The 70,970-nt window shown below is 50.4% G+C and overlaps 2 long non-coding RNA genes across 2 annotated transcripts; one reads left to right on the forward strand and one right to left on the reverse strand.

Annotated features, from left to right (window-relative positions):
- Nucleotides 1–27,374: 27,374 nt before the first annotated feature.
- Nucleotides 27,375–45,139, reverse strand: LOC123577216. Its single transcript, XR_006701764.1, has 2 exons — nucleotides 45,038–45,139; nucleotides 27,375–27,809 (listed from the first exon to the last, which is right to left on the reverse strand). It is a non-coding gene; the product is annotated as an uncharacterized LOC123577216 (long non-coding RNA).
- Nucleotides 45,140–62,759: 17,620 nt separating this feature from the next.
- LOC123577547 lies at nucleotides 62,760–65,391 on the forward strand. Its single transcript, XR_006701919.1, has 4 exons — nucleotides 62,760–63,060; nucleotides 63,708–63,869; nucleotides 64,410–64,477; nucleotides 65,298–65,391. It is a non-coding gene; the product is annotated as an uncharacterized LOC123577547 (long non-coding RNA).
- Nucleotides 65,392–70,970: the final 5,579 nt, after the last annotated feature.

The raw sequence follows: 70,970 nt of genomic DNA on the forward strand, positions 1-70,970 counted from the left end.
GCTAATGAGCATGATTGACCAAAGGCAGCTGGTTAAAGCAAGATAGAACTGGCAGTGGTCTTCACGATTAGGGAACAAGTTCCCATGCACCTAGTGGGTGGGGAGAAACACTCAGGGCAAAGAAAGAGGTGTCTGGATACCACGACTACGATTGAAAAAAAAGGACTTTACAGTTGGATCCTTTTTTGGAATCCATCTTATATTATAGAAAGTGAAAAAATATAGGAAGGGCAAATTGGGGACTAGGAAGATTACAGTAATATAGCTTCTCAGCTAATTGATTAGCAATTATGGTTGGTAATATTGTTCATTTTAATTGTGTTTAATCTCTACTTTGGTAATAAAGATTATTGTTTTGGATTATGACTTTATCCTACTATACTAATTACTAACTTGTGAAATTAAAGTGTATATTTTCACATCCTGAAAAAATTCACACCATGCCCTTATATAATAGTTTTATTTTCTGAGCAGGCAAGTTGTTTAGGGTTGTTTCATCCTTAACATCTGAGAAGGACTCAGTTTTGGCACCCAAAATAAATGATATTTGTTCTACTTACTAAGATAGATAGGCTTTAAAAATACGTTTTTAAGGGGAAGAAAGGAACAGAAGATATTGCCAGGAGTAAATCTGGACTATGAGCGAATGCAAGTAGAATTGTGTGAAAAATCGATTTTTAATTTTAAAAGGGATTTCACCCCTTATGATGGTTCCTGCGGATTTCGGCTGGCAGGCATAACATGACCCCACCCTAGAGCTTTTCAACCTCACCTTTCCACTGTTATACCTTCAACCACTGCCTGGGGTCCTGTCTCTTGGGACAAACATCAACATGACACATCTATTCTTTGTGGTTCATTTTTTTTTATTTTCCACAAACTTCCTGTATCTGGTGGCCCATATTCGTGGCTCCCATTTTCTCCCCAGCTTCCCATCCTGACGGTTGTAGATCAACCACATTCATGGAAGTCCCCAATGACCAGCCCCCAACAGAGACCTTGTGCCAGACATCACACTCATCGTGTGGGGTCTCTACATCCTTTTTGCCCCCCTCCGTCTACCTGTCCTTTCCCCAGCCTTCATGAATTCAAAGGTCCTGAGTCCCCTCAGGGTGTACCACCCCACCCCACCCCCAACAATTAAAAAAAAATGTGTGTGTTGGGACACTCAGGTGGCTCCTTGGGACACTCGGGTCAGTTAAGCCTCTGACTCCTGAACTCAGCTCGGGTCTTGATCTTACGGCCGTGAGTTCAAACCCTGCGTTGGGCTCTGTGCTGGGCATGAAAACTGCTTAAAAAATGTGTATGCTGTAAGGATCCTACATACTCAAACCATTGTCAACAATTGGGATTATTTTCCAGGACGTTTTCTTTGTATTTATGTAGATCGGGGGTCTGAAGAAGTTTTTTAGGGTGGGCCACATAGTGTATTCTTCAGTCTTCGCAGGGCTTCGTGATAACTGCTCCCCTGTGTTGTGTCAACAGACACTACCAAGCGAATATGCCTGGCTGGTTCCAGTAAAACTTTGCAAAGACAGACACCCGAATGGATATGGCCCGCAGCCTGTCGTTTGCAGACCTTTGATATAGATGTTTACATATATACGATATTGCGTATCTTCGATTACTCTGACGTGACGTCGGGAAAATTTCCCTTTGTCAATCAAATTTATACTTGGATGTGATGTTAATGGCTGTATCACATCCTGGTCCAAACATTTGTTGCTATCTTATTTTCAGAAAAGTTATGGCAATTTATAATTTCATTAGTAGTTTATGAGAGGTCTACCCAACCACAGGCCTGCGTTGAATCGCGTAAAAAAATAAAGGTTTGGCTAATTAGCTAGGAATAGGAGATCTAGCAGAATTCTAGCAGATGCTTGTGTTAGCCTGGCTCTGTTGCATTCACGGCATTGATTACATCACCTCAGAGTGGATCAATATTCTCCCTCAGAGATATGATCATTCCAAAATGTCCCCAATGCTGGTCTCCTCATATGCCTTGTTACCTCAGATCCCAGCCTCAGCCTCTCATGCCCGCCTCCTCCCTTTCCCTGCGTTTCTTAGAAATGCCCGAGAAACAGGTATCACACAGCCACTGGGACACAGAAGATGTAGGTAGCTAGACTCACCCCCTTTAAAACAGGCTAAGTAGGTTTAAACCACTTTCTTCTTTCTTTTTCTTTTTTTTTTAAACAAAAGCAGTGGAATGTTTGCACAGTTACCTCTACCCTGGAGCATCTTAGATCACTTCCTCTTTGCGACAAAGCACTTGAACGAAAGGCTCGAAAATGGTGCCCAGAGGTTAAGCTGGCACGGATATCAATTGCCAGAGCTACAGGCGAGAAAGCAGCCTGCTTCGCCCCGAGCCTCCGTCTGACCGTGGAATTAAAAATGAATCACATTCCTAATAAATGTAATCCCGCAAATTCTCTGAATGAACAGCGCTGAGAGCACGAGCTGGCACAGACGAGCGCTTCGGAGAGGACTCTGCCCACGGCTTCCGCAGCCAAGCCTCCCCGTCCCCCCCCAGAACAGGCGCGAGTGCTAAGTATTTGTGCAGATGACGCCCTTGGAAAGCCCTGCACCTCCTTTTAGTTGGGGGCCATTTGCACTTTCTCGGCAGTGTCTAAATGCATCGCATCCAGGTCCCACACACGTTTTGGGGACATCGTTCGAGGGCGAGGCTTTACCACGGGCTTCCGCGCTAACGGCCCCAGGCTAAGGGCCGTGGTTCCTCGTGGCCTCTCCAGATACCGTGGTCGGGGACTCACTCCTATTGGAGACAATCCTTTGATTTATTTTCCTCAGCACTTGTGCCAGAACCAACTGTATTACAGGCTGTCTAATTGAGACTTGGCAGCAGGCAGGCAGCCCGGATCACAGGCAGCCCAAGCGCAGATCTTGGATCCCAGGCCAGTGGGCACTTAGCACGTCTCGGAAGCAAAGCCGGCCGTCCGCGTTCCAGCAGCACGTGCCAGTGCTGCTGCCCCGGCAGCCCACTGGCTGATCCACGGGCTGCTCTGCCATCGGTTCCAGAAGGAGCCACTTGTGAGCTATTAAAGACAGCAATGAAGTGCCGTGGTGACAGTGGTGATTCGGGGAAAGGCGGAGGAACCATCCGGGAGGGCGGTCTCCTCTTTTCCACTGCGGCCAGTCTGTGGGCAGGAGCGAGGGACCAACCAGCACCTTCCCCGAGGAGGGGCCGGGCGTGGTGGGGGAGTAGAGAGCTCCTTCAGGGAAAAGAACATGAAAGAACATTTCCTAAGTTCACAGACAATAGACTTCAACCACGTTCTCTGATGTTTACTAATCCAATAATCCTATTTTCAAAGAATGACAAAAAGGAGGGCCCGTTACCAGTGTAGTGATAAGAACACAGCTGTTTGATATAGGTGCAAATCCTCTCAAAATTGATCTATAGATTCAACACAAAATGTGCCAAAGTCGGCTGCCTTTAAAAAAAAAAAAGAAAGAGAGAAAGAAATTGGCAAAGTCTTCCTAAAGATCATGTGCTCCTGTGAGGAGCTGAGAAAGCGAAAACCGTCTTGACAAAGAACAAAGCTGAGGACTCCCACTTCTGGTAAGTTGACTACAAGTTACGGTAACTAAGACTTAACGATATTGTCTTCCAACCTCTTGAATGTGGAATTCCTCTCCACTTATTTAGACCTTTAAACAATTGCTTTCAAAAACACCTTCTTTTACTTATTTTTGAGAGAGAGAGAGACAGAACGGGGGAAGGGCAGAGAGAGAGGGAGACACAGAATCCGAAGCAGGGTCCAGGCTCCGAGCTGCCAGCACAGAGCCCGACGCGGGGCTCGAACCCACAAACCGTGAGATCCTGACCTGAGCCGAAGTCGGACGCCCAACCGACCGAGCCACCCAGGCGCACCTGTTTGTTTTTAATTGTTGACTTTTGAGAGTTCTTTTCATGTCACAGGTAATATATGTGCTTTGCAAATGCTTTCTCCAAGTCAGGGGCTTGACTCTTTATTCTGTTAATAGCGTCTTTTGCAGAAATGTTAATTTTAGTGAATACTAACTTACTCATTTTTCCTTCCAAAGGTCTTTCCTTTGGTCTCGTATCTAAAAGTCATCACAAACTCAAGGTCACCTGGATTGTTCTCCCATGTTATTTCCAGAAGTTTATAGCTTTGTGTTTTACATTTACGTATATGATCCCTTTTGAATTAACTTTTGCGAAAGGTGTGAGGTCTGTGTCTGGAATAGTATTTTTATTATATGTGGATGTCAGCAGTTCCAGCACCATTTGTGCAAAGACTATAGTTTCTCTGAATTTCCTTTGCTCCTTTGTGACAGATCAATTGATTATATTTGTATGTGGATCTGTTTCTGGGCTCTGTATTCTGTTCCATTGATCTGTTTACCTATTCTGTGTATGTATCTATGTATCTATGTAAACCACACTGGTTTTTTAATTTTAATTTTATGTTTTTTAGGTTTTTATTCTAATTCCAGTTAGTTCCCGTACAGGGTTATATTGGGTTCGGTACATAATGTACTGATTCGACCATTCTATACCTCACCCGGGGCTCATCACGACAAGTGCACTCCTTAATCCCCATCACCTAGTTCACCCAGCCCCCCAGCCCCCACCCCTCTTTCCCAAAGATTAACCTCAGTTTGTGTTCTTTAGTTAAGAGTGTGTTTCTTGGTTTCTCTCTGTCTCATTTTTTTCTTTGCTTGTTTGTTTTGTTTCCTAAATTCTATGTATGGGTGGAATCGTGTGGTGTTTGTCTTTCTTTGACTGATTTGTTTCACTTGTACTCTCTAGATCACTTGTAATCTCTAGAGATTAGAGCCACATCACTGCAAATAGCAAGACTTCATCTTGTTTAGGGCCGAGCAAGATTCCATTGTATATCTATGCCACATCTTCTTTATCCATTCATCAGTTGATGGACACTGGGTTGCTCCTGTATCTTGGCAGTTGTAAATAATGCTGCTTTAAACAGGGATGCATTGGGGCGCCCGGGTGGCTCAGTCGGTGGAGCGTCCGACTTCGGCTCGGGTCATGATCTTGCGGTCTGTGGGTTCGAGCCCCACGTCGGGCTCTGTTCCGACAGCTTGGAGCCCGGAGCCTGCTTCGGATTCTGTGTCTCCCTCTCTCTCCGTCCCTCCCCCACTTGTGCTCTATCTCTCTCTGTCTCTCAAAAATAAATAAATGTAAAAAACAATTTTTTTTTTCAACAGGGATGCATGTATCCCTTTGAGGTAGTATTTCTGTATTCTTTAGGTAAATGCCCAGTGGTGTGATTGCTGGATTGTAGGGTAGTTCTATTTTTAACTTTTTGAGGAACCTCCGTACTGTTTTCCACAGTGGCTGCACCAGTTTGCATTCCTACCACCACTGCAAGAGGGTTCCTTTTTCTCCACATCCTCACAACATTCGTTATTTCTTGCTTTTTCTTTTTTTTTTCTTTTTTTTTTTTTTTTTTTTTAGCTATTCTGACAGGTGTGAGGTGGTGTTTCATTGTTGTTCCGATCTGCATTTCCCTGATGATGAGTGATGTCGAGCATCTTTTCATGTGTCTGTTGGCCATCTGGATGTCGTCTTGGGAGAAAGGTCTGCTCAGGTCCTCTGCTCATTTTTAATCCCGCTGTTGGGGGTTTTTGTCTTTTGGTGTTCAGTTTTGTAAGTTCTTCATATGTTTTGGAAAGTAGCCCTTTATCGGATATGTCACTTGCAAATATCTTCTCCCATTCAGTAGGTTGTCTTTTAGTTTTGTCAGTTGTTCCCTTTGTTGAGCAGGAGCTTTTTATTTTGATGAGGTCCCACTAGTTTGTTTTTGTTGTTGTTTCCCTTGCCTCAGGAGACATAGCTAGAAAAAAGTTGCTGCAGCTAATGTCGAAGAAGTTGCTGCCTGTGTTCTCTTCAAAGATTTTTATGGTTTCAAGTCTCACATTTAGGTGTTCCATGCGTTTCGAGCTTATTTTTGTGTCTGGTGTAAGAAAGTGGTCCAGGTTCATTCTTCTGCATGTCGCTGTCCAGTTTTCCCAGCACCACTTGCTGAAGAGACTGTCTTGATTCCATTGGATATTCTTTCCTGCTTTGCTGAAGACTAATTGACCATATCATTGAATGCCACACTGTTTTGATTCCTGTAGCTCTGCACTAAGTCTTGAATTTGGTAATATCAGTCCTCTGACTATTATTCTTTACTATTGTCTTGACTATTCTGGGTCTTCTGTTTTTTCATATAAACTCTAGAATTACTTGTTGATATCTAAAGAATAACTTGCTGGAGTTTTGACACGAATTGTACTGAATCTATAGGTCAAATTGGGAAAAACTGACATGCTAACAATGTTGACTCTCCTTATCCGGAACACAGAATACCTCTCCATGTATTTAGCTCTTCTTTAATTTCTCTCACTACAGTATTGTGGTTTTCAGCACATCGATCTTGTACATGTTTTGTTTGATTCATATCTAAGTAACTTTCTTTTGCTGCTTATGTAAATGGTGTTGTATTTTTAATTTCTAATTCTTAAGATTTTTTTAAAACATTTATTTACTTTTGAGAGACAGAGAGAGACAGAGTGAACAGGGGAGGGGCAGAGAGAGAGGGAGATACAGAATCTGAGCTGTCAACGCAGAGTCTGACGTGGGGCTGGAGCCTATGAAACACGAGATCGTGGCCTGAGCTGAAGTTGGTGCTTACCTGACTGAGCCACCCAGGCTCCCCTTCATTTCAAATTCTGACTGCTTATTGCTGGTATATAGGAAAGGGATTGACTTTCATATATCAACCTTATATCTCACAACCTTCGTATGATCACATCTTAATACCAGGATGGCTTTTTTGGCCAGGTCTTTGGGGTGTTCCACATAGATACTTATGTCGTCTTTGAACAAAGACAGCTTAATTTCTTCCTTCCCAATCTATGTATCATTTATTTACTTTTCTTGTCCTATTTCATTAGTTAAAACTTCCAGGACAGTGTCAAAAAGGAAAGCTGAGAGGGGACATCCTTGCCTTGGTCCCCATCTTGGAGGGAAAGCATCTAGTTTCTGACCATTGTACGGTCTGCATTAAACCTACGGGTACATTTGGGGAGTGTTGCACTCATAACCATATGGAGACTTTCAGTCAATGAGCAGTGACATTTCTCTCCATTTATTTATTTATTAAAAAAATATTTTTTGACTGTTTATCCATTTTTGAGAGAGAAAGAGAGAGGCAGAGCATGCACGAGCAGGGGAAGGGCAGAGAGAAAGACACAGAATCCGAAGCAGGTTCCAGGCTCTGAGCTGTCAGCACAGAGCCCAATGCGGGGCTCGAACTCACAAACCACGAGATCAGGACCTGAGCCGAAGTCGGACGCTCAACCAACTGAGCCACCCAGGAGCCCCCGTCTCTGTTTATTCTTTATTTCAGCAAAGTTTTTTTATTTTTTATTTTTTTAGTTTTCGGCATAAAAAGTTTTTCACTACATTTGTTAAATGTATTGCTAGATATTTTATTCCTTTTAAAGCTTCTGTGAATAAAGTCACTTTCTGAATTTTATTTTCAGATTTCTCATTGTCAGTATGAAGGGGTACCGCGGATTTCTGTATCTGTTCATTAGTCTCACACTTTTCCCACGGACTCTTTGGGATTCTTTGGGATTCTTTGGGATTCTTTGGGACTCTTTGGGACTCTTTGGGACTCTTTGGGACTCTTTGGGATTCTTTGGGATTCTTTGGGATTCTTTGGGATTCTCTACCTACAGGTTAGGGTCTCCGTGAAGGAAGACAGCTTTACTTCTTCCTTTTCAATCTGGACACTTGCGATTTCTTTTTCTTGCTTGAGTGCACTGGCTAGAAGTTTAGAACAAGAGTGAATAGAAGTGGTGAGGGGGCCATCCTCGTCCTTTTCACAAAGTTAAGGGGAAAACATCCCGTCTTTCATCATTAAGGATGATGTTTGCTGGAGGCTTTTCACAAATGTTCTTTATCCGTTTGGGGAAGTTCCTGTCCATCCACGGATGGACGTACTTTCTTTGGCTTTTGTCCATGGTGTGAGCCACTTGGCTGCCAACAGCTAAGGAGGGCAGAGCAGAATGTTGGAGGTCCTGGATCAAGCCACCCTAAGGCCCACCATACCTCTCAGCATCTAGTTTTACGAACCCGCAGATGTCTTTATCGTTGAGGGCTGGCTGACTTAGTTGTTTGTTACGTTGAACAAGAGACCTCCTCACTGATACACCGCCTTCTCCAAGCAGTCTTCCTGATTCATCCGCCAACTGTGCCCCGTCCTTTCTGACTTTCCGTAGCTCTTTGTAGCTCAGTCATGGCACATTTTGTGGACACTGTGTCTGACCCTTTGCGTCTTCCCCTGCCAGCTCCTTCAGGCAGTGGCTTTACTGCCTCTGTGTCTGCTTGGCATTGTGCTCGCAAACCGTTGATACTCAGCTCTTGAATAAATTAATGAAAAGATACTTGTGTGATTACTACTGAAAGGGGTTATATACTTTAATCCTTTTTCTAGAAGTCGTATTTAGGTATTAAATCTCTTTTGAGTTAATTTTGGTGAAAGGGATAAGGTCTGTGTGTGAATTAGTAAAAGGAAAGATGGTGAGGCATGGCCCGTTTTTGGTTTTGTTTTTCCTCCTCTGAAGCCTTGGGGCGATTTGCACGGTGAAGCCACAGAGAGTTCACTGGAGCAAGATTGGAGCCCACAAGCATGGGAAAGACCCTTCCTTCCCTTCCTTCCCTTTCTCCAGCTCTGTGCTCTGTGGAACTTCTTTGAGAAATGTGGACCCTGTTTTACTGACGAGGCTACTGACACCTCCAGACTCGTCTGATTTCATGCGGCTGGTTGGAGCAGGGCTAGGACTAGAACCCATGTACCCTGCATTTCAGGCCAGTGCTCGTTTGTGCCTGGAAATGAGCCCCTGGTTGCTGTACCACCGATGCCACTGCTGGTGTGAATCTTCCTCATTTATAGCACCCAAAGGTGAGAACTGTGGGAGCCTCGCAGACGATCTTGTACGACCCTTTGATTTAGTCACTAAACACACGGATGCCTTGAAGGACGAAGTGGTTTTGGAGGCTGTGCTTATGGGGCCGAGAGTCTTAGTCTGGGTCAGGGTTAGTTCTATTTGCTGGCTTCGGGAAATCAGATCCTCTCTGGAAGTAGAGAGCGGCCTAGGAAAGATCCTATCCTTCTTACAGACATAAGGGAATCAGTAAGCTGCATCCTGTAGACACTGAAGGCATTTCTGGAAAGTATGAACGCCCATTTCATTCTGCATCCTGCTGGCAAACGCCATCCCTGCTTGGCCTCTCCGGCGGGATCAGGTTTCTTGACTCCACATCTCAAAAACCTGAAGGAATTGATGTTTCCCTGAACATCAGGCAGAAACGCCATTCCTTTCCGACCCAGAAGCTTTGCAGATGTGTCACCTGCAGCCATCAGTAGTCGGTCGACCGCTAATGGAGTCATTTCCCCTAAACCAGTTGATGGTCCCTAAGCTCCCACCATCTTGCCCGAGAGTTTCCAGCCCTGGGCCTTCTGGGAGAGCTTGGGGGCGTTCATGCTGAGAGAAGCAGCTGACTCCAGCCCTGGAGGTGAAGTGTGAACGGAAAACAACTGGCGAAGGGGAAGCCGAGAGGAACGGAGGTAGGAGAGCTTAACAGCATCTCACGCGTATTAGGTGCTCCGAAAAATGTTTGTGGGGAGGACGTGTGAGCCAGAGTACCAGCTAGGCTGCATGCACGTATTAGGGTTTCCTTGAATTCTGAACCGACGTGAGTGCCGTTCACACACCGCTTCAGACCTTAGGGGCTTACGACAACTGGCTCCTTTTCTCTCGTGCTCTCTCGCTCCGGATGGCTCTTCTGCGGGTCTCCCTTTGGATCTCTCCTGCAGTTGCAGTCACATCAGAGCTAGGAATGGGAACCTCTGGAGGCCCAAGTGGGACACTGGCATGGCTGGACGCCCCCCCCCCCCGCTCTTCTTAGAAGTGGGAACGTTCTCTTTCCGTATGGCTCTTCTGCTCGTTCTTTGTGCTCTTCTGTGCTAGCAGCAAAGCAGCTAGCGGGACGTCTTTACCCGGCAGCTCAGGGTCCCAAGAGGGCCGCAGACAGGCCCTGTTGTGCAAGTGTTCACCAAACCTCTGTTGTGTTGCTCTCACTGACGTCACATTGGCCAAAGCTACTTGTGTGGCCAAGCCCAGAGTCCGTGAAAGAGGAGACCACAAAATGGCGGAAATACTGGCAGGATGGGTAGTTCCTTGGGGGCCACCAGTGGGACAGTGCCCCAGAGGCAGGGGAGGTAGGGCTTGCCAGGCAGTGAGAGGAGATAGCTTCACACAGCTGCCCTGCGTGGCTCTACTTGAGGGTGAATGGGCATGGGGAGTGGCTACAGATGGGGCTGGAGAGGTGGTTGCAACCACTCTGAAAATGCCTTTTATTTGTTGTATCTTATTTTTAAGTTTTTAAATTTTTATGTATTTATGATTATTTTTTAAATTTACATCCAAGTTAGCTAACATATGCTGTAATGATGATTTCAGGAATAGAATTTAGTGATTCGTCACTTATACATAATATCCAATGGTCATTTATTTATTTTGAGAGAGCGAGCGAGCGAGAGGGCTCACGCGAGTGGGAGAGGGGCAGAGAGAGAGAGAGGGAGACAGAGAATCTCAAGCAGGCTCTGTGCTGTCAGCGGGAGTCGATCCCATGAACCGTGAGATCATGGCCTGGGCTGAAATCGAGAGTCGGATGCTTAAGCGACTGAGCCACCCAGGTGCCCCGAAAATGCCTTTTAGTCCCACGCAGAGAAGTCTGGATGTGATCCTACAGATTGAGGACAGAAGCAGCAGAATTCTCCAGGTGGAGGCATGCAGCCCAGGCGTGTGGTTTCGGGAGATTTCTGGGGACCAGTGAGATGATCTGGCAACAACGACCAAGGAGAGAAATGACAAGTGCCCGGGGTGGGCAGTTATGGGAATTGTGGGCAGGGGAGCAGATAGTTCAGGGAAAAATTTGGGGGATGGAATCTGCAGGGCATGTAGCTGATGGGCTGCAGGGGCACAGGGGGGACAGTAACTGCCTGCAGCACGTGTGTCCATGGCCCTGGACTTGGGAGACAGTGAGTCTGCTCGCCGGGTGGGCCCTGAACCTTGATAATGGGTTTCCCCTCATTAGATATAAATATTTTAGGCAGACGTCATGAGTATGACGTAGTGCAGACCCTGAAAATGAGAAAACTATTTGTAGATAAGGAAAATATGAGAGCCTGGCGAGAAGGGTTACTAAGAACTCTGAAGCCGGTCTGGAAGTTGGAAGAGATCTAATGGAAACCTTTCAAAAATAACACACCCAGCATAGTACACGCCAGGTCCCTGATGGGGCCCATCAGGTGTCACTGGGGCGATGGAGACCAGCCTCGTCCCAGCCTCTCCCTGGTAGGGGAAGCCACAGAAGCAAGCAATTCCGTTCTTCACGTTGACGGGGAAGCCTGGAGGGGCGGGGGGCAGGTCCCTGGGGCCAGGGGATGGCTGGGGACATGGGGCTCAGCCTCTGGAGCCGCCGGGAGGTCAGGGCCGGAGACGAGGGGCCGGCAGAAGATTTGGAGCCTTCCTTCTGGCTGATCTTCATGTTCATTGATGAGACTGTAGGGAGCCTCTGATTTCAGACCCGGTGCCCTAGGGAGCTTCTGGTTTCACCCTTTGTTCTCTTGCCTGTTAAGAAGGCAGGGCCGCCTGCATCAGCAGAGGTCAGGGGCTGGGGCTCTAATTACTTTCATTCTTTGAATTGCTTGGAGGGGTCTTGGGAAAGCGACAGAAGGCCTGCCCGTCGCCCCCGACGGCCAAGTGAGCTCACACATTGGCCGTGTAGAGTTGTTATTGTTTTCGGCGAAGCTATCGCTTATTTCGAACAGCAGCGCCGAGGCCCAGGAGGGGTTTATGGGTGCGATGCGAGACAGGCCGGCCTGCCCACGATGAGGGGTGGTTGACAGGCTTGGGGAACGAACATGGGGTGAAGACATTTCCAACGACCTTAAATGGATCTGAGGTGGGACTGGACAAAAGAAAGCCTGTCGGGAGCAGGTAGTCTCTCAGGGAGGGCGCGATGGGACACGCCTGTCCAGCTCGGCTGCCCTGGGATTTTCTGGAACGAATGGCCCCTTCCTGCCCAGTAAACTGTGGTCTCAGCCTGGGCCTGTCCAGTCGATTTGCTAGAAACACCAACTTGCTGTTTGATCCCTTGTGTTTCCAGAACCAAGTTGCTATGATTTGAGCGACATTTTCTGTGTTTTGGAAACTCACATTTATCCTTCTAAAACCGAAGGGGAGGCCTGTTAGCCCTAAAATTAGGCAACATGGAATAACTTTGCCTTCAACAGCTGACAGCTATCGAGGGCCTACCTGCCAGGGATTGTTCTAAGGACCCCACCCGCGTGGGCTCACTGATGTGTCACGTGCCCTGACCAGGTAGGGGACATTATTGACCCCGTTTTGCAAATGAGGAAACGAGGCACAGGGCGTTGGGTAGCATTCCCGCATTGACGCAGTGGGGAGCGTCACACCGGGAAATCAGAAGAAAGTTCAAGGTGTTTTCTTCAAAAAGAACCCCCCCCCGCCCCCCGCCCCGACACTTAAAATCATTGTCGGTTCGGTTGTGGGGTCCAGCAGATGAGACGAATCCCCACACGCTCTGAAGACACATTTAGTGCTGCTCTAGGACCCACACTGACTGCAGAACAAGTCATGGTTTAAGTCATTCTGGAGCCAGACTCTCCGATCACTTCCGGGCGTTTCTGGACAGGAGCGTGGCCCCTTTCCTTGCTGATTTAGGTGCGCTTGGGTCTCCAAATTCAGGAACGTGCTCTGTGGTCTCTGTCTGCACCTTGGCCTCTGTCTCTCTCTGCTGGGTACAGTGAGGGCCTCTAGTGCCCCCCCATGTCCCTCCAGAGCCAGGGCCTTCCCACCAGTTCCCCGTGATCCCAGGCTGGTCCCTGGGCCCCCCCCAGACCTGGCTTCTGGAAGTGAGGGAAACATTTCCTGGCTCCAGGGAGGCTGGGCAGCATAGGGGCCCTCTGGGATGCTTCTTCTTGGATGGAAGGGAGGGTCCTGGTCCTGTCCCACCACCTCCTCTAGCCACCAGAGCCTCCCTGGCTGGAAAGACAGGTAGAGCATACAGGGTCATGTGTACCTTTGCAGCTGGTCCCTGTGTGACGAGTCACCTTCCCGGGACTGTGCAGGAGGAGGTGGGGCTTAGAGTCAGTTCTGTCCCTGTGGACCCTCCCCCCCATCTCCTACCTGAGAATTAAAACGCGTGGCTCACACCCTTCCAGCCAGAATGTCCTTGGATTCTAGGAAATACACCTGACCGTATAAATTCTCCACACTCTTGTTTTTAACGGTAGAAGAAATAATGTTCATTGTAGAACATGGAAGATACAGATTATGCAAAAAAGATAAAGAATTAAAACCGACTCTAATCCTACTGTAACCCTTATGACCGTTGAGACATATATTATTCTCGACTTTTCTCTTCTGTGTGTATACACAAAATAAAATGGGATTATATTACCAGATATAGTATCTTGTAACCCGTTTTTTTGGCTTCAAAATATACCTCGAGCATCATTCAATATTGATTTATTTTTTAATGAACGTAGGTCATTCAGAAAGAGTAAGGGAAAAATTGTCAGATACATGCAGACTGATCTAGCTAAATCAGTTGAACACAATTGTACTTAGATACTGGGGTAGGTAGTGGCCCGATGTGCTTCCCGTCCTCAAGGAGTTCGGGGAGACAAGAGGGATACACAAAATTACACGGTCCAGCTCCACATGATTAGCCACAGATCTATTCTTTGGAAACACTTGGAGCCCTTCATGGAAGAGGTGTCACATTTGCCTCGCTTGGTGACCATTTGCATTTTCCACGGTGGGAGCCAGCCAGCCAGAGGAGTAAAGAGTTCTGACCTTGAAACAGATGTAACTGGATGCCAGGTTATACTTTGTCACATCCTGGCTGTGTGACGTTGGGAAATTTAACAAACTCTCTGAGCCCCGAGTTCTTCTCTGTTAAGTGTGGCTAATTTTGTACCTACTTCACCAGGTTGTTGTGACATTTAAGTAAGATAACCAATACCAAAATACATTGTGTTTTGTGATACCCAAACAGCACCGGACGTGCCCTAACTGCTCAGTAAATGATAGTTACTATTATTATTTGCATTTGGTAAAACAATTATTCATACCTAAATATGAGGCAAAAGAAGCAGAAAATATGTGAGCCTCTAAGAAATTAGGAATAAAAAAAAAAAAAAAAAAAAAAACTTAAGTGATTTCACTCTCTTCCAGAATACGTTTCAGTAAAGTCCAAGTAAACCTTAGGGATTTTTTCTAGGATGTAGAGAAAACATATACCTGGGGTCCACTAGTTAGTCTGATTTAAAATTTGGGGAAATTTTGAGTCTATGTTTGACTCTTACAGGTAATGGATTAGTCTCCTAATAATATCAGGAATGTTCCCATATCACCCTGAAATAGTACTGTACTGATGTGACCCTGAAATAATTGTGTATTCTTCTATTTCTCTGAAGTAAGATTGCCCTTCATTAATAGATATCTCCATTGAAAATCTCATTCAACTTACGTGATCACCATGTTTCATTCCAGACTCAACAGCTGATCTTGTTTTTCCTAGTACTTTTGTGGAAGGAACAACTTTCAGATCTGACCTATTTTGGAGAAGGATACACTTTGTTGAGAACTGTGTTAAAAAGAAACTCATTTGGGGGCGCCTGGGTGGCTCAGTCAGTTAAACGTCTGACTCTTGATTTTGGCTGGGGTCACGGTCTCATGGTTCATGAGATCAAGCCCCGAGGAGGGCTCTGCACTGGCAGCACAGAGCCTGCTTGGGATTCTCTCTTTCCTTCTCTCTCTGTGCCTCCCCTGCCTGCACACACATGCGTGCACGATCACTCTCTCTCTCTTTCAAAATAAATAAATGCACATTAAAAAAAGTAAATTCACATTCCCTCCCCCCCCCCCCCAAAAAAAAGAAAGAAAGAAACTCATTTGGCTTTGGAATTAGGACAATTTCCAACAACGAATGCTAAAAATATTGTGTATAAATAGGGTATACATAAAACCTTCTGGTTTTTAGTTGCTACTATGGTGTCTTTTCTCAACGTCTGTCCAAGTGAAATGCTCTTTTAGAACACCTACACACACACACTCGTGGATGACATGATTCTAATTTCTCTCGCCCCCTGAAAGTTATGGCCAAATTAAATTAATACATAAGAGACTTGTTTTGTTCAGCTCCTGCAGGAGCTACTCCTGTCTCTTGAAAGGCCTTTTCTTTTTATGGATTCCTTACCTGAAAAGGTTTACCGTGCCTTCTTGCAAGTGGTTGTCATGCTTTAGAAAAATCACAAGCAGCAAAAAGTCAGAATTGTCAGTTCAGGAGACGCTGCTCGTTCCGCTGGGTACGACCGAGCAAGCAATGCTGGCAAACGATCTTTAGAAAAAAACAGAGGATGGGAACGGCGGCGGAATGAAGATAAAAAGGATGGCGGGCTTTATTCTCGCTGAAGGCTGGCGGCAGGCACCTGCAGGAGGGACGCCTATCGGATAGGTCATCTGTTGGGTAATGGAGAATAGAAGCCAGGAGAACAGAAGCAGGTGACGTTCCCTCTGGGAGGGGCCGGAGAGCCTGGGGAGAAGCGGGGAAGCACAGCCTTCCGGAGCTGACCACCTGTCATTTAGTGCCCACGAGGCTTGTGAGGCAGAGGCTCTGAGGGGAGGGGCGCCCGTCTATAAGGTTATAGGTAAACGTGAAAATCCGCTTCTCGTGTCTCCACGGCCTCACTTACGACGGATTCTATCTGTACGGGGTGCTTACTCATACGTCAAAAATGTCCTAATCCCGTGGCATTGACGCTACTTTCCTAGTGTCTTATTTCCGGGTGTGTGAGTGTGGTGTGTGGTTTCACGCAGAAGGAGCAAAGTTATGGTAATAGGGAGTAACAATTTGAAATGCGTGCCTTTGCCGAGGGATTTCCGCCTTGCGTTGCTCTGCTTATAAAATGCACTGTTTAGCTTTAAAAGAAGTATTCAGGGGCGCCTGGGTGGCGCAGTCGGTTAAGCGTCCGACTTCAGCCAGGTCACGATCTCGCGGTCCGTGAGTTCGAGCCCCGTGTCGGGCTCTGGGCTGATGGCTCAGAGCCTGGAGCCTGTTTCCGATTCTGTGTCTCCCTCTCTCTCTGCCCCTCCCCCGTTCATGCTCTGTCTCTCCCTGTCCCCCCAAAAATAAATAAACGTTGAAAAAAAAATTTAAAAAAAGAAGTATTCAGGGGCGCCTGGGTGGCTCGGTCGGTTAAGCGTCTGAGCTCGGCTCAGGTCATAATCTCGCTGTTTGGGAGCTCGAGCCCTCCATTGGGCTCTGCACTGACAGTGCGGAGCCTGCTTGGGGTTCTCTCTCTCTCTCTCTCTCTCTGCCCCTGTCCTGCTCTCCCTTTCTCTCTCAAAAGAAATAAATAAACTTAAAACAATGACAAAAATTAAAAAGTACTCAAAAGGTACCTCCTCCGTGGAAGCTGATCTAGGAGTGTCCAGTTTGAAATGAAATCACGAGGGCATCATCGGACTGTAACGGCTTTGAGTTTCCGCAAGAAGGCTCGGTTTGGCATCTTTACTTTGTGAGATGCCATCCGCTGACCCGAGGACCGTCGGCCGGGATGGCGGCTGGGGCTTTCGTGGGCTGGGTGGGGCCTGGGGTGGCCCAGGGAATCGGGGGTGTGAAATGAGTTTGTCCCTTTCTTGCAGAGGACTTAAAACCCTTGCTCTCCTGCCTACTCTGGAGGACTCAGGAATCACAGAAGCAGCCTTTCAGCTGAACACCCTTTGGCAAACCCCCCTCCCCTGCCTCCCAAGGAGGGATTGTTAAACCAGATTTTTCGAGGAACACACTGCGATTGAACGGGCGAGGCTGTGCCTCCCAGGAGGCCCTACCTCCTCTGGCCGGCCCGCTGGAATCAATAATGACCCTTTACGCTTTAGTAGGAGAAAGTTGGAGTCACCCTTTCTGTGTCGGCCGGCTGGGGTGCGTGCCCCCTGCCACACACGACCGGCGTTCCGTGCCCCCCACGCCAGTCGGCGGGGCAGCTGGACGCCGGGTCTGCCATCCATCAACAGCGTCAGCCTTGGCCACGGCCGGCACCTCGCGCACACGCATCCATCATACGTCAGCCCGCCCTCCTTCACACACAGGCTAGAGGAGTGTGCTTCTTTGCTTCCTGTCTCCTGACATGCGGGCCTAGCCACAGAACCCGGCCGTAAATATCCGCCTTAAACAAATTGCAGTCACTACCAAGTCACCAGGGGCGTTTAAGAGGGAATTAGGAATTAAGAATTTGCGGCGATGGGCGATAAAAGATGGATTGGCTTCTCCGTGTGGCTCTGCAGACGTGGGCGTTAAAATCGGTAGGAGAGGCCGAAAGAGGACGGCAATTACGCTTCTGAATAGGTCGTACCCAATTACCCGGCAGTTGACTTGCCACTTGGTCGGCACGGCTGTGTTGCGTGTGCACGTCTGTATCATGTCTCGACATCTAACTACCTCTAGTCTAGAGAGAGCACATCTGCATGTGATGTGTGTACGTGTATTATGCGTTGCCGGGTGTAGTGTTTCTGCGGCAATAGCTTGGTCATCTCCTTGTCATGCTACGCAAAAACGGCACATTCAAAGGCAGCTTTTGACGGACAGGGTGGTACCTTTTGCGTGAATAATTTAAATTCTAACTGAAAAAGTCCAGGGGCGCCTGGGTGGCTCAGTCGGTTGGGTGTCCGAGTTCGGCTCAGGTCATGAGCTCACAGTTCGTGGGTTCGAGCCCCACGTCGGGCTCTGTGCTGACAGCTCGGAGCCTGGAGCCTGCTTCGGAGTCTGTGTCTCTGGCTCTCTCTGCCCCTCCCCCCACTCGCACCGTGTGTGTGTGTGTGTGTGTGTGTGTGTGTTTCTCTCTGTCTCTCTGTCTCTCTCTCAAAAATAAACATTATTTTTTTTTAAAGCAACCCTTTGAGGGGCACCCGGGTGGCTCAGTGGGTTAGATGTCCTATTTTGGTTCAGGTCATCATCTCGCGGTTGGTGAGTTCGAGCCCCGCGTCGGGCTCTGTGCTGACAGCTCGGAGCCTGGCACCAGCTTCCAATTCTGTGTCCCTCTCTCGCTGTGCCCCTCCCTCCCTTATGCTCTGTCTCTCTTTCTCTCAAGAATAAATAAAACATTTAAAAAAATTAAAAAAAAAAAGAAAAAGTCCGTATGCCCACATTTTAGGATTCAATCTTTTTGGCAATCTAAAAGGAAAAACGTTAACCCAGGCTAAATTGCTTGGTTATCCGGCTGTGTGTATTTTATATGCCATCAATACCCTACAATAAGAAGATTATGATGTTTAAAATCAGGCTTACAGACGTATTTTCCACTTTTTAAGCCAGAAAACCCTCCAAATTGTTAGGCCTAGATTCTTTAATCTCTCTGCTTAGGCCAAAAGGTTAGCTCAGGAAAAAAAAAGACAGAGAAAGAAAGAAAAAAAGAAAGAAAGAAAGAAAGAAAGAAAGAAAGAAAGAAAGAAAGAGAAAGAAAGAGCCACCATTTTCCACTGTAAAGAGGGGCTGAGGGATGTTTCTGGAAGTGATTGCCTGGTTGTGCTGCTCAGCCGGGAGAAACAGCGTCGGATGTGGGGCCGCAGGGAGCTGGTCCGGGAGCACCTGCCCTGAGCTCGCCCCGTGCCGACAGCGGACAAGTCTGGCTCATGTTGGAGGAGGTCCACTGCACCCCCCTCCTCACTGTGAGGGAGGTGGGGGCGGGGAGAGAGCCGCCCCAGGTCCCTTCCGGTGAGGGGCACCAGACCCCCCCCCCCCCACTCCATTGGCTCCGGGCCTGTCCGGGGCCCCTTCCTGGCCCTGGCCCCTTCCATCCATCTCTGCTTGGTACCCGGTGCTGACAAACTTACTCAAAACTATTTGTGACAGCAGCTTCCTCTGTTATTTTATTTGTAGTGTAAGAGAAAGCCTTTGATGTTTGGACCAGATGGGTTAAAGAAACGTGGGGATTTCGGTCCTGGAGAGAAGGCTGCTTGGAAAAGCATGGTTGGGGCAGCACAGAGCCTCCGGGGCACTGGGAGCTGTGTTTGAGCCTCTCCTGGGGGAGGCAACCTGGTGCCCCCGTGTCTAGACTGAGACGGTGACCGTTGGGCTGGGCAGAAGGGGTGCCCCGGGAAGTCTGAGGGCTGCGGATCCTTGCAAGTCCGGGAGGAGGGGGGTCCCTTCCCCCCCAGGCCTTTCTGGCCTAAGAGTAGCGGGCCTGGGCCCGGTGGGCCGGGAAGGGTGGGCGTCTGCAGGTGGCTGGCCCTGGGGCTTCTTGGTGTTTCAGGAGCAAGACTGTCAGAGTCGTCTGTGTGTCGGGTCACCAGCGGACAGTGTGGTCTCCGATCCTCTCCCACCTGAATGGCCTGTCCACCCGCCAAGAGAAGGGCGCCACTCCTCCGTCCTCAATCCTCTGTCACTGTCGCTGGGACACGTCCCACGTAGGCGGGTAGGCCTGCCGGAAGAACGGGGCTGGACTTGGGGGATGTCAACCCGAGTGCGGTGGGTTCTCTTCTGTGGGCTTTGATTGCGCCCCCTGAAAATGCGCTCCCCGTGAGGACTCGTGTCTGCTCGTCGGCAAAACAGCCGTGCGGGAGTCACGTGTGTGACCACGGCGTTAAGGCCTCAGGGACGCGGTCCTGAGCGAGGCGTCCGCTGCTCCCTTTGCCGGAAACACAAGCACTTTCGGGCCTCGCGTTGGGGTCCCCATGATTCAAGGGGGGTTTTGGAAATGTCCTGGGGAGAATTCTTCCTTTTCCCCCGCCCGGAAAGGACTCGATCCCCCCTCGTGTGGCCCCGCGTGCATGGGGACGGTGCTTCTGTTCCTGCCCCAGGCCACCCTCCGACTCCCGGGGCACCAGCCGGCCTCAGCCAGCACACCCACACCTGCCTGGACACACGCACAGGTGTGCACACGCTCCTGTGCCCAGGAGCACACACGTGTGCTCACACACGCTCTCCCTCCCTCCTGCCGTCACGTCTCTTCCTTTCCAGGCCCGCCTCCTCACTCAGCCGTCTGGGGTCTCCAGTGGGCTCAGGGGCCTGTGGCCGCCACCGCTCTTCCTTGGAACCCCCGCCCAGCACCCACCCTGCCCTCGTGCTCCCCTCTCCCTCCCCTGCTCCTCCTCAGGTCCTGGGTCCCCTCCCTCCCTCCTCTCTCTTTTATTTTATTTTATTTTATTTTATTTTATTTTATTTTATTTGTTTATTAAAAACATTTTTCTTAAGTTTATTTATTTATTTTGAGAGAGAAAAAAAGAGAGGATGAGCAGGGGGGCGCAGAGAGAGAGAGAGAGAGAGAGAGAGAGAGAATCCCAAGCAGGCTCTGAGCTATCAGTGCAGAGCCAGATGCAGGGCTTGAACCCATGAACTGGGAGATCCGAAGTCGGATGCTTAACTGACTGAGCCACCTGGGCGCCCCTCCCTCCTCTCTTTCCATTAAAGTTGGGCTCTTGGGGTTGGTCCTCGGTCCCTTCTCTGACTGGGCACTTGCTCCCTGGCAAAGCCATTCCCTCCTGGGGCTCGTGACCTCCCTTCCCAGCCCCAGGCTGCACGGCCAAGAGCCCAGGCAGCGTCCAGGCCCCTGGAGGGCTGTTGGACACCACACCCCACATGTGGGAGGTTCACGTCCTCTCCCTGTGTCAGCTCGGGCGGCTGCAACAAAGCACGCCCCATGGTGGGGGAGGGGGCCTAAAAGCAGACATCTACCCCTCGCGATGCTGGAGGTGCTGGCAGAGCTGGGGTTTGGTGAGACTGCCTGCTGGTTCACAGACGGCTGTCTTCTCGTGGCTGCGTCCTGAGCAGACTCCCTGGGTCCCTTCTCTAAGGGCGCTAACCCTTTCGCAAGGGCTCCACCCTTACGATCTAATCATCCCAAAGGACCCGCCTCTTAATACCATGGCTTTGGGCCTTAGGGCTTCCACACGTGACTTCTGGGTGACACAAACATTCAGTGCACGGCACCCAGCCCCAGGGAACTCTGGGATGGTGACGGCAGGGGCATCGAAGCACCCGCCTCACGCCCCTCTCGGCTCTCGCGGGAAACGCTGCCATGAGCTTGTCTGCCCCGGACTCTTGATTTCTTCTCTCCAGTCAAGGGCCTGTCACTTCCCCTATATCTCCTTCCCTCTGCCACCGCCCCCAGTCTGTGTCACGGTCCCCTCTTCCCCACATTCCCGAAGAGTCTCCCTCTGGCCCCCCCGCTTCTGGCTCCCGTCTGTCCCCACAGTGTTTCAGCAGTGGGTGCGCTGTCCTCAGATAACATCCAGATGGCATCAGGTGGCCTGAGTGCCCGGCCGGCTCTCTCCTCCTGGCCCCTGCAGCCTCCTCTCTCTCCCGCCTGCAGACACTGATTAGACTCTGAGACGCTGCCTCTCCCTCACCCCTGCCCATTGAGGGGACCCTAAAGGTCTGAGAGGAGCACCTCTGTGTCCCCAGATAAGCTTTGCAGGGTCCTCCTAGGCTGGGCCGGGTGTGCCTCCCGCGGGCGCCCTGAACCCTGACCATCCCCAGATCGGTCCTGACCACACGGTACTGTTTGTCTTCTGTCCTTCTGGTCGTGCCCTCCGCCCCCCGCCCCCCCAACCAGGTGGCCGTCTCTGTGGGCCTGGTGCTGACGGGGCCTGGCTCACCAGTGGCTGTTGGACAAATAAATCCAGTTCCCGCCAGAAATCATTCCAATCTGAATGCCTCTGACGTTACCAGGCCAGATGCCGTCCCCGCCGCGTTTTTCCTGGAGATCTTATTTTTTAAAGGACAAGAAAGGTCTGTGAAAAAGCCAAAGCTTTTTGAAAGTAACTGGAAAAATTAACATTCTTCGCTGGACGGAAGAAAGGGAAATCAGACAGTTGAGGAGTTCCCCTTGTGCAGTTGGGTTCATTTTCTTCATTTGCGATCAGAAATCCCGACCGCGGTTCCTGACCCCACAAAGGATGGTGTTTCCAGGGCCCCGGGCAACACGCTCTAAATTTGCAAGCCCCATATTGTAAAAGGAAGTACCTGCGTCCTGAGAGAAGTCATTTGCCCATTATCAGCCTTGCTCTGCCCCCCTTCCTCCCCTAACCACCCGCTGACCGAGGACTCTGCGGGCAGCCGCCGGGCACCGTGGTTTGTTGCTCTGGATCCACGCAACCCCCAGAGGAGGTAGCTTTCGTTCCCATGCTGCAGATGAGCAAACTGAGGCTCAGATTCCCAAATTTCCACGGGGAGCAAGTGGGGGAGTTGATGTTCGCCTGCAGATAGGACTACTTGGATGCCACGGCCTTGACCAGAATTCTCTGTCACCTCCTATACCTCTCGGGGCTCACACCCAAGGCTTGTTTCTGAAACGCTAAGTCCCATGTGTCAAGTCTTCATACTTGTGGGGGGAGCACCCACGTCACGGGTCAGGCACGGTGCTGGGATGGGGCAGAGGGAGACGGGGAGAGAGAAAATCCCAAGCAGGCTTGGCACCCCCAGCAGAGAGCACGACGTGGGGCTCAAAGTCACAAACCTCGAGGTGATGACCTGGGCTGACGTCAGGCACTTAGCCAACTGAGCCACCCAGGCGCCCCTGTTCTGGACTTCCAAGGCGCTCTCAAGGCAATGGGGGAAGGGGTGTACAGGCAGCCCGGGCTGGTCAGGATCGCTCATCTCGACACGATGAAGGGTGTGGGGGGGGGGGGCGGTCTGGGGCCGAAGAAGGAAGCAGAAGTAAGTGCTGCTGAGGCTCAGGTGGGGAGACGCGAGTGCCCAGGCCGTGAAGGTGGTGATGTTGCCCGACTGTACCCAGGTGCCGTGATGAGATCCGGCCCCCCACCCATCCGTGCTGCCCTGGCAGTGAGTCGGCCCTGAACCCACTGGTCCCGCACACGGGGCCAGTCCTGCGTGATTGTCCCGGCCGAGGGAGTTAATATCTGTGTGTAGCAGGCTCACCCGGGAGCTTGGTCAAAAGGCAGAGTCCTGCCCCCCTCCCCCAAGACACGCCCCTAGGTCTAGGAGGCCTGGGTGGGGGCCTGAACCTGCACTGGAACCGTCTTCCCAGAAGGTGGTGATACAGGTGGCCTCCAGGCCTTGTGCTGAGGGTGGCCGTCTCTGCGTGGTGATGGGAGTTCTCCCGAAGAGGTTGAGCCACCGGCCTGCGGCCTTTCGGGGCTGGGGCTGTGGGGCCGCGTGCACTCCGTTAGAAATGAATCCGCTTTTAGCTGCGGAAATGCCCGTTTTTCTTTTTTTTTTTTTTAAAGTGCCCTTTCCTCTTTCTACTGCCTGGGAAGGCTAATACTATGTTTATCTGTGTTACAGAAAAATAATATGAAATAATACTAATAAATGCGTATGTATAAGTAATTTAATAAATCTTGTAAGTAGTATAAATAATATTGTAGATGATAATAAGATTTTATGTCCCGGGTAAAGAGGGGGCCTGGGGAGCTGGAAAAAGCTGACTTTGCAGTCACTCACCAGGGGTGGGGGAGGGGAGGATGGGAACAGGAGAAAAACTCGAGTGTTTTGGCTCTGGGGTGGGAAGAGTCCCCCCAGGCTGGGAGAAGAAGGGGGCGTGGAAACTAGAAGCTTCTAGCTGGGCTGTCCCTGCTGCCCACTCTCAGTTGGGCCGTCACCACATCACAGCTCAGCTGCATTCTCTGATCAAGGAGCCCTCACCTTTGTCCCCTTCCCCCCTTCCCCCGAACCCCGGAGCTGGGGGCTTTTGATGCCTGTCCCTGTGGTTTGGGCTGTCCTCACTCCTACTCGCCTAGGGGACCAGCTTGGGTTTTTCTCCGGTGCCCAGAGTCTAGAGCGGAGCCCCCATCACCGCCCCCTTGACCTGGCACCTGCTGCTCCGGGCCCTCAGCAACCCCCTTCCCCCCCCCTCCTCCCTGCCCCGTGGATGCTCACACCTTTGATTCAGCTCCTCCGCATCCCATTAAGCCCAGTGACAGGCACATTGGCACTTCCTGCAGGCCACTGAGTCATTCGCAGGGATGAGATGAGTCCCAGATGTTAAGGAACATGGCAGTGCTCCGTGGACCGCCTTTGGGACAAATAAACACGGGGATGCATGCACCTCGATGGGATTCCGGAAGTTTGGCAAGTTGGCTTCCTTCTGGAGGGAGAGGCTGGTGACATCGAAGGGGGTGGCGGGTGGCAGGGAGGAGAAGGGAATGCGCGTCTCTCCAGAGCATCTCCAGGGTGATTGCTGACTTCTTGAAGGAAGGGAGTTGAAACTAACTATTCCAGTGTCATCCAAGGGGGAAGATTTACTGTCACGCTAGAGCCTGACCCTGTCAGTGAAATGTCTGGCCCCTGAAATGCTGGGCTTGCCGTGCAGTAGGGGTACAGGGTGGGCTCTGAGTCGGAAGTGACCTTGGGCTGGGCGAGTTTCAGTTTTCCTGTCTCTAGGAGGGAGTAAGAGATCCTCCAATCCCAGGAGCTCCTGAGAACCACGGACAGGGTCACGGGCGGTGAAGGGCGGGCTCTGGCTCACGAAGGGGCTTCTGCTGCTGTGTCCATTCAGTCTCACTGGCTCAGTCACCCTTGGTGACCAGGGCCTGGCTCTCCCAGCCCCACCTAAGAGCAGGATTTGGGCTCTCGTTCAGCCATTTCCCATAAAAGATGGAAATGCCAGTGCTGTTTTTCTGGGATTTTTTGGGTTTTGTTTTTTGTTTTTTGTTTTTTGTTTTCCTAAGGCTGTTTATTTAAATAGAGCCTAAGACAAAATGTTAACTGCCCTTTGTGTGACATCAGGCCACAAATGGCTTTGAGGAAAGTGGTGGAAAAATAGTGATAAATTATATGCACTTAGGATTCTGAGAAAAGAAGAAATGTTTTGGCAAAATTTAATTAACCGTTTGCACTAGAAATTTATTCGAGATAACCACCTTAGTAATTGCACTGTCTATCAATAACGTGATTCATTGCGCATCGAAATGTTTCACGAGTTGGTCACGTGAGGGTTGACCTGCTCAAGCCATTTCCAAAACAAAGACGAATGCTAAGAAGAGGCCATGGTTTGTCCCTCACGGATACGTTCAGGATTTAATTAAGGTAAAGTGGACCAGGCCAGCGATTGTGACATCAGGGAAACCAAGATGCCCAGAGAGACTGCTCTCGATACTTGGGGCGCATTTTGTATTTTGTGCATGAAAATGAACGCTGCATTGTGACTTTAAAAAAAAATTTTTTTTTTTAATTTACTTATTTTTCAGAGGCAGAGAAGGAGTGGAAGAGAGGCAGAGAGAGAGGGAGGCACAGAATCCGAAGCCGTTTCCAGGCTCTGAGCTGTCAGCACAGAGCCCGACGCGGGGCTCAAACTCACGGACCGCGAGATCATGACCTGAGCCGAAGTCAGAGGCTCAACCGACTGAGCCACCTGGGCCCCCCTGCACTGTGACTTTTATGTCCCCCGCCCGGCAGGGGCGTCCAGTTCATGTGACCGCGGTGCCTGGAGATGCGGTCTATGCTCTCATACCTATGTTTAGATTGTGGTTTTATTAAAAGGAAATCTCTCAAGATCACAATCTACAGAAATAATAGGGCTGGAGTCAGCCTCTCTTACAGAGATGCTCTCTGTGAATCCTCTAAGAATTGTTTACAATTGTTTACAATTCTTAGAGGATGTTTCATGTGATGCTCAATTTGTCAAATGGAAGAAGGACACGGGTGTCCTCTTGAAAATCGTTTCTTTGTTCAATTATAAGCCTCACTCATTAGTTTGGTCAACATTTGTGAATTTAAACATCTAGGAAGGACCAGAAGCAGCTAGCAACCGAGACTGGCAGCTCAGGAGAGAGCATCATTCATTGATTTTTTTTTTTTCTTTTTTGTCTTTGATGAATGAGGCATGTTCTCTGTTCTGTGGAGGCTCACAGGCTGTTGGTGACACATACCTAAGGAACTACTTGCAAAAGTGCATGATAACTGAGGACCCTACGAGGTCAAAGGGGACAGGGCTGGGCGTGAGGGATCCTGCAGGGCTGGGGTGGGGTGTCGGAAGGGTGCAGACAGAGCCAGGTTTGGGAGACAGCTTGGTAGCAATGAGAAGGAAGACTGTGCATGAGGTCATCCTTGAGTGTGGAAGTTAAGAAAGAAAACCATTTGCTTAAAACCTCGGTGATCATTGGGGCGCTTGGATGCCTCCGTCGGCTGAGTGTCTGACTCTTGATTTCAGCTCAGGTCATGATCCCGGGGTCACGAGACCGAGCCCGGTTTTGGGTTCCGTGCTCTGCCTGGAGCCTACATGAAATTCTCTCTCTCTCTCTCTCTCTCTCTCTCTCTCTCTCTCTCTCTCTCCACCTCTGCCCCTGTCCCCTTGCTCTCTCTCTCTTTCTCTAAAAAATAAAACAGAACAACCAAACCCTCAGTGATCATTATGGTCATACTCTTTAGTCCTGGAAATATAGAGATGTAGAGGGAGATTCTCTCTCTTTTGATGGTAAGATTTTTCTCTGTAGGGAAGTGTCGTGGCTGGTCCTAATGGGGACCTTCTGCCACTCCTACCTAGTGGTATTTAAGCAACTAGAAGAGAGAAAACACATTGGCAAGATCCCGGGCAATGTCCCCAGAGAGTCTGGTCTGACCTACGTCTTCACAGATAAACTCGAGAGCCCCATCAAGCATTCCAGTGGCACACAAGTTCACCTTTGACCTTCCGACTGCTTCCCCCCCGACCCGCATATGTTGTCTCCTTGTTTATTGTATTCTCCCATTTAAAAGTATGTGCTCATGGCAGAAAAATGTAAAACTATGGAAAAACGGAGAGAAGAAGTAATAACTCCCATTAATATTTCAGTGTTTATTTGTTTTTCCAATCTTTTTCCAAATTATTTTCCTTTACACACCCACGATCATAGGCTATGCGTACACAATTTTGTTCCCCGCTATTTTATTTATTTAATGTTGTAAATATTTTGTCCCATTCTTCACAAGTATTTTGTGATGTGGAGCAACCGTAACGTGCTTAACTCCTCCCCCCGCCCCCCACCCCACACTCCTCATTGGGCACAAATTGTTTTCAATGTTTTCCTGATGTAAAGAACGCTTTGATGGCCATCTTTTTGTAGAGACGTCTCTCTGTATTTCGGGGTGGATATTCTTTGGGAGTGGAGAACAGAGGTGGAATTGCTGAGTCAGAGAACATAAACATTATTAATATTTTTGGTACGGAATGCCATACACGTCTCCACCAGGAATGAGGATATTTGGTTCACAGAAACGAGACACCACAGTGAAAATCCAACCAGCTAACCAACCGACAAACAAACAAACAAACAAAGCCTTCACAAGTTTGAGAGATGCACTTTTTATATCTAGGCTCACGAAGACAACATTTGTTTTTGTTCTGGCCTTTTTTGGGGGCTTTTTTTTTATTGATGTATCCCAGGCGCCCGGAACTTGCACAGAGTTGGATCCCACAATTGTTGGTAAAATGGAATATGTTTTCCAAAGTGGCCCTTTATCTGGGCGAGGAAGTACAGGGCCCTCTAACCTGTTACACTTAGATCAGAATCAGGACTCCCTTCTTCGTTCAGCCCCTGAACTTAGGGCTTCACCAAAAAACTCGGCTGCAGGCTATGTGTCGGCTCCCAGGGCAAGTTATTTCTGGAGCAGATCGGTGCTTTCTGTTTCTGGACGCATCTTGTTAAGGCTCATCCAAGAGGCTTTCATGGCAGATTCACGAGGCCAGGAGATGTTACCAGAGCCTTGTTGCTGGCTGAGGAAGGAACAGAATTCAGGATGGTGAGGTTGAAATGGCTTTGAACCTGGGTGGTTGAGGCGGGTCCCACACCTGGAAGCAAGATGTGTGTCCAGAGACGGAGAGCAGGGATTCCCCCGTGAGGTCTGAGGGGCAAGGTCATCCCTGCTCAGGCTTCCGTCCAGGCTCCTAGTTACTGACACACATGCTCTTTATGGGGGAACCTTTCTCTCTGGTGGCTTGTCCTTTACTTGCTGGTTCTTCTTTTTTGTTTAAGGCTTATTTATTTATTTTAGAGAGAGAGAGAGAGAGAGAGAGAGAGAACAAGCAGGGGAGGGGTAGAGAGAGGGAGACACAGAATCGCAAGCAGGCTCTGTGTTATCAGCGCAGAGCCTGATGTGGGGCTTGAACTCACCAACCGTGAGATCATGACCTGAGCTGAAATCAAGAGTCAGACGCTTAACCCACTGAGCCCCCCATGTGCCCCCTCCCTCGCTGGCCCTTCAGCTTCAATGTAGATGTCCCCCCCTTGGTCAAAAGACCTCCTTTCCGATCTCACGCCCCGCTCGAGTACTCAGAAGCCTCCACCACGGCCCGTATCTTCTTGTGCCGGAATTGTCCGACTGCAAGTCTGACGTCCCTTTGCCCGTGAGACCTGAGCACTGACCCAGAGAATGACTGTGTCGAGCTCACGTGCAGGTGCACGGCAGGGGCTCCCCAGCCACGGTTCACCATGTTGCCCTTGTGATGGCCCACGAGGAAAGGCTATTTCAAGGCAGAACTTTTTGGTTTTTGTGTTTTGCTCCTTACATAAACTGTAAGTTTTTTTTTTAAATATATATATATATATATACAACAAAATGAATATAAAGGGTAAGTCATAAATGCCACCTCTTAATAGGACAGCCAGTTAAATTGGAGTTGTACATCATTGACCACTATGAAAAACTACTTTCATAATTGTTTTAATTTTCTCTCTTGGTTTTATGAAGACCTTTATTACACACAGTTCTATATTAGCACCTTTATTTGTAATGAAAGAAGGCCTGGCAGAAAATTGAGGTTAAAACATGGCCTCACTTCCAAGGGCAACAACTAAAGGTAAGTGCTTCTCCGAAGGAAGTAAACACAGGCTGTCCTCTCGGCAGAGTGGGCTCGTTGCACCCCTCCTTCCTGGGGCTGTCGCCCTTCCCCTTTCACACCTGTTTTCTGAACGCGGAACTTAGACACAAAGATGTAACCACAAATGTGATCGGCCGATGTTTCCATTTTCGGGGGTGGGGGTGGCGGGGAGGGATATTTGCTCATGAAAACCTCCTCCGGGATTTTTTTGTTTCCAGTCACGACCAAAAAGCTCGACGTTTTCGACCCTTGAAAAAACAGATTTTTCAAAGTTTTATTTTAGTTTTGTTTACTTTTGCGATCAAAATCAGCAGCCGGTTGAATTTCACGGAGTTTTTAAAAACTCTCTGTTCCCTTCATTTTCAGTAGCAAAATTTTACATTGCATTGCATTTGGGGGTTGGGGGGGGGATTTTCTGCAGCTGAGAAGTAGGCACGCGGCCAGTGTGTGTGTGTGTGTGTGTGTGTGTGTGTGTGTGTGTGGGATGGCTGGGTGGCCCGGGGTGGGTCTGGCGGTGCATTTTCAAATTCAAAGTGATCTCCCTTTTGGAATAAAAGTCAAGGGAGGCATTGCCAAAGAAACATTTCCCTACTAACTGGGCGTCAGGTGGTGGTAATCATTCGTCAGCTGTTTTGTGGCCACATTAGAGAAGTCACTTTTCTGGAACGTCGAGTCTTCTACGAGTCCTGTACCGGAAGGCAGGCCCTGCTCTGGCATGTGACGAAGATTTCAAACAGAGGAACAACCCCGTGTCCCCCAAATGGAGTGGATGAATATTGGAACCGCAGAGAAACTAAGACACTCGAGATCATTATTTGAGGTCAGGAGGTTTCCTGCTAAAGATCTCCCCTTGAACCCCAAGGGGCCTGTACTCAAAGCGTTTTTATCAGAAGGCTCTGGAGTCGGGGATCTGCTTTGACTGCTGGTGTATGGCTTTTGACCTGTGAAACTCCACAGCCAGCGTTTGAACTGAGGCTTTAAGGCTGCATGCGCCGGTGCGGGTGAATTTAAAAAAGTCGCTAAGAAGTGTATTTTCCGGTGCATCGTGGAAGGGGCTGGGCCTGCTTGTAAGTCACGTTACCTTTTCAAAGTGTTGGTGTTCTCATCCTTCCTTCTCACCCACTTTGAGCCAGAGGCACCGTTGTGTTTGTTAAACGGCCAACGAGCCGCTGAGTTGAAGTCGGGTGCTGACTTGAATAATATTGTTTATGAATTAAAAAAAAAGAGGCGTGACCCAAACGTCCTGGGACTCGTAAATGGATTCTAACCCAACGCCAGAGGACGAGTCCTGCAGCTGGCTTTGAGCAGAGGGGGCCCCTTTGGAGCAAAGGCTGGCCAGGTGGCAAGTTTTAAAGGGAAAACACTTATTTAGATGTGTTAGCTTTAGTAAATAAATTTAAAAAAAAAGCATCCACAAAACCTCCTGATTTCGGAGTCACGCCTCAGACAGTTCTGTCCCTCCCAGTTGGTTGCTACCTTCATAACATAAGCAATTAGCACAGGGGACTTTAATTTTTTTCCTGGCTGCGGATCCACAGGATCGCGGTTCTGTTGTGAATGAAAACTATGATCGATTAGACTCCCGATCAAAATGAGATCAATAGCCTGTTCCTTGGCTATTGATCCGGCCGGTCACGGAGGTTGGGGGCGGGTTCGGCCCCCACGGCTGCTTCTAGTAAGCACAGTTTGGGCGGGTTTACAGGCTTCACCCCTTGCCATGCCTCAGTCCCGTCCCTGTGGTCCCATTATCCACATTTAACATCACAGGACAGTTCCTTTTGTGGAGGAAAACTGTTTCCTTTTTTTTTTTTTTTTTTTTTCATTTTTCTGAAGTTTATTTATTTATTTTAAGACGGAAAGACAGAGAGAAAGAGCCAGTGCCCGAGCAGGGGAGGGGCAGAGAGAGAGAGAGAGGGAGAGAGAGGGAATCCTCAGCAGGCTCCACACTGTCAGGGCAGAGCCTGACTCGGGGCTCAAAATCACGAACTATGAGATCATGACATGAGCCGAAACCAAGAGTCTGATGCTTAACTGACTAAGCCCACCCAGGCGGCCCCTTTTTAAATTTTTTTTTAAAGTTTAATTTTTTTTTTTGATAGAGAGCGAGAGAGTGTGAGTGAGCAGCAGAGGGGCAAAAAGAGAGGGAGAGAGAGAATCCCAAGCAGGCTCCATGGTGTCATTGCAGAGTCTGATGTGGGGCTCGGTCCCATGAGCTGGGACATCATGACCTGAGCCGATATCAAGAGCTGGGTGCTTGGGTGACTGAGCCTCCCAGGCACCCGGAAAACTGTTTCCTAATCAAGAACACAGACTTCTGGCTCGTAGGGGATGAAGCCAGGGCTTAGGCTTAGGCAAGTCTCTTCCCCTCGCAATCTCCGAATGGGTGCAGCTGTGCAGAGCAAGCTGTCCAAAACTGCACTTTAGGGGCGAGGCTGGGTTCGGGGGGTCCGGGAACGCTGATGAAGGGTCGTCACAGAGGCTGGTTCTGTCGGGCTCCACTCTGGACCCCCAATACCCGGTTTGGATCGCCGGATGAGATTTATCTCATCTTTCTTTACATTTTACTCCAAGGTAGTTTCACAAGTCAGATGCCTGATCGTGACCTGCACCCGTGCGTGGCGTTAATAATATGACTCTTCTGGCTTTTTGCTTTACAAAAGACCTCTGCATCTCAGACATTTGAAATCGTCTCTATATTCGGGGAGATTCAGGCAAACAGGTTGGAGCCAAGGCTGGCAAGGTGGCCAGGGAAGGTCAGCGCGTGACCTCTGATCAGGGGACTGTGGGGCTATAAATAAATGTGGACGCTGGGGTCTGTGACCACCAGGCTGCCTTCATCCCTCTCTTATTTGCTCGCCCCTGTAAGTGACAAGAAAAGGCAGAGCCGGCGTCGTGTGGAAGGGGCCCAGCTGACCCTCTAGATTCGGCTTGAACCGAACACCAGGCAGAGCAGGAAGGCGGGGAATGCTCTGGAACAGATTTCATGACCTCCATCCGGGCCTCTGGTGGGGGGTCTTAACTGGGATTGGATTAGGAGGAATTTACCACTTCGGAAGAAGTTCTGAGACACCCTGTGCGGGATGGGAGATTTGGCCTCTGGAATTTTCTCTCTGCCCCTGCTTCTGCCCCTGCTGTGTGCTTCCTTCCACTGGGAGTGAGGACGGTATCCCCGGCTTCCAGGATTTCACCTTTTCGTCCTCCACCGTTTCATCCACAAAATTACCCATTGTGTGGGCATTTGTCTGTTTACCATAATGAAAACAACCAGATTTGTAATTGTCTATTAAATGGTCTATTAAATAGTGTCATAGCTAGAGGGACCTCAGCAAAAATAATTCGGCTTTTCAATGCTTCACAGGCTCCCTCTCCTCACCCGGTTTGCAGCACTTTTGGGGAACACAGCTTCAAGCCATCTTTCCTCTTTCTCAAACCTCATAACCTGAGGCTTTTCGGGTGATTCTTTTCCCCTCGGAGGATTCAAATCTCAGCCGCGCCAGGACGTGGGGGTGGGACCCCTCTGGCTTTGCACCTGGTGGCTTCCCCAGAAGCAAGGTCCTCTCCCCATTTGCTGACAGGATGGCCCCTCCTCCGGGCGGGTCACCTTCCTTTTCGGTCCTGTTTCCTGTGGGGGGAGGGGGGCTCTGGCTTCTCCAGGGCTCCCCTTGAGCATGGGACTCACCTCCCGGCCGCACCCCTACCCCCACCCCCCCACCCCCACCTCTGTCTCATCTCTTTTGTTGGCCTCTTTGTTACTTTTATCCCCATTCTCCTTATTTTGATGCATATTCTGTAAGTTTTTATTTCGTGGGCTCACCGCTGGCCCACGTCCTCAGCTACAAAGAGAAAATCTACCCAGAGGCCTATTTGTCGCCCACCCCAGTCCCTGAATATCGGCATCAGAGGACTGTTCTGCAAATGTGGCATGCCTTCCGTCGGTGGCTGGAATATGCTTTCTGACGGTATGGAGATGTCCATTTAAAAATTAATATTTAGGGGCGCCTGGGTGGCGCAGTCGGTTAAGCATCCGACTTCAGCCAGGTCATGATCCTGCGGTCCGTGAGTTCGAGCCCTGCGTCGGGCTCTGGGCTGATGGCTCGGAGTCTGGAGCCTGTTTCCGATTCTGTGTCTCCCTCTCTCTCTGCCCCTCCCCCGTTCATGCTCTGTCTCTCTCTGTCCCAAAAATAAATAAACGTTGAAAAAAAAATTAAAAAAATTAATATTTAGAAATGTGTTTTATTTTTTATGGGGCGCCTGGGTGGCTCAGTAGGTTAAGCGGCCGACTTTGGCTCAGGTCATGATCTCACAGTCCACAGTCTGTGGATTTGAGTCCCGCGTGGGGCTCTGTGCTGACAGCTCGGAGCCTGGAGCCTCCTTCGGATTCTGTGTCTCCCTCTCTCTCTGCCCTTTCCCCGCTCGCACTCTGTCTCTCTCTCTCTTTCTCTAAAAAATAACCATTAAAATTAAAAAAAAATTTTTTGAAGACGTTGTTTTATTTTTTATAAGTAAAACTAGCTCATCACCACCAGGATTTCACAGATGAGGATAAAACAGATTTTTGACTATAAAAGCCAACTTAGGGGAAACTATCTAGTAAATGCTGGAAGGTGAGCAGACTCACCTCACGTGGGAGGGTGGCGGCGGGCGGGGCACAGGTGGGCAGAGCACGGGTTCACTCCCACCAGCCCCCTCAACTACCCGTGAGGGGAGGTGGGCTGTGGGAGGGACTGGGCTCCTTTCTAATGAACCAAACTCTGAAGAAGGTACCTTGTGGGTCTCTAAGGGAGGAGTGAGGGTTGCTGCCTTGTGGAACCCCAGGGGCCATCGTGCAAGCTGTTTTCTTGGGCAAGGCGGACCCATTGGAAGACAGGTGTAGGTGTCCTTGGCGGGCTCTGGGGACTGCAGACCGTGTCACCGGCACGCCACCCCGACAGCCTTCCCAGGAAAGTCTTGTAGAGTGAACTCCAGGAAGAAGGAGTAGGTCTGGATTTTCTCCTCTTCGCTCACTGTTCTGTCACAGTAACGACAGCCCTACCCGACACCCTTGTTCTGTTTCTCACACTCGCTTGTGTCTCCTGCTGCTGAGTGCCATTCATGCTACCCATGATGGCCGGATGGTTTATGAAGATGTTTGTTTGTGCTTGGCTCATACTCTCCCCCTTTAGCCCCCTGCCCGCTAAATAAGCCAGGGTGTCCCAGACCGTGTCGGGGACCTAACAGCTAGACTTCTTTCTTGCGAACAGAACCCTGAATTTTGGAGGCCCGGTTCCAGAGGGTGAACATGATCTGTGTAAGTCATTCCTGGTAATTTTGTTTGCTTTTGCTAGTGATTGGTGTTTAGGTTACCGTGTGATCTAGTTCTGGCCAATAAAACATATGGAGAGCCTTCGAGGGACTTCTGGGAAAGTTTTAATTTGTTAATAAGAGACAGAAGAACCAGGAGAAAGTCCTCCTGCTTGGGACCCTGTGGTATAAGGTGTGATATTTGGCACCACAGCAGCCATTTTGCCAACATGAGGGGATACATGGACAGCTCCTTGAAGATGACAGAGGAAGTATTTTTTTTAAATATTTTTTTAAGTTTATTTATTTGAGAGAGAGAGAGAGAGAGAGAGAGAATGAGCAGGGGAGGGACAGAGAGAGAGGGAGACATAGAATCTGAAGCAAGCTCCAGGCACTGAGCTGTCAGGACATGGGGCTGACATGGGGCTTGACATGGGGCTTGAACACATGAACCATGAGATCATGACCTGAGTTGAAGTTGGATGCTTAACCAACTGAGCCACCCAGATGCCTACAGAGGAAGTATTAAAGGAAACTTCATACACTATTGAGTCACCAAAGGAGCATTCCGAGTTCCTCTAGGATCTTGTTAGATGAGATAATCAGTGCTTTTACCATTTGCATTACTTTTTTTTCCCCCCAGAAGTCTCCTAAATGACTCACAGCTACTTTTACTCTCACATGCCCTAGAAGCTGTTTCATTCTGCCCAAGGGAAATGTTGGCTGCTGACTCGACCTATCTTGGCTTTTGTTTTCCAAAATCTGAGCTCCTGAAGAGTTTATACCTGGGAGGTAGGAAGCTTCTTGGAACTCCTCAGAGGTGGAGCTGTCCATGGTGCACTCAGGAAGACGGGTCCCTGGGGATGGGGCTGCCAACCACACTGACTTTCCTGTCCCCAAGCCTGCCTCCAAGGGAACTCTTGGGTTCAAATGATACGGAGAGCCATGAAGCCTGTGATGCTTTGGGGATGTGCCGGGGATACAAGGCCTTTGCCCATCTTCTGGACACCCCAGAACCCTCCACGCCCCTAAGTGGACTGAAGGAGGGACAGGAACTCCCATGCAATGGTTGAGATAGATTCCTGCTGGCCTCATAAGAGAGACGCTTGGAGTTGGATTTAAATCCTGAGTCTGTGGGGCAAATCTATTCCCGCTTTACCATATTGTGATTTTGCCTTACTCTGCTCAAAACTTGTCAGGCCTGAAAGCTGGATTCTCCAGAGCGCGCGTAAATGGGGGACATGCCAGAGGGCACTGGCCAAAGACAAGCCAGGGTCTGGGCAGCCGCACTGTATTTTGTGACGGTCTTCAGCCATTGCCTTTCTCCTGATAGAATTGCCACTGGGGATTGCCCACGTCGTGGGACACTGGGGACTTCCTTCTAGTTAGAGCACCAAGGACAAAGTCTTCACTGGTCTTTCTTTTTGCGTGATGATACCATTCATGAGAAGTCCTATTTTGAGTGCACTAATTCAGCATTTTAAGATGTTACTCTCTGGTATCCCCTGATGGGTGAGAAGTTGGAATAGAATATCAATTGGTCTACTTCCCTTACTCTGTAATGCCTTTCTCATGATACATTTATCAGAATTCACGGCACAATTTTCCCCCCAAATGGCTGGGTTTTGTTCTTGATGAAAATTCCCAGCTCCGCAACTGGGTTTCTTTTCCTGAGTCACATTTTTTAAATAAACTTTTTATTTTGTAATAGTTTCAGATTTACAGAGAAATTGCCAAGTTAGTATAGGCAGTTCCTGTCTGCCCTTCTCCAGCCAGTTTGCCTTTGTGTTAACATCGTGTATAACCCGGGGCACATTGGTTACCTCTACGAGGATCACTGTGTCACAGTTCTGTTAATTGAACTACAGACTTTGTTGGGGTTTCCCCACTCTGTTTCCCTGCAAATGTCCTTTTTCTGTTCTAGCATCCAATCCGGGATCCCACATGGCATTCACACTAAGTCACAGTTAATTCTATTTTTGAGATAGTTGTTTCTCCTTTCCTACCCTGTTTGTAGCACAGACCTTTCAGTCACCTATCATGTTCATCTCATGGCCACCAAATGTCATTCCTGTCATTGAATATAGAAGTCAGCTCAGATATTGTCTATTTAATAAAGCTCCCAACTTCTACACAGTATCTGCGAAGCTAGCAAAACTTTGATGAAATTTACAGACAGCCTGGGCCACGAGCCAGATCATCAATGTAGCTTCAAAATACGATTTGGTGAAAAATATTCCCCAGAGAGCACTGTGGAAAGGAGTTTGTATAAACCCCCAGGAGTTAAAATATTTTCTCTTTGCATGCAAATTTGGAAATTTCCATATTCTTCCTTGTTTATGGGCAGAAAGGTTATGAAGCAAATGGATTCGGATTTTTATCCTTTCTGTGAAAAGATTAGCATATGCTGCCTTTAAAATGCTCTTAATAGTTTTTAATATCCATAGACTTTCATATATGATTGTCTAAGTAATCCAATTGGGAAATTAATTGCTTGATCTTGTAAGTTTCTAAGTACAAGACGTGGAAGGGATATCAGAATGTAATTCTGTTTGATGGTATCTTGAGATAGACTCACTCTTGGAATTGATTTTTGGGTCCATAGGCACCAGCTGTGATATCACGTACAATTGGGGAAGGCCGACCTTGCCTCTTAATACTATATATCCACATTGGCAGTGTCTACATTTGGCTTCGTAAAATTGTGGGACGAAATTACAAAGTGAAAAGGAGGGTCCACGATCAATTATTTTGTCTTTGTGACACCATGACTGGCCTGTGAGATCTTTTTCTCACCAAATTGCCTGTGCTGTCCTACAGACATGCGCACCTATTGTTACTTTAGCATCTTGAAGGAAACCTCCCGATGGGTAGCACTCCATGAGGGGATCCGGGCCAATCTCACCCAATGGTTATGGATAACACGGCACCAGCCCCCGTACTGGAACACTCCTGTGTTAGTTTCCCCTCGCTTTGAATTTTTTCCTCAACTTACATTCTCTCGAAGATGTAGATGGAGTCTTCAGGCACTGGGTATTTGACTCTAGGATGGATTAGCTTCCTCATGTCTTTGGAGACCCAGATGCTTTAAAGCCCACCTCCTTCTGTGAGCTTTCTCAACTACCTGTTTGGATAACACCTCTCCCTCTTCAAATCCCCATAGGCCTGAGATCGGACTTGCTCATTTCTTGTGACTCATGGGCTTCTTTGGTGGGGTTTCCATTTTCCTCCGGATGTAAATTGGTTTGCTCCCATCCCCCAATCCCCTCTTCCAGCCTCATGGGTTGTAAGACTGTCAGGAGCTAATGGATGTTCTGTGCATGGACTGTAGCCAACGAAGGGCACCACTTCTGGAGCATCTTCTGGGCATCGGACGTCGCCCCTACCACCTGGATCTCATGAACCCTCCCACAACTCTGGAGAGAGCTCCTACTATTTCCCCATTTTTCCTGGGAGGAAGCCAAGAACTGAAATGGGTGCTCTGGGCCACGTGGCTAGCCGGTCCCACTTGTGTTCGGACCCCAGAGTCGGAAGTACACCTGTCTCCCAGGAGCAGACCTGTGCCAAGTGCCCAGTGAGCACACCATACCTACTTTTAGCTTTATCAGTCTCATGCCCTTTCTTCAGCAAGGAAGAATTCACTCTTCCAAAGCACATTATGGCTGCATAATGCAGTCTTCCAGTATATTGTTTAACTGCCCCCTGATCTTTGAGTGACTTTATTGTATTACCTACTGTCATTCTTACATTCTGAAATTGATTTTGGAACCATTAAATCTTTCCTTGGAACAGAATAATATGATGTTCCAATGTTGCCAAGATCTCTCCATCCTGCACAAGCAAAGATGAAACTCTCTAAGCTCCTGGAAGTTTCCTGATCATTTTCCCAAGGGACGTAGGGGGGCATGGACCACAACCCTTGTCGGCTCCCCCCCCCACCAATCCCCCCTGATTGTGGCCCCTCCCCAGAGCAGAGTCTGTGCACTTGCCTCTGAATATCTGGGTTTCCCTAGCGGGGGGTGGTGGCTGCATCTATCTGCCTGTGGTGTGGGGTGGCAGGACTTTCCCAGGGTTCGCGTGGGCATTTCTGGAGGCATGGGGCAGCAGGAGGAAGAGCCACTGGCTTGGCTGAGGGGCAAAGTACTCTCCAGGTCTCTTATTCTCATGGGGGCTCTCAGGTGGGTCAGCCTGAACTTGGGTCTTTCCAGACGACCGTTCCCGGGTCTCCCTTCCTTTGGAATGAGCCACATCACCAGCCACATGTGGATGGCTGGGTGACCCTCAGTGGGACGAGGCTCCCCTGCTCCTGGTGGGAAAGCATCAGAGGCCTTTGGAAGCATGAGCTGCGCACCGGCTGCGTGTCAGGGAGAATTAAGACGGGTCACCTTAACCTTCTCCCCAGTCTAGAGCCTGATACGTCCTGGTGGTAGAATTAACTGCCTCTTTGTGGGCATTGGCATCTCTCCCACCGACACAGACATGCCTGGTGGGTCCTGAGGGCCTTTCTGGAATGAGACTGTCAGCTTGACCCACCGTGAGCATCAGGCAGGGACAGACCTCTAGGGTGGCCCTGTGGGAGTGATTTCTCCTGAGTCCCATTTCCTGTGGGAGAGAAGGAAATTTATTCCCACTTCCCTCTGCCTCCTTCCCTTCGATCTATTCATGCCTTGTTAGCCCAGCTCGGTGCGGACTGAAAGTGGGGTCATGTCCCACGGAGAGTACCAAACGGGGCACAAAGGGGGCCTCCGGGGGGTCAGCCCCTTTACAAAGAAGCCGTTGCCTGTGTCAAGATACACGTCCCAAACTCCACCTGACATTTTATCTTAGAAACTGTGCGCTCCTGTTCAGGAACCTCCCTCCAGAAGGAGTTGTCTGGTGTGGGCCTCCTTGCTCACGGCGTAGGGCTGCCCACGTTATTCTTGGTCTTGCTCTCGGGACATGTCCAAAGCGAACACTGGGGTAAAAATCATTCCTTATGTCCGTCAAGCACTTTGAACTGTTTCAAAGCCGTTTTTAGGCCTATTATTTTATGTGATCTCCATAACGTCGGCCAGACATCAAGTCCCGGAGAGGTTAATTGACCTCCCTGGGGTCACAAGTGGGACTGGAACTAGAATGGCGTCTCCCCACTGCCTGCCCCTGGACTCAGCTCTGGGAGGACTGGGTCACCGCCATGCAGTCTGGGGACTCACCAAGAGCGGGGCAGCACGAGTGCAAGCTGGGAAGACGGTACCCCGCAGCCAGCCCGGGGTTCCCATGGAGCTCCGGGGCGAGGGCCCTCATTTCTGGAGTGTCACCCCAAGTGACAGCCTTGGCTGCCTGGGGAGGTTTCTGCAAAGTGGGTGGCAGGGACCTCATGGCGGGTCCTGGAGGCTCAGGCTGTGAGGGGAAGGAGTCTCTGTCCCCTCCTCTGCCTGTCCCTTTCCTCGCTGTCACCTACCCCCCGTGCCCCCACACCCCCTTTCTCTTCCCTCCTGGAAAGGGCACAGTGTTTCTGCTCTGGCTGCTCAGGAGGCTTTGCGGTCGGGGTCAGGGTCCGGGGCTGCTGAGCTAGCAGGGGTGAAGGGGACAACGCCGGGCTGGTCAGCAGGCACTCCAGTGGCAAGAGTTGGGGGCACGAAGCGAAAATGAAATATGCATGCAGACTGTGAGTGAGGAGAGATCCTGGGGCCGCGTTTGGCTGGTGTCACGCTAATAAGGGGAGACGTCAGGATGATGGCCAAGCATCAGAAATGAGTCTCGGCATCTGAAGGCGGCGAGACCCGGCGGGCGGGCTCTCCCAGCCGAGGGAGGTGGGCCGCCCGGCCCCCGCCGCCCGCCCTCCCTGGGCCCACAGGGGCCCCTGCCCTCAGCCGGAGCCCAGCGAGGCTGGAAGGAGAGCGAGCGGCTCCCAGGGCCCGCCACGTGGCGGCAGCAGCTTTGAACGTTTCCAACTACAAGCCACATTGTAGCGGAGACAGGGAGACACGGGCAGAAAACAACAACAACAAAACAACAACAACAGCAAACAAAAACCTTGCCTATTAACAGGCGACATCTCAAATTCGAAACACTTTGGGAGAGAAATGCGGTTTTCATAGGAGTCCGAAGTTTCCGTATCTATTCATATTCAAATTTATCTCTGGAAAATAATCCCTGTCGTTAAGACTCGGGGGTGAAAGCCATTGATGAAGAACAGAAATCACAGTATGTGGCCGATTTTCTGAGCGGATGAAACTCGGCTTATAGTTGACGCTCCGAGTATCTGAGCTAAATTAAGTCATGAAAGAATATAATACAATGTACCATCATTTTAAAGTAATTTAATCACGAAAACTAAAAATTTGGAAGAAAACAGATATTTTACTTAATAGAAACCATCTGTACCGTGCAGTAGGCAAATTGTATAAAAATGAATAAAACTGTCTCTGGAGGAGAATGGCTCAGGCACCAGCTTATATAATGAAGATGTATATGTGCCTTTCAGCATTTGCATTGTCTATTAGACGAGGTAAATCGCACCAGAGTATAAGGGAAACAGTTACAAATTTTATTACCATCCTATGACTGATGACAAACCCAGCCATAGAAATAATGCATATGAGATGGGGTCTGTTCCCAACTCCAAACGGCTCTCCGCCCCAGACCGGTCTTGACGGCTAGACCTTTATCGAGCTTTGGGTCACTAGGACCTTTTTGTCTAGTTACCATCGCTTTAGCGGCTGGTACCCACAAGGACCATCTTTTAACTTGTTTAGGCTCCAAGTGAGCCATTTGATTCGATTTGGCCCCGCCAGGGAAGGAGCTAATTGAAACACGCCTGGAGTGGCTTTCACGCTGGACTTTTGGCTGCAAGGATCCAGGCGGATGGTCTGAAAGGCGTCCCTTTTCTCCTGGTGACCTGCATCAAAATGCATTCATTTCACAGGACCCTTTTGTGCTCCGGACGGGGGCCTGGCTCACTCCTCTCTGCAGCTGAAGGTCGAGTGGGCACATTTTTCAAAACAGGCACTTGTTTCTAATCTGCAAATTAACTAAATAATCACAACCGCTAATTATACAGTATCAGGCCTGGAGTACAGAGGGCTTGAGTAATAATCAGCTTTTTAAATTAAGTTGGTGACAACCACTCTTAGCCGCTGTGATTTAATAATCCCAATAAATGTGCACATTTTAAAAAGGGGCTCTTTGTAATTTTTTTCCCCAGCATTTGCAACTGAATCTGTTAATGAAAAGAGAACACAACAGTTTTATGTTACAAATGATGCCATAATAGGTAAATAAAAGGGCTCCTCCAGCAGCTATTAATGATCGAGATGCCGCGCATATGAATTGGAGAGGCGAGGCAGTTGCAAGAGACTCGAAATCAAGTTTCTATTTCTGTTTGTTATGATGAATTAAGGCCAGCAGGAGAATCTGATTCCTTTTGTATATTAAGCATTTTGGGGCAATAAGAAACAGACCCCATTAACAAATATGTAAAGTCAAAATATCTCCCTGAAGATTTAGACTTTGGCAAATTTAGAACAAATGAGATGCAATTTTCTACCTCATATGCTCGCCCGCTTTTACCTAATATTATTATAATGTATTGGTTCAAAAGGCGGCCGCGCGGCGCCGGGAAGTGGGGCGCGCTCCTGGGCCGCAGGTGGGGGCGCCCGGCCCTTCCCCGCCCCCTTGCCTCCCCCCTACCCCGTGGCAGGCACCCCTTCCCCTCCACCGGCCGCCGGCTCGCGCGTCCTGGGGCGCAGGGATGCGCGCGGGACCCTCACCGGCCCACTGGCGCCCTCCTCCTGCCTCTCTCCCCACCGCTGATGGCTCTGTTTTTTTCTAGTGGTCAATTGAAATTTTATGGCTAAGTTATTTAAAAGAGACTCTAGAAGAACGAAATGAGGGAGGGATGATGGAAATGCCGCCTGTCTTTTACAATAATTACTCTTGATAGCAATTTGAACTAATTTGCATTAAAAACACCCATTTAACCAATCTGCGGAGAAGGGCGACTTCACGTGTACTGTTTTGTAAGACCTCAGGACTCTTTCCCCCTCCCCCACCCCCCCCATAGAAATTTAGTTTAAATTAGGGAAGTAGCAAAGGGCATTGTTAAATATCCCTGCCTGGGCCGGGCCTGCGCCTTTGAAACTACCTGCACGGTGTGTTAGGATATTGTATTTCACGGTAAAAGGGGCTCTTTCTTCCTCCTTTTTACACGGAGCAGCTTTAAAAGCCAGGAGAGGAGGGCAAAGGTCAAAGCCAGGACTCCAGGCTCTGTTCTCTCCTTAGTGTGGCCCTAGACAAAACTCCCTTCCCGTCTTGGTGTGTTCCGGGCTGTTTCTCATCAGAGCAGGAAAGGTGGTAACAACACGACCGAAGAGTCCCTTCAGAGGATGTGTGCACGGATAACACAGCGGCCAGTATTAGCCAGACACCGAGGCGCTGGGGTGCGGTGTGACGGTCCCCGTACATCGCCACAACTGAGCGCGATGTTCTGTTCCACCCCCTAGGACCACGGCTGGGCTGGGGCACTGGAGGGCCCTGTGGGTCAAGTGCCAGCGCAATCGGAATGTGGACGGTCCTGGCTCCGTCACCCTGCTTGGCCTCCCCGCGGAGTACCGGCGCTTCCCCAGCAGCCTTATTTCAAAGCCAGCGATGCTGGGCCCAGTCAGGCTGTCCAGGGGGCGCGACCGTTTGGACCCTCACTGTTTCTTTACTTTCTTCCTTCCTGCCATTTTGTGTTGTTCTGTTACTTGAAAACATTTTAATCTAAAACTCAGAGAGGGAGAGAGCGGAAATTCAAAGCAGGCATCTCTGCCAGGATGTGGGCTGAGTCCTGGGCTTGGCGGGCAGGAGGTTGAGAGCAGGGGCAGGGGGTCACCCAACTAGAATTCGAAGAGCCTCGGAGTCGCCTGGTGTTACAGATGGAGAAGCTGAGCACCGCCTCCCCCCCCCCCCACCCAGGACAAGCACCCTCACCTCCTCCCCCCCGCCCCCCCCTCCCCCCCAGGACAAGCGTGGACCCAAGGCAAGCCAGGCGGGGAGCTTGGGCATTTTCCAGGGCGTTCCTTTATTTGTGTCAGTCCTGAAAGTGACCACGTCCCCCGAACCTATAATTCCAACACTCTGAACACGCAGCAGACTTTCTGGAAGCAGAAGTTACCGCTGAAAGCAGCCTAAAGCCAAGGGCAGACTCTTCTGCCCTTTCCCCCGGCTTTGTTCTCACCCGGACCCTTTGCAGCCCCCTCCCCCCCTTGCTTTCCTTCTTTCCTTCCCTTTCTTTCCTCTGCCATCTCCCGGGCTAGCTTTGCCTCTAGCTGACGTTCTGATTTGTGGTTCGCCGCCGCCGCCGAGAGTTCACAGCCCCGGGCGCGGGCGGGCTGGACAGGAAGCCGAGCCCCACGGGAGGGGTGCGTGGGGGAGGGGGTGCTGGCTTGCGCCGGGAGGGCCCGAGGTGGGGTGCGCGGGGGTGCAGGTGTGGCCGGGGCGTCGCGGTGCCCCCTTCCCCCTCCCCGGGCCGCCGCGGCGGGTCCGGCCGAAGCCGGGAAGGTGGCTGGGCCCCGGAAAGGAAGAAGAAAGGAGAGGGATGGAGGGCCGCTCCTTCTGCCCCGCCGCGGGGAGAGCGGCGCCCTGCGGCTGCCCCTCTCGGCCACAAGATGGCACTCTTAAGCTTTACAAGGACTCGGGTGCTCGGAGCGTAAATGTGACATTCCGCCCTTCGCCAGCCGCCTCCTCCGGAGAGGCTTGCAGGGAGGCAGGAAGAGGGGAGGAGAGCTGCAGGCCTCCTGGACGTTTCCTGGCGCCCACGGCGGGGGGCCCCGCTGTCCCCCTGGGCGGTCAGGGCTCCCAGAGCCCCGCCAAGCCGCGGCTCTCCAAGCCGGGAGTTGCCCGAGTGCTCCCGGGCTGGGCCCCCGCAGCCGGGAGCTCAGGCTTTGTCTCCTGAACCGGCAGAAGCCGGGAGAGGGGTCTGCTCCGAGGCACAAAACTCCGCCAGGACAATGGGCCGCGCCCTGTCCTCAGGCCGCGGTCTGATGCACTTGCCCAGCCCGCAGATTCCCTCACACTGAGGCCTCCGGGCGGCTGGAGAAGCCCGAGTCCCCCGCAGGCGGCGGGGACCCTCAGCACACCCTCACCCCTTCTGTGGGAGGCCGTTCGGTGGCCCCGTGCGGCTCTCGGGACAGGGAGAAGGTGGCCACGATTAGGGCGCTGGGTGCACTGCGCAGACGAGGTCGCATCGGCCCCTTGGGGCAACTGTGTGACTCGAGAACCAGAGGGAAGGGATTGGGGAGGGTGTGCAGCAGGGGCGGGGAGAATCAGGGCCTCCCCCGGCCACCGGGGCGGGGTGGGGGTGGGGGTGGGGCTGGCTGGGGTTGGGGGTGCAAAGCCCCCCCCCCCCCCCCTCCGCGGAGCGTGGAAGGCCAGCGTGCTGGAGACTCCACACCAGCCAGCCTATGGAGAATGGGTGATGCAGCAGGTGAGCTCTCCGGACCTCGGTTCCACCATCCGGAAAAGGAGCATGAGGATCCAATCATGCTCCAAACTGCGGGTCGCACAATAAACGTAAACTAGAACAGAGGAGGAAGTGCCGGAATTCCTAGTGTGTGGAGAGAAGTACTTTCGTTGGAGCTTATCTGTGTACCCACGCGCATAGGCTGGTGCGCGCGCGTGCACGCACACACACACACACAGGTCTACGCGTCTGTGTGGATACAGGCAGGCCACGAAATGAACCTACGCGGAAGCGTCAGCCCCGCACCCTGGTAAGACAGCAGAAAGACCGCAGGTCCAGGGAGTGAGCTGGCCTTCACAATCCCGTGCCTCTGGTTCGGCCACGCGTTAGCCGGGGGGACCCTGCACACATCTTCGCTTACCTCTCTGGGCCTCGCTGGGCGGTGGGCTGATCGTGGCCCCTGCAGGGTGCAACTGGGCAGGCTGCGTGTGGAGACCGATGGCTGGTACTCTGCCCTCTTTCGACTCCGGTGCGTGCTCAGACTTGACAAACGGCAACTCACTGATCACTCCGGTGTCAAATCACGCTGCTCCCGTCGGGAAGGCCCGGCCCCCGGATCGCCATCCCCTGGCACGTTAGCTGTGTCTTGAAGACCCAGGTAGGGTGAATTAGCGGAAACGGAGGACCCTTGTGGACCAGCCTGTGTGGCTCTTGCTGCGCGAACCGTGCCCTGACCAACGCCGTGGTCAAGAGCAGGACCACCCTGTAAGCTGCAGCTGTGAGAGCCCTTTAAGTCGTGTCCACCTGGGCACAGCTTCCTGGTGCTGGAGTATTTTAACTTGGCTGGAGACGCAATGGAGGGTCCTGGTGGGGTGTATGGAGCGGGCTCTGTCAGATGGAAGGATCTGGAAGGACAGGGTGTACAGTGAGGACTCTGGGGGTATGAGTAGACCAACAGGTGGGCCAGAGGAGGACCTCAGTGGATGGACACCGGGTCTGATGGCGTCAGCTCTCCTTTCTGCTCTGAATCTCAATTTCACCTTGCTCAGGAAGGTGCAGCCCACTCTTCCTGTCATCACTCATCGATTGGCTTTTGCAAAGGTCTGTGCTACTGGCTTGGACAGAGGTGTAGATGTTGTCTTTGTTCTTCATAACCCGGTGTCCAGGCTGGGAGGCAGGCAGAGTCCTAGGCGGGGCAGAGCCATGGGGTCGCGGTGGCACTTCCTTCCCCGTGACCTGCCTCTCGGGCTCCAGCCTGACCCGGCTGCTGAGCCTCTCTTCCTGTGTCCTTATCTGGCCACTCCGACCTCTGGCGCCCTGCACCCCAGACTCTGGCCAGTCGTCTGAGATCACCAGCACATGCCCCTGCTGTGGTTACTGGAATAGAAAGAACTGAGAACTGGGAGGTGTGCCCTTACAGCTCTGATCTAGCTACCTGGGGCACTGGCGACAGATCTGTGCCCTGACTGTCAGTGTCTCATCTGCAAAAACAAAGGGGTTATGTGGAATCATCTACAGGCTCTTCATGGCTCCGAAAGCCACCTGCTCTGAGTCTGCCTGGGTCATCCACCTGCTTTCCCACTACGTGGGTGTGGGTCTGAATGGCCACCCCCCCCACCCCCATCCCGGTTTCGTGGTTCGCGACTTTACTCTGAACCAGACCCTCGCTCCGAACAGTTTAATTCACAAAAGCTTCAGTCTGATGATTGGGATCCTGGCCTGGACTCCCTTAGCCCTGTTTCTGATCCAATGAAAACTTTTTAACCTTCAAGGACTTCATGCGCTCCCGTGCCTGGAGTCTCCCTACTGGTTTTATAATCAACTTCAGTTGACCAACGAAGAATTGATATCTGGCCCAAATGCATTCTTGTCAAACTGCGTAATTTTTACCTCCTGGTTCTTCTACTTTGTTCTATGTTACTATAGATAACATTTAAGTAGCATCGCCTTAATTGTGTTTGCAGAACGTTATTTCTACAAGATGTTAGAGGGCGTTTTGCAGGGACGTGGAGGACTGGGCCATAATGCAATCTCTTTGGGAGGCACAAGTCAAATACATTTGAACTGATTTCATTAGTGCGGACCTTTGCCAGAGCTTTATCTATGCAAAGAGCATTGGGTGGGGGACCCTGGACTCCTCCAGCTCTGCCTCTGTCCTGCTGGGAGGCTGTGGGCCCACGGTCAGGAGCTGGAAATACATTGGCTTTGAGGTCCTGGTCAAGGTCTTCCGCTCCATGACTCTCCGTTGTATAATGTTTGTTCATTATCTCTTCTTCATAATCTATGGAGATGATTTTTGGGGGCATTGATAAGAGATGAGATGTTACTTCCTGTGCTGTGGGAGGACCCAGTGTCTGAAACTCGGCATCTGCCCTCAAAGAGGTTAAACTCTCCTTAGGAAGGCAGGACATGCCAATCATTTCCTGGTGATTCAGGCCACCTAAGGGAGGCTACAGAGAGGGAAGGACAGTGGTCTGGGCCTGTCACGGAGGTTTAATGGATGGCCTTGGACCTTAGGTGGGTATTGTAAGAAGGTGATATTTGGGGGGCGCCTAGGTGGCTCGGTCAGTTAAACATCTGACTCTTGATTTCGGCTCGGGTCACGATCGCACGGTTTGCGAGTTACAGCACCACATTGAGCTCTGCTCTGACAGTGCGGAGCCTGCTTGGGATTCTCTCCCCACCCCCCACCCCTCTTTCTCTGTCTCTCTGTCTCTCCCTCTGCCCCTCCCCTGCTTGTATTCTCTCTCTCTCTCTGTCTCTCCCTCTGCCCCTCCCCTGCTCGTATTCTCTCTCTCCCTCTCTCTCTCTCTCTGTCTCTCCCTCTGCCCCTCCCCTGCTCGTATTCTCTCTCTCCCTCTCTCTCTCTCTCTGTCTCTCCCTCTGCCCCTCTCCTGCTTGTATTCTCTCTCTCCCTCTCTCTCTCTCTCTCTGTCTCTCTCTCAAAATAAATACACTTAAAAACAATTTTTTTTTTCAAGAAGATGATATTTGGAAGATGGAGAACTTGGAGAAGGTACTTGAGTGCAGATGGCCAAGGGGGCGGAGGCAGAAATGAGGATGGGGTGGTGCATTAGATGTCCTGTCGTGGTGGAGAGGAGAGGACATTCACCCCGATGCTGCAAGTAGAGAACTGAGTTTTACTCAAACTGGCTTCCTCTGCCTGGTCCTGGGCTCTTCCTGTCTGTCCATCGTCACTGCTCAGACTACTACCTTCTACCTCATTGACTCATTTGTACCTTGAAAGGTCAACCCTCTTCTACTCGTCTGTCTAGAGTGATCCTGGTATTTCCCCTTCTCTCTCATGAGTGAGAGGCTCCAAGGGTCCCTCCTGCGGGCGTTGTCCTGCCTTCTCCCCTGCTTTGTTCTGAGGCACAGACGTGGGGACACCGGAAGCAGTGACGCTGGTTTGTGGCTTCGGGGACTGATGCCGAGAGTAATGCTATTCTGTCACGTCTGTAAGAACTAGGCTGGTACTTTACTGTAGAAGCCACAGCAGTACAAGGGAGTGGCAAGTGTCGTCTCTGGGATGGGTATATTCACATTAAGCACTTTTAAAAATTAATTAACTCGTTAATTTGTTCCACAAATACATTTACCTGAGCATCTTTCGTGTGCTGTGCACTTGTGAAACAGAGACAAGGCAAAGGCAGAGTCTTCGTTCAGGACGCTCACGGTCAACTAAGAAAGACAGCCACGATTAGCAAAGAAATGAAAAGACCGTGCGGCAAATGTTACATTGAACTCCGTCCCCGTTTATCGTGCCCATGTTCCAAACGCTATGCCAGATGCTTCACATTTTTTATTTTCTTTTTTCACTAAATGCTCATAATAGTCTTCTCCAAGCGAGTAGTTGGTCTGAGGTTTGTATTGTTATGCATTTTACAGCCACAGAAATGAAACAACAAAGCAGAGTGAAGGCGTACTCCATGTGATTCTCTGCTGTTCTCATGCAGGAACCAGGGGCACGGTAGATACGGGAGTGAAGGTTCTAGACACAGAGGAGAAGATAACTGCTTGGAGAGCCAGGGAAGGCTTCACGGAGAAGGAAACACCCGAGTTGGGTCTTGTAGGATGAGTAAGAGTTTTTAAGGTATGAGTTTGGAGCACAGAAGAGAAAAGCATTTTTGGAAGAGGCACTGGCATGTGCAAAGGCCACAGGTCAGAGAAAAGGCGATTAGGGACCTGTGCGAGGTCAAGCCTAGTGCTGGGTGGGACGTTTGCGGTGTTCTAGAAGGGAGAGAGCTGAGGGCTGAATAAGACCTACTGTGAAGGTTCTTACATGTCAGGTGAGCAGTGTGTATTGTAAGCTGTTAATATCATGTATCCTAAGCCAGAGGAATTACATGAATGTCTCTCCTCTTTTCCCCAGCTTTACTAAAACAAAGCCACAAGGGGATTATGCAGTTGGAGGCCACATGTTTATGTGGGGATAGAAGTGTGGAGCAAACCATCCTTCGTTGCACGAGAGAAGCACCTGTAGACCTTTCAATGGCACATAAGCGGCATGAAAGTTCCCCTCCTCACTGCCCGTGGCACCTGTCCACGGTGGCCCTGCTCCATTGAGCAGCATTTTCTCAAAATTCCCATCGACTCCTCAAAAAGTTAGTCATAGAATTGCTATAGGTAATTCCATTCCTAGGTATATGCACCAAGGAATTGAAAACAGGGACTGTATATTTCAAGTTTATTTATGTATTTTGAGAGAGAGAGAGAGAGGGAGAGGGAGCATGGAAGCAGGGGAGGAGCACAGAGAGAGGGAGAGACAGAATCCCAATCAGGCTGTGCGAGGTCACCTCAGAGCCCAAGGCAAGGCTCGATCCCACGAACCGTGAGATCATGGCCTGACCTGAAACCAAAAGCCGAAACCCTGAGCTTCACTGAGCCCCCCAGGTGCCCCAGAAAACAAATATTTCTACACTGATACTCATAGTAGCACTATTCATAATAACAAAAGGTAGAAACATCCCAAATGTCCATCAATAGCTGCATGGATAAATACAGCGTAGCATATCCATGCAGTGGAATATTATTTGGCCATAAAAACGAATGGAGCATTGACACCTGTGACAACATGGGTGAACCTTGAAAACATCACACGGAGTGAAACAAGCCAGACAACAAAAGGCCACATATTGTACGATCTCATTGATAAGAAACATCTAGAACACGCAAATCCACGGAGACCGGGAGCAGATTGGTGGTTGCTAGGGGCTGGGGTAGGGGAATGGGGTGACTGCTAATGCCTACAGGGTTTTATTTTGGGGTGAGGAAAATGTTTTGGAACTAGACGGAGGTGATGGTCGGACAACAATGGAAATGTCATCAATGCCATTGAACGGTGAATCCTTAATTTTATGTTTTGTGAATTTCACAGCAAAAAAAAAAAAAAAAAGCCCCATGAACACCATGCTTTGGTGAGCACTGCCTGTTGGCCAAGAGCTTCCAGTGGGCAGTGGGTGTCCAGGCATCCCAAGAGCCCCGGTCCCCCATTCTCGCCTCCGAGACCATCCGCAGGCCTCCCGGGAAGAATGGATTCTTTACCATGGAAAGTGGTTATTTCCAAGTTGACCCTTGTGACTCCGTAAATCACTGTCTTGAATGCAAGATAGTAAAGGGCAAAAATTATTCCTTTTCTATTCTTTTAATTGCCAGAATCAATAGGCATAATTGATTTGAATTGAGAAATAGTCTCCAGGTAACATTTAGGAAGAATCATTGAGATCGGCATGCTGAGAGTGACTGCCTGCTGGGTACCCGTGGGTATCGCCCTCGGGATTCTGGCCCGGGAGCTGGCCACAGTGGTCAGGGTAAGAGAGTCTAGAGGGACGGCCCCTGTGTGGTCATTTGGACAGGACTTGGCTGCTTCTGCTCCTGTGAGGTCAGAGGATTGTGCCCTAAAACCATGCTGGGGGATGGGAGCTCTGCCCTCCACTCCTAATGGTCCAGTGCCAGGCAGGAGCCTCTGAGCAGTGGCCAGCCCCTCCCCCCAGCCCCCCGGAGCACCCAGGCTGGCCTGGAGCCCCTGAGAGGAGGAGCTGAGGCCTGCTGGAGCCACCTGCTGGGGCCCCTTTCAGAGTGAGCTTCCTGGTATCACCCCTGGCACGCTCACCTTCGGATGTGCCAGGGGCGGATGGCGACCCTCTCCTTCGGGTGTTTATTTCGGTGATGTGAGGCAGGGACGGCATGTGCTCAGAGCAGTTCACATCAGTGACCCCCTTGTCCACCTGGGCTTTTCTGGAAGTACTGGAAGGGACAGCTCGTCCCAGAAGAGAAACCGGTTTCCAGCCCAATACTCGGGGAGTCATATTTTTCAAAATTCTGTTGAGTCCTAGTATCCTATGTTGGTTAGACAGCTCATCAATAGGACTGGGGGACAGGATTGATCTTTTACTTATAATGCAGAACATTCAATGGATGGCAAAAGTGCTTTAAAAAGGGGCCCATGGAACACTTTGAAAATATTAATTAGCGTGTTGAAGCATTCTGCATAGCATATCACAGTGAGACTGCTCCAGGGGGTTGCTTGGGATGAATTATTAATAAGAATCCCTTTCTACCCTGTACTTCCCACCCTGATTTTCTGGGAGTGGGCGTAGGTTGGGTGTCTGTTAGATACATTTACTGCTCCTGTCATGCCGTTGGGGGCTTGGGGGTTATCCAAGTGTGGGGTTCATGTGTCTGGAGAAGGTGACGGACCCCAAACTCCAAGAACAAGGAAGGGTGGGGAAAGGCAGTGCCATAAAGGGCTGCGCTGGGCTTGGTGCTTTACATTCCCATTGGAAACTGGAAGGGTATGGCTTTTGGGTGCGAGTTGAGGTTTCTAAAAGATTCGAGCCAGAAGGAGGATGCCAAGCAGCTCTGGTTTTCAGACCGGTCAGAGAGAATTCGGAGCCTTCTTCCTGCAGTCCCCCGGCCTCCCTCACTTCGCTGGTCATCGCGGGTGAGAGAGACCACCGTTCCCCTGCTGCCTGATCTCGACTGTGTTTACTGAGCGGCAGCGAGAGCTCCCCAAAGCTCTCCCAAAACACAGCAGCCCCCCGACAAGCCAGTGGTCGGACTCCAGAGCTGACAGGCGGCAAGCCTGATTTTTCCTGTTTTAAGAAGGGCAGATTTGTAGAAATATAAACATATTGGTAAGGGAATGTTGATGTAAAGTTTTACACTAATTCAATCGAGGATGATAGAAGTACTTATAACTCCTGCCAAATTGAACAACGAGGATCAGGGGGTTAATCTGGTTGTGCGGAACATCCCTGACCTTGGAAAGAAGCCAAAGCGTGCGTTCCCAGCAGTGTCTCCGCCGGCCCTGGTTTGTCTGCTTTTGTTCCCTCCCACCCCTCTCGATTCGCACTCTGCACGTACGGGCTCCCCGTATCTTTGTCCTTCAAAACGTACGAGCGGAGGTCTTCGCTGGGTTGCAGTCAACGACGAGGTGGGCAAGGACGGAGATTTTCGACGTTTTGGAAATGTAGACCACGGGGGACGTGGTCCGATTTTCCACTTCGATTTGATGGTTGACCGTCTGCAGGGTGTAACAGAAATGGCCTTTCCAGTTTGAAAGTGACCGAGTCCACTGGAGTTCTTTGTTCAGCAGGTTTTGCAAGGCTAGCTCGGGTCCAATGGGCCATACAAACGTGTATCCTCCCCCCTCCCCGCCCCCTCGCCCCGAAGTTTGAGGTGTCATATCGGACGCCTTTTGTTTCACCCTCCAGGGAAAACCACAAACCATAAGCTTGACTGGAATTTTCATGTTGACAACTTCCTGCAGGTATGATAGGAGCAGATCATTAGCGGTTGCCTGTGTTTGGCAGGAAGGGAAGTGAATGGCCGTGCGAGTCTATGGAAATGGTGACAGGGATGCCTCTGCTTTGTAGGGAGTTAAGAGCATGACACATTTCTGAGGAAACCAGCCCTGTGCACCACGGACGTTACTGGCACCACGTCCCCCTGAGCGGATTGACATTTTAAGCATGTAGGTGACCTCCAGGGCTTTTGAGACAAATTTCTCTCCCTCCGTCTTCTCCTTCCCTCTCCATCCATTTCCCTCTTGGAAAAAGAGAGAGAGAGAGAGAGAGAGAGAGGAGACAGAGATATCCCAGCTAAAGGTCTCTATAAATTTTCACACCCCTGGTGCATTATTATTATTTATTCACCTCATTTCATCAGAATTAAGGCCAGATTTACAGGAGAAAAATTAGCTCTGTAAACAGTCAAAGCAATATCGGGCCTCCCCCTCCCCGGTGATGCTTGATAAGGGTCCTGGTGTTTGGAGAGCGTGACACGGCCAGCCTGCGGGCAGAGCCTGCTGGCGGTCTCCGGTGCAAACGGGAAAGTGCCAAGAAAAGGACCCTGCGATCCGGTGGCCGCGTCACCACCTCCTACACGGACAAAGGAATCTGCAGTGAGCAGTTCGTGCGTGTCGGAGGGGCCTGCTAGACATGGCAAAGTTTTATTTTTATTTGTTGTCTGGCGATGATTTAAATACCCCTCGATGCCAAATCATAAACAGAAAGAAGCCCGCATTTGGCTTTTGTTATCAGCGAAGAGAATTAAGGTTATTTTTTTCTTTGACTTTTTTTTCTTTTTCTTTCTTTCTTTTCTTTTTTTTTTTTTTAACAGCCCAGTACCTTGGCTGGATTCCAGTTCAGGTAATTACATTCTGTCTTCCTAAATTCCCCTGTAACTCCAATTGGGCAAGCTGCTCTTCTCTTCCCTCCTAAAAGCTGATGTGCGGGGTGCCTGGCATCGAATGGGGTGGCATTCCAATAGTGGGTCCCAAGGTGTTGCGCTGGAAATGCATTTCGAGCGGCTTCCGCACGCGGGGCTTGTGTGCAAATGGAAGTACTATTATTTATTGCTCTTTTCCACCAGCAGCTGCCAACCCGAAACTATCTCTGAATGACATTTTAAATATGAAGGCCAGGGTCATTAGGATGATTAGATACAAGGGTCCATTTTGTTCACCTCTAGAATTATTGGGTGCCGGGAAGCAGAATAGGGAAAGAAAAGGAAAGAAAACTCCTCCCATCTCCGGGAATGTCTCCTTTCCTGTGTTTCATTTTTCCACAAAATGGCTCTTTTTTTGTGTGTATGTTCTTTGCTTTTTTTTTTTTTTTTTTTTTTTTTGCTATCTCCTGATTAAAATCTAGGAGGATTATTGGGCTTTTTGTTTTTGTTCGTAGGCATGAGTGGAAACGGGAGTATTTTCCATTTGTTCGGATAAAACGGCAGCCCTTTTTGAAAAAGTCCGAGAGTCCATTCGTTTACAGTTAATTCTTCAAATATTTATTGAGTACCTGCCACGTATCAGATCTTGTGAAAGGATTCTTTGGGCCATATACACGCTTATTGTTTCTACCCTTTTCATTAATACTTATTTTAATTGTGGATATCCGTGCGTTTTGCAATAGCATCTGTATTGACAAGCAAAGTAGGAGATGACATGTATGTTGTGTATGATGTGGTATGTAATCATCCCCCGTAGACAGCTGATGGTAGTGAAAAGTACATTTTCCAAGAATGACACCGGCATCCACCACAAAAGAGAATTTGGGATGGGTACTGGGAGGCAAAAAAGAAAATCGGTTTATGAAAACCACTTCCATTTTAAAGATAAGCACGACAGTAAAGTGATTCCTTTTTCCAGCTGCCGTTAGAGATTCAGGAAACTGCTGCCATGGGCCTGTTGTCAAACCCGTTTGTTTCATAATTCCTACAAAATAGGAGGTGAGGGTTTCGTGGATGGCCTTTCTGCCAGAGGTGGGGTCTGATGCCCCGCACACACACCTGCCACTACCCTCCTACTCTGAGCTCTTCCCTCGTATCTAGAAGCAGGCAGATCTTCCCGGCACTTGTAATTGTTATTTTCTGTTGACTTTAATTTCCCAGCTCCGAATCCTGCCACCGTTAGATGCCATAAATTGGTGGCGCTATCCACCTATGCGGTGTGGTCAACGCCACTCCGAGGGAAGCGGCCACCGCGTCTGGCATTAGGTCTTAGCCTGCGTTTCGATAATAATTTATTATCGCCCCTTTACCCCCCCAGTAGAATCGTTCTCTGCAAAGCACTGAGCCCAGGCAGATATTAAACAACTCAACTCAGTCCAGTGGTCTCCTCTGGGCTTGTAACTCTAGTGAATTGCATTTTTTTCTAATTACAGGAAAAGTAGCAAATTGGCAAACATCAGGAAGTGGGTACGCCCCCTCTGATTTACAAGGAAGAGTGCAGGGTGACTTTATAGCTCAGGAATTCAGTGAAATAAATTTATGGTTAGAAAAATTCATGTTCTTAATGTGATGAAGGTCCTTTAACTTTTAACACGCTTCTCCAGTTAAGGTTCGCGGGACTCACACGGAAATGGCTGTCTACAGCTGCTGCAAATTGATTTATCCCCAGATAATAGTCAGAGCTGCAGACCAAATTGTTGGAAAGAAACCGTTCTTTAATTTTGGTGTTTGGGGCTGTCTATATATTGTTTATGCGTATTCCCGTTGTGTATATGAGCAGAGATTTGCGGTGGCCTCACTTTTCCGGGCAATCAGGGTAATTTCCCTCCAGCCCAGAAGGCCTGCACTGCTGATAATCCTTGCACACGGTCCCCCACCCCCTCGGGGGACTTGGTGGCCCCCACATCAACTCCTCCCTTGGTATTTGTGAAATTCTGCCAAGAGCCAAGCGATCTACGGGAGAAATTAGGGAATCCGCGTCTATGGTGATGCTAATTTGTGTTTTGGAAATCACATTTTGCCGATCTGCTGAAATCATTTGTACCGTGACGGTGACGTTCTTGTGCTCTCTGGGAAGCGCAGAGGTGTCGCCCCAACCCTGATCCTGTCTTGGTTTCTCCGGGGCTTCCCCAGTCTGTCTCTCCAGACGCCAGTTACTGGTAGACCATTCCTCCATTCTTTAAATACTTCCTGAGCACCTACTCTATGCAACGTCGTGTGCTTGGAGATGGGTTTGGGAGAGGCCGGCACCACCTCTGGCCCCTTGGGGTTTACGATCGATTGAGAGACAGAAAATAAGACGAGCAAACAAGTGATTGCAGGAGTAATCACCAGTTGTGGTAGGCACACTGGAATTAAACATTCGAGGAGTTATAAGACAGCAGACGGGCTCACCTGCTATGACGGGGCCCTTGGAGGGGGTGACAGAGGTGGAGGCATGCAGCCCCCAGCCCTCTGCCCTAACTTCTCAGGGGCACCTCCTGCTCCTCTGCAGCAGCCGGAATCTTGGGGCAGCGCTGTTGATGGGTATGAATCAAAGGCTGGTCATAGCACAAGGCTCAGTGCGGCTAACCTACCTTTGAAGGGCGTTTCCGGTCTCAGTCTACCACGTGTTGGTGTGGGCCAGCTGGGCTCTCTCCTGTTCCTGGAGAGAACTGGTCGTCTCAGCTGCGCACCGTTTAGGGGGCCCCTGACTTCATGCTGAGCTGTCTCCGCCCCCTCCCCCCCCAGGGCCCTCGCAGCACCATGGTGTGACCATCTTTCCTGGTTTCCAGGCTTGGGGTCAAGGGTCCCCTCTTCCCCGGTCTGTGTGCCCTTGCCCGAACTCAGACAGGCTGCCCCAGCTCCCGGTCTAGATGAATCGCTGCCTAGTACTCTAGCCCCCGAACACAAAATCTGGTTTTTCACTTCTCTTATGCCTTCAAGCCTAGATGCTTGGGTCTGACCTTTTTTGTGGGTAGTTGAGAACAGGGGGCACAAAAGTCTGAAACATTTTCATCTTTTGTATAGTTGTCTCCTAGAGAAAATACTCACTGTGTATTTATTTGTTTTTAAAGAGTAACTACGTTAAAATAGCTGAAGAAAAATTGGTACCTGCAGGTGGTAATGGGTATTCGTTGGATTTACTGGTGTGGTCATTTTGTAAAATACACAAATATTGAATCATTATGCTATACACCTGAAACTAATATAATGTTATATGTTAATTTTATTTCAGTATTAAAAACCGAAAACCTTCCAACTCATGAAATTTCTTATAATTAAAAATATGTTCTAACAAAATCAGCTTACTAAAATTAAGAGGAAAATAATTCTAATAAAATTAAATAAAAAAATACACCAACACCTCAGCGTATCACAAATATAAACATTCAAGAATGACAACTGAGGAACAAAGAAGGACTTATGATGAGTGGCTAATCTATTTTTTCTTTGACTCCAGAAATGTTTATTGAGCCTATGCCGTGAGACAGGTGTCTTCAGTCTTTATCCCTCCCTCTCCCTCCCTCCCTCCCTCCTTTCCATTTGTCTTGTGCCTCCCTGTCCTGGAAAGATGCTGTCAGGCGCTGGTGATGCCGTGGTGAAGGTGACACGGTTCTTGTACCTTCACGAAACACAACAATCTGGTTCATGAGTCAGCCCTGCACACAGCAGCCTCCGTGAGAAGCCCCATCGACACACACCTCGCACAGGTGAGCCGCGGGTGTGAGTTTCTGTGGGAAGGCAGAGGAAAGAGGGCCGGAAACGCCTGGAAGTCTTCCCAGCAGTGTTGGTAAAGAGTTTAGGCCTTGAAGACCAAGTGAGATTTTGCTAGAAGGAGCCCGGAGGAGAAAGGCACTCTGGCCAAAGGCAGAGCTCTGAATGGATGCAGCGGAGGGGAAGAGCCAGGAGAAAGGGGGAATGGTCGACCAGCTGTCCTGGTCTCCCAGGGTGATTTACCAAGCGTCCCTTACTGTTGAGCCTTTCTGGAACCTTCCCACAACCTTGAACACTTAGCAGCCCTTTGCAGGGGCCCATGGGGCCTGCTTGCACTATTGGGGCTGTGAGGGATAACTCTTTGGATACGTGTCAGGACACCTGGGGGTCTTCAGGGTCCTGATCACAAAATGACCATGATCCTAGGCAAATGGTGGATCCTAGGCCTTGGAGGAAGTGACCCTCGTGGCACCTGTTCACCCACCACGCCTGGGTGCATGCCCCTTGACTGGGTGTGCCCGTGTCGTGCCTGTGCCAGGGCAAGGACTCGCTGTGGAGACTCAGTCACTCACTCCACAAAGGTCTGTGGGACCCTCTGTCATCTTGAGCACATTTGCGCCTAGAAGAGAGCACACTGCTCTCTTCACTGTCGTTTGCTCTGCTTTTTATTATTTAGTGTATTTATATTGGGCTTTTCCAGGATATCTGTGGGCGAACTTGCTTGACATCCAAGAACAATGATTTTCGTCTTAGTTCACCTTTAGGTCCAAACCCATGGGAAGTATTCTTCCTGCGATAAACTGAAATGCTTTTCATTCTTCTTTCTTAGTTGATGTTTAGAGATTCATTCCTTACTGCACACCTAATATACGATGGATCCCTTTCAGTGGTCTCTCCTCAACGAAGACTTTTACCCATTGGATGCATTCATTTCTTTATCCAGAAACTTTTCACGGAGGTCGAGGGTGTGCTCAGTAAACAGAAGACCCGTTCTTGCCTTCACGGAGCTGATGGTCTAGTGAGGGAGTGAGGAAATCCCACAGATCATTGCAGTAAGAGGTAAGAAGCGACACGGGTTCTAAGAACCCCCCATGAGAAGGTTGGAGAATGGGGAGATCGCTCCTGTGGGCGGTCCTGGGGCGCCTTCCCCGAGGGACGCTGGCAGGATCTATGGGACCTCAGGAGCCAGAAAAAGGAGGGAAAAGGCATTTGGGGCAGAGGAGCTATGGACAGAGGCAAGGAGAGGGGCAGACCTGGACTGAACCTGGCTTGGCCAAGGCCGGGCTGGGAGGTTCATCTTCAGCTAAGCTTTGGCCATCCTGGGATGGCCCCAGTGCCATGCTGAGGCTGGGGTCTTCCTTATGCGATCCTGCCCTTGTTTATCCCCATCCCCTGAGGAAGAAGTAGGAGGTAGGAAACAGGGAGCCATTAGGTCTCCAAGAAGAGAGTTACAGGGGAAATCTTTGACTCAGGTACGCAGTGGACATAAACAAAGAAAAGTGACAAAAAAAGGGCCAAGGATGTCTATGGACATTCACGGATTCAGAGAAGGGGAAGGTCTGAGACCTGGGTTTCCAAGCCAGCACCCAGCTCTGCTTTTTGCTTCCTGGTGTCTACACTGCAGGCAGCCAGCTTCCAGCCATCCAACTACCCCATCCTGGGACTGTCATAGACGGCCCACTGCATGCAAAGAGTGCAGGGAGACATCAGGTCCCCTTGTTCCTCTTAGGAACAGGCTGGGCTATCGCCCATGAGTGATGGCAGGGCTGTGTTTAGATTTGCACTTACCTAGTTTTGAATCTGTTTTGCACGGTTGAGCTGCATCTCTCTTGCAGGTACCTCCTCCACCAGTACCAATAAGCCTGGGGGCTTCATTCACCTTGGATTTGGGGTTGCTAGATTGTACACAGTTCACACAAAAACTTGACTTAACCCTGACCTTTCCATTCACCCATTTATTCTTCAATGTATGATCTGACAGGTGCAGAGATGTGGTCTGGACCCTCCCCCTGCACTATGGCAGGGGCAGCCGCGTCACCTCCAAGAGCAAGGGGACACACCTTAGGAAACCACGTTCTGGGTCATGTGGCTTCCCATTCTGCAGGTTTGCAGACAGTGACCGGCTCTCTTTGGCCTTCTGCCACAACCAGGGACAGTGACCACAGTGAAAGTCTCCCCTGCTGTGCTAAGTCAAGCTCAAGTCTGAATAATTCCCAGCCTCTAATTGGGCTCAATCAATTCGTCAACAGAACCATCCAAGTCCACGCTTTATTCAGTGCCTTCTGGTGCTAGATGCCATGGCCACTCCAGAAAATTCCTAGGGTCAGGCCTCTTCTCGGACAGAGGGAAGGACCGTTGCTAAATGTCCACGGAGCATGTGCTCGGTGCAGTCGCTGGGTCAAGGAAGGTGTAGGATGTGTACTCCGTGCACCAGAGTAGGTAATAAGCCAGATGCACGTACGGTCCATCCACAAGGTGCTGTGTGCCAGGTGCTGATGGGACACAATGCATGACCACAGGTGTGTGGAAGATGAGCCTTTGAGCCTGGATCTTAGGAACGGGGAGAGCATCCACAGGTTGAGAGAGAAGAGAGGAGGGCTTGCAGGGTGGGGCAGCCTGGGGCCGTGGGCAGACCGGCTCTTCCCAAGGGCTTGCCCGGGGAACAATCAAGGTTGAGACAGCAGTGTGAAAGGCCGAGCCTTGAAGTCGCCTTCTGGAAGCTGGTTGGAGAGTCGCTGCCCGGGGAAAGGAGAGATGGGAAGCTAATGGGGCCCAGAAGCCTCTTTGCGTGTGGGCAGCGCCCTTCCTGTGCTGCGGGAACAGAACCTTTGGGAACAGCCACGTCCTGCTCTGTGATGTGTGCTGCTTGGCGGTGGGGACCTGCCCATAGCACCTGGCTCTCCTGCCCGTTGACTGGGCAGGGGGAAGGTGGCTTCTCCTCGGAGGAGCTCAGGGGTCAGCAGGATTCTTGTTTGTGCCACTCCGGTGTGTGCTGGGATGGCCTGAACGGGAGCTGAACGCAGGACTGCTGGCCCCGGAGAATCTGGCTCAGGTCAGTCCTCACTTACGGAACATCTGCCCCGTGGCTGAGCCCGGGACAGTACGGGGGAGTCAGGGACAAGGCGTCGGCCGTGGACCCAGGGACTCTCAGCTCGGCGGGACTTACCGGCAGAGCCAATCGTGGTGAGTAGGGTAGCTGCACAGGGCTGGCTGGCACCAGGCTGAGGGGAGGGCCACCTCAGTGTCCCTGCTTTGTCCTAAAGATGGGGGCTGGGCCACGGGGCCTCCCTGTCATGGCTTTGCTAAAGCAGCAGCCATTGCCGTCTGCAAAAGAGTTGGCAGACAAGAATAGCCCTGAGATAAGCGAGTAGGTTTTCAAAAATGTTTCTGATGGTCTCCTCAACGGAAGCTCAGGGTGGGTGACTGCTGAGGAGCACACACATGTGCCCATGTAGCCTGGGCAGGTGTCCAAATGCCTCTGTGCCCGGAAGAGAGTCCCACAGAGGAGCCCACGTATAGGAGCCAGCATAGGGTGTCAGTGACCGAGGCATGCATTTTCTTCCTTCATCATCCGTATACTCAGAGCTCCTTCCCCTCCCCGCCCTCCCCCCCCCCCCCCCCCAGGACAAGGAGCTAACTGAATGGTGGCTGTGCAGGGCAGGGAGGGGGGAGCCGGACAGCACATGGCCCCTGGCCACTCTCTAAGGTTCCTGGGCTGTCCCCCCCCCTCTAGGGGTCTAGGTTGCCCACTGAAGAAGGGAGAAGGGAGAATAGAGAAGAAAAAGTGAGATCCACGGGCGCATTGGGCTGTCAGAAAGCCCAGAGAACAAACATCACAACCAACCCGGAGAAAGGTGGGTTGAAACAGAGATCGTGTTGGACTGACCTTTGAGTCTGAACAAGAGAAATAAATATGTAGGAAAGCTTTTCAACACCACCCTGGAAGAAATAAAAGCAAGGAGGGACAAGTTGATTGGTCAGGATCCCTGTAAAGAGTGTGCCCTCTTCAGGCTGAAATAGGTCCACAGTGTATTTTAAGATCTGTGTGTATCAGGGGAAGTTCAAACCAACAGACTCTGCCTACTGTGCTGGCCGTGGTCATTGAGACTGAAGTATTGGAAAACGTGGAACACAGTCCTTGCCCAGAGGAGCAGGAATAACCAAATAAAGACGAGACCTTATGTAGTAACCTTCCCAGTGAGCAATCCCTAGTTTCTGAATTACGAGGAGGCCCAGTTTTCAAAGTATTCCGAGTTTTCTGAATCCACTCAAGTTTACTATTATTTTTCATCAGGTAGGATGGTAACCAGTGTCTGCTTCCTGGGCACTCGGGAAGCTTCAGACCCGCTAATGCAGGATTCAAGGACACACAGCATCGTCATTGGGAAGGGGGACAATTAGGAGAGTACCATCCACCCTTCATTAATCACGGGTTCTGAACTAGAGATACAGAACTTCAATCTCAGTGCAAGAATTGCAATCGTGTTTTGAAAATACCCCAAATTCTGGAGTGCCCGGGTGGCTCAGCCATTCAACATGCGACTTCAGGTCGTGATCTAGTGGTTTGTGAATTTGAGCCTCACGTCGGGCTCTGTGCTGACAGCTGGGAGCCCGGAGCCTGCTTCAGATTCTGTCTCTCTCTCTCTCTCTGCCCCTACCCCGCTGGCTCTCTCTCTCTCTCTCTCTCTCAGAAATAAACATTAAAAAAAAAATACCAAAAATTACTTAATAACCCCAGCACGGGTGTAGAGTGGTGTAAGGCTTGTACCCAGGCAGCAGAAATGGTGACTTTTAAATAAAAGGCTCAGCACGTGCATGGGGGCTGCTGTCGGCAGTCAAAATACAAGGACACCCTTTGGTATGGAGTTTCCTTTGCTTTGACAAACTTCATGCCTCTTTGGGGAAGGGCGAGCTGATTTTCCAAACTCCACCAACACTCTCCCCTCCAGTCACCCCTCCCGGGCCCCGCCGGTCTTTGGCGGAATGTGGGTGATCTGGGGGGATGCGACGCGCAGGGGGCCCGGGTCACTGGAGAAAACGAAGTCTGAACCAGTTTCTGCGCACCTCCGTCGGGGCCTCTCCAAGAGCCCGCGCGCTCAGGCCTCTCTCGGTCTTAAGAGGAGGCTCCCTCCTGAGCCGGCGCTGGGGCTCTCCCGACGAATGCTAAGTAGCTCCCACTCATCCGTGTAAACACGGGCGTCCTGGCGTTTCCAACAGGCATTATGCAAAGTGATAAATTGCCCCTAGAAAGGCCTGATCAGCACGTGGGCGCTGGCTCCCGGCACCGGGGTCCGCGGAGCCCTTGAAGTCGGCTGGCAGCTCCCGCAGATCGCCCGCGGAGCCCCCCACCCCGCCCATCCCCCCGACCCCTCTGGCTCTCCCGCCCCGGCCGCGGCCGCGCAGGGCGCACCCCGGGAGCAGCCACGCCCGGGGCCTGCACGCGCGCGGCGGCCCCGGTGGCGGGCGGGGAGCGCGCGTTTCCCTGGGTTAATTAGAAGCCGGAGTCGCTGAGCCCCGCCCGCGGCCCCGCGCTCCGCCCGCCGGCCTTTGATCGCCCGCGGCCCGCGGGCCCCGCAGCCCGCGCCTCGGCGGGCAGGTGGCGGCAGCGGGGCGCGGCGCGCTCCCCGCCACGCCGCACATCAAGGCCCGGCCGGCCGGCGGGCGCCTTCATTAGCAGCCTGAAATTATAATATTATGTTAAAGAACAAAGCTGCTCCCCGGAAAAATATGTGCTGCATATCTGACAAAGATAAATTGGATTATTCAAAATATTCCTGATGAAATGTTACATTTTGCAACTAATTATCAATCTGTTTTATCTGCAGACCAGCTGGGCATTTTTTTGTGCATGCGAGGCCTGCCTCCGCAATGATCTTAAGATGTCACAGTAGCGTTTACATCTTTTATTTCAAGATTTAAATAACTAGGAAGTAGCTAATGTAATTCACTGCTGAGAAGAAAGGCGAGTTCCTTGATTCGTTTCCAAAGCGATCTCCTCCTAATGAACTTCTTTGGACTGTGAGTAATGAGGCTTTATTCAAATAATGTTTAAGGAAGGCTCTGTCAGAGTAATTTCTAAAAAAAAGGGGGGGGGGGAACCAATGTTTAATACATTTAAAACATCTCTATTCATAGGATATTAGCTCTGCAAGCCCACAATAGCCAGTGAGACTTCTGTGTTGCTCATTCTGCTGAACTTGGCGGCGGCCAAGCCCTTCCATGCCCCCGCAAAGCGGAGGACTCGGCCCTGCTTTTCATCCGGCGTTTTCTAGAGCTAATATGTTTAAGATACTCTGGGTTGGTATAAATCCTGGCCATTAAGAAGATTCAGCTTTCTGCTCTTGTCTCCCCATCAAAATCTCTCTCCTGTTCTGATCTGTCTTGGGGATTGGGTCAATATAGTTTTCTTGTTGTTTTGTGAACATTTTATGGTTTGAGGCAGCAGAAAAACAGAAGCTGACAGTTTCTTGGCCGTTCACACTTTCCTGGAGGGCAGGGGGGTGCCTGCAAAGTGCACGCCACCTATACGTTTAGCAGCCAGTGCACCTCTTGCTCTGCTGTGGCCAAGGCATTCTCCACTTGGATGAAGGACAAAGACTGTCAGCTCTCGTGCGTAAACACACCGAAGTGCTTTCCGACCTGCTCCGCTCTGTGCTGTGTTTCAGCGACTGATAGAAGGGTATCCCCACAGCGAAGCAATCTGAGATCTTCAGCCAGAGCGGACCCTTTGGCGACAGTGGACGGAGAAGGCAGCGCGGGGCTTCGTGCCCATTGTACAGACGAGAACGCTGAGGCTCAAGGAGGTAGAAGCAGTGACTTGCTCGAAGGTACCCTGGGAGGTAGGGTGGGTGCAGGGCTTGTAAGCCTCGGCACAGCCCCCCAGCCCCCCAGCCCCCGGGCTCCGACACACATTCTAAGCGCTCCACTTAGATGGATGAAAGATGAATTTATAATTGATGGGAGGAACACGTGGGAACCTGTCAGGATGTGGATTTCCCTTCTCAGTTGAGAGGTCTTCAAAGTGGTTATGAGGGAGCATGCCAAGGAAAATCAAGCAGCCATTTTCCCCACTAAAAATGACAGAACGTACATTCTTCTTGCTTTTCTCATTGATTTCATTCTGACTGCTTTTCCATAAAATTATCCCCAGACAGGTTCTCAGAGCTGTCACGAAGCCATTTGAAATTTTGCATGAAGCACATTTATGTGTGCATTTCTATATCTATCTATATAACTCCCCCCCCTCCCTTATTTGGCTTGGTTAGAAAATGTCTTTTGTTCAGACTGCAAAAGAAAATTACACCCGATCTAACTCCCTGCCTGATTTGACTCCTGGGTATTTTATTTTGACGTTCCTATGTTAATAGTCAAATTGGAGTGCTGAAAAACATAAGGACTTAACACCGACTGGACCTCCCTAAGTCTGCGCTTTCTGGTGAGTCTCACCTTCCAGTTTTCAAATGCTTGTTTCTGCCAAGATGCCTCTTTTGTGAGAATCCATGGTGGTCCTGGATGTGGAGGTGCTGGGGACTCTAAGGGCTCAGAAGGGACCCCACTCGCCTTTGGGTTTTCCCAGTCAGTCTCCTGGGTCTTTTGCCCAAAGTGAATTTTGGGCTTTCATCAGATGATGGGGGTGGGGGGTGGGAAAGCCTGAATGGAGATTGTAATCTCTTGTCACCAAGATGGGAGATAACTGTTTGTAAAGTAGCAAATACTGGGCCCTGTTTTTTTTTTTTTTTTTCCTAAAAGAATTTCTAACCTGAAAATTGTTCATTTATATTTTGGAATCGATAAAAATGGTTTTTGTTCTCTCTTCTGTAGAAGAGTGACATGTGTGTGTGTGTGTGTGTGTAAATTATTCAATCATCTTAACAGGATGTGGTACAAGGAGATGCTAGAATTCTCCCAAAAAGTTTGCTCTGTCTTTCTTATTCACCTAGAAGACGTCTCTGTCCTGCATTGGTGGAGGGGACCGTCTGGGTTCACAGCAGCACTTGGCAAAATTCTTTAAAATTGTGTAGATTAAGGGTTGGCCACTGTGCCTATGAGGGGCCGGATAATAAGTACATTAGGTTTGCAAGCCGTGCTGTTACAATTACTCAGCTCTGTCACTGCAGCTTAAAAACAGCTGTAGACAACATGTAAATGAATGAGTGTGGCTGTGTTCCAATAAAACTTTATTTATGGGCACTGGAATTTGAATTTTATATGATTTTCATGTGTCATGAAATATTATTCTTTTGATTTTTTTTCAGCCATTTACAAATGTAATAACCATTCTTAGTTTGTGGGCCATACAAAAACAGACGATGCCCAGATTTGGCCCACAGGCAATGGCTCGTCCCTGCTGCTTTGGAGTTTGAGGTGGGTCCTTCTCGCTGCTCTGCCCCCTTGGCTGCTCTTGTAGGAGTGAGTAAATAATGCTTTTTTAATTTAATTTAATATTTTTTTTTACTTTTACAAATTCGTATCTGCTTTCACGATATTAAGCTCTCTATTAGTAGCCCGCTCGGGTTTACGGAGACAGAATCGACCTGTAACATTGGATAAGTTTAAGGCGTGCCACGTCATGGTGTGATATAAGACTATATTGTAGAATCATGGCCACAGTTCACTTCACGTCTGTCACTTCTTACAAAATGCTTTTTCATGGGATGGGAGCTTTCAAGGTCGACACTCTCAGCAACTTTCAAATACACAGGACAGTAGTGTTAACCAGAGTCGCCACGCTGTGTATGACATCCCCACGACTTCCTTGTTTTGTACTTGGAAGTTTGTAGCTTTTGACCACTTTTACCCATCTTCCCCCACCCTTGCCTCTGGCAGCTGCCAATCTGTTCTCTGTACCTACGAGTTTTGCTTTATTTGTTCGTTCTTACATTCCACGCCTAACACATCATATGGTATTTGTCTTTCTCCGTCTGGTTTATTTCACTCAACATAATGCCTTCAAGGTCCATCTAGGTGGTCACAAATGGCAGGGCCTTCTTTTGTTCCCGGCTGAGTAATGTTCCATTATGTGTATTGACAGCCAGCACTCGGCATAAGGAAGGCTCTCGAGCATCCGGACCTGCCCTGGCTCACAGCCTTGCATCCCTTTGCGACATATGCTTGCCCTTTTGGGACCTTCCCTCTCTGCTCCAAGTGACTTACCAGAATATGTCTTCTGTACGTGTAGAGGGCTGTCCCTAAGAGGAGTTTTCGTGAATGAAATGATCTCTAGCCCCTTCACAGCCTCCATGATAATGGGCCAAACACAGAAGGAGTGTCCAGCTTTGCTGTGGAGACCAGAGAAGCTGCCTGGGGGCACAGACAGAGGGCCAGGTGACAGCGCAGCCAGGTGAAGAGAGAGAAGAGAGCGTCCGCAGGGCGCACCTGTGCACAAGGCTGCATGACCCCCGTGCAAGCTCTGAAATGGTCAGGATGCACTAGAGCCCCTGGGTCTCTCTGAGGAGCAGGGCTGGTGGCTTAGAGGGACCAGCTTATTCATCCTGCATGCTGGGACTCAGCCACAGACAAGGGACAAGTGGCCTTTAAACATCAGGCCTCAGAGTTGGGGGGCAGATGTCGCAGCTCCGGGGAGGGACGCCAGCCAACCTCCAGTGTTGGAGGACGTGATCCCATTTCCTTGGCCATTTCCAAATCCCCCCCGCACCCCCACCATTGTCTTCACTACATCTTTAACCCCAGATGGCTGTCCTTGGGGATTCGACTTAATTTGAGCTTTGATGCCCATCGTGCAACCGGCCTCAGAATTTGGGCCCCCGGAGTGGCAAGTGGTGAGGATGTCCCAGGGCTGAACGGGATGGTTTCCGGGAGTCTCCGCCCAAGGGGGCTTCCCCCAGGGACCTGCTTTTCCCTCGTAGCCTCTGGAGAGCAGGCTCTGCGAAGCCAGGGCCCGGTTCCCGCCGTCCGGGCCCCAGCACTGACCGGGTGCAGGGTGGAGCCCAGCCATCGTCGTCTAGTCCCGAGAAGCAACCAAGGGGCAAACGCGGGATGGTCTGTGGGGTGGGACCGATCTGAGACACAGAGCTCAGCCTCTGCTCTTGACTTTGGCTTTGCCTGAGCGGTGACCGGGGCTGTATCTCCACAAGATGGTGAAGAGCCTGGTTTCCTGCTAGGGCGCGGCTAGTTGGCTGGGAAATGGGAGACTAGGCCAGACGGCGGGAACCGGAAATTCTCCCACTGTGGCTACAGCTTCTGCAGTCGGTCTCCTCCTGATGCTGAGGACAGGTGTAGAGTTCTCCATCCATGTGACTGAAGAACAGGGGCTTGGAGGTGGTAAGTGGATGTTCCTAAAGTCACCTTCCAGCAGAATGGGGCTGGGGCTTGTGGCTCAGCCAGGCTCGGGGGACCCACACCCGCCAGCTAGCTGAGTGGGGCTCCACTCCTTCCTTTTTGAGAGCAGAGATTTTATTCCTGCCTCTTGGCCTGTAAAGGGCTTGTATCGCTTTCTTGTTGCTCCCCAGATACAAGTGCTGGACTGGGGGCAGAGGACGTGGCCGACTCCACCCCACCTGTGACTCCTGTTTTTGCCTTCAGGGACCACGAACCCAGCTCTCTGGGCTCCATGTGGCCGGGACCTTCCTCCCACCTTCTCCTGCTTTCCCCCAAGGGTTGATCTTATTCATTCCTGAATTTCCCCTAAATTAGATCCCGTGAGCATTTAGTTGCTGGAAACACACAGTGGGCAAAAAAAGGCCCGGGCCCGAAGCTGAGAGAACCCCAGGGTGGGCCTCTGAGAGGGCCGGTCCCCAGCATTCCGAGAGCAGCGACAGCAGCAGCATTGATATATTCAGTGCTCACAGCACTCCGGCAAGGGAAATATTATTGCTGCTCTGGTTAAATCCACTCATGCCCATTTTTCAGATGAGGAAATTGAGGCTTAGCTAGGAAAAGTACTGGGCTCGCTTTGCTACTGCTGTTGGGGTTTGCTTACGTGTATGGGCATGTGTACATGTGCATGAGTATGTGTGTGCATATCTGTGCAAGCGTGTCCGTGTACATGGATGCATGTTTACGTGTGCCTGTGTGTGCATGGTCATGAAGCCATATGTGTGTGCATATGAGTGCACGTGTGTGTGCACATGTAGTGAATATCTGTGTGAATATGCATGTGCATGTGTGTATGCGGGTGTGCGTGCGTGCGTGTAAGCATGTGCACACGTTGAGAGGTTTGTCAGGCCTTGAGGAGCAGGCTGTGTGGCCTCTCTGGTCTGTTTCTGCCAGCAGGGTCCACATGGAGGCCCAGGAATCTGGGGGACATGTCCTTTCTATGGGCACGGCACGGCTGTCGGGGTGAGAGGTGGGCAGGCCTCGGGTGGAGCTGGCCCGAGCCCTGGCTGTGTGCACCGGGGCGTGTGGGCACCATCCTGAGGTCTCTCCTGGTCCGCCCGTGCCAGCCTGGCATTGGGCTGGCGGTATCCAGGGCTGTGCCGAGCTCAGCTGCCTCCCGGCCTCCTCATGGGAGGGGTTGGGGGCCCAGCCCACGGCAGCAGGTCCGTGTGCAAAATTTGAGGCCAGAGAAGATATGCCCCAAGGTGCGAAGGTGGGAGAGGGCAGGAAGGGAGCAGCCTGGCACCTGTGATGCATCTGGTTTTTAAAAAAAATTTAATGTTTGTTTTTGAGGGGGGGAGGGTCCGAGAAAGAGGGAGACACAGGATCTGAAGCAGGCTCCAGGCTCTGAGCTGTCAGCACAGAACCCAACACGGAACTTGAACCCACGAACTGCGAGGTCACGACCTGAGCCGAAGTCGGATGCTTAACTGACTGAGCCCCCCAGGCGCCCCACCTGTGATGCATCTTTTGACCTGCCCTGGGCCTCGGGCTGGCCAGCCCACATGGCAAGGAGCAGTCCAGGCTGGTTCTGGTGTGGCATCCGTTAGCCTCATGTATCTATTTAATCAATCCATTAATTATCCAACTAATTAATTAAAATGGAATTTAAACACTTAGTTTCTCACTGGCACTTCCCTCATCTCAAGTGCACGGTAGTCACGTGACTGGTGGCTACCAGGTCCGGCCACATAGATGAAATGTATACTTGTCATCACAAGAAAGTTGCGTTGGACACAGAGCAGGTCTCCAAGTACGTCTCCACAGCCTGGCTCAGGTGAATGATGGTTCTCAAGTCTTCAGGGACCCACTGGCTTTGTTCTGGGGTCCCATCTACACTGCCACCCGGGGGTGGAGGCTTTCGAAGGTCAGTGGAGGCCTTTCTGGGCAAGGCCAGGCCTCTAGGTTTCATCTGACTCATGGGAGAGGACAGGCGGAGGACAGCGAATTCTTCTGAATATGCCAGTCTCGGCCCTCATGCGTTGCATATGGTAATAATAAGCATGGGAGGTAATAAGAAAGATCATTTGTTGGGTGCTTAATGTGTTGAGGGTTTAAGTGAATGCTCACCAGACACCATGCCTGTCCCCACTCCTCTTCACCAGCTGCGAAGGATGGGGACCGGTGTCATCCCCCGTGCACTGGCTCCAGCAGCCCAGACTCACTGCAGACCCCGCCCAGCCTGTCCCCTTGTGAACATGACCCTGACCCGGATGGGACTGCATTTCTGAAGCCCGTTTCCCAAGCATCCCCTCAGCCCCATGTTCCTCTTTTATTGGAATAATTGTAACATTTTAGCCTGCACCTTAATACACGTACTCCTTTTTCTCTGTTTACAATGACGTAGGGACAGTTCTGTAGGAAGTGGGGTGTGTTGACGCTTCCCATGACCCCTGCCATTTGCCCTTGCTTTTCTTTGTGGACCTGTGGACTCTCTTCATTTGGAACCTCTCCTTTCTGCTTTTTAAGCTGCCATCGTTTGGGAAGTTATTTAAGACCATCGGTCCTTGGATGATCATACGGGTTCTTTCTCCTCTGAAGAGCTTGACAGAAAACAGTTTACACTAAATATTAGAGCTTCGTTACCACAACCATATAATTTGGCTGTGAACGCGAAGATAAGCTTCCAGCACGGTTTTCCATCGCTGCACGTCAACGGCACTTTCTGGCAAGAGGTTTCAGTTTAAAATCCCCGGTCAATCAGTGCTTTACTCTCAGGAGGAAATCAAGGAAATCACTTGGAAATGGCTGAGAAATAGGAAAAAACAACAACAACAACAACAACAACAACAACAACAAAAACACAAGCAACCAAAGCCTCTTGGCCACAGTGGGCATTTCTGGAGAGGTAGATGGGAGGTCAGCCGAGTGCTGAATGCTGTTCCGGCTGCATGGCCCTCCCTGGGCACATCTGCCCCAATGGCACAGACATGGGAAGGAGAGATGGCTGTTTCAAGATGACTTCTGGGCCACCGTGGTCTGCTAAAGTCACAAAACACAATTGGCAAGTGTAGGGGCGGGGAGAAGGACTCGCGTTTCGGCTGGTCTCTAGAAAAAGGAAACAAGTGTAGTATCTGCTAAGAGATCAGTTTGCGCCTGATTTGGTTTAAATGCTAAACCCTATGAAATGATCTTAAGCAGAAAAATCAATTTCCCAGAAGTCTCAGATGTACACTGGAACTCTTATATTTGAACTAAATCTGGGTAGAGTTAAATAATGAGCTTGCTCTCTTTAAGTGATACAAATGTATTTCACGCTAGGAGTAACTCATACGAGTGGGGGAGCTCCAGAAGGTGCCGGGGTCCCGGAGCCCCAGGAGACAGGTGGGCATGGCCCGTGATCACGACCGTCCTGAGGGATAGCACCAGGGTGATGCTGAGTCCCAGGGATCTCTCTGCTGCGAATGAACTCTCCAGAATAAACCCATGGTCAGAGCTACATACTCGGGGAATTGCCTGCACTGATACCAAGGAAAGTGAGGGACCTCCTTCCAGATCGTGGCATTTGAGAGGCCGGGGAGAGAGTCTGGGGATGCGCTGTGTCCTGAAGGGCAGAGGCGAAGGAGGGTCGCCATTCCTGACCCGCCTCAGCC

This window comes from Leopardus geoffroyi, chromosome D2 (genome assembly GCF_018350155.1).
Source record: "Leopardus geoffroyi isolate Oge1 chromosome D2, O.geoffroyi_Oge1_pat1.0, whole genome shotgun sequence".
NCBI classification, from domain to species: domain Eukaryota; kingdom Metazoa; phylum Chordata; class Mammalia; order Carnivora; family Felidae; genus Leopardus; species Leopardus geoffroyi.